Source organism: Triticum aestivum, chromosome 3A (genome assembly GCF_018294505.1).
Source record: "Triticum aestivum cultivar Chinese Spring chromosome 3A, IWGSC CS RefSeq v2.1, whole genome shotgun sequence".
Taxonomy (NCBI): Eukaryota; Viridiplantae; Streptophyta; class Magnoliopsida; order Poales; family Poaceae; genus Triticum; species Triticum aestivum.
The window spans coordinates 27073489-27145577 of NC_057800.1; the positions used below are offsets into that span (position 1 = coordinate 27073489).

The following is a 72089-nucleotide window of genomic DNA, read 5'->3' on the forward strand; positions in this document are numbered from 1 at the left end:
AGTGGTAATATGGCACCATCTGTGCACCATCCTGGATTTGGCAGGAACTGGCATCGGGGACTGCCCCACCTGAGTCTCTAGCAGCAGTCAGTGCCGTACAGCAATGCGACCGTGGAGTTTGTGTGCCTCTACCCGGATAGCATTATGCGGTCGACATGTGCCAGTAATCCTCTAAATTAATCTGCATCATCATTCTAAGATCAAAATTCCAGAACATAGGAATAAAATATTGAAAAATGCAATATTTGTTTTCAATGATGAATCGTACCGATTATATGGAGCTTGGGGTGGGGTACTTGGTCAAGCTTTAGTCCACGGGCACCAATCACATCGCGTCCCACCCCCTGTGGCTGAGAGACTATTGCACCTCATTTTCGTTCCGCTGGACGATTTACTCTTTTGAAAACCCTCTGCTGATGAATAATCAGGCTGTTGATTTAAGCAAGAATTTTTCTCACTTAGATGATGGAGATCGTCTACTTCTAGCCTCAAGTCCCCAGTTTCAACCAAGCTGGAGCATACCTCAAAACTTGATTTGAATGAAATACATTTAAAATGATTAGTGACAAGTGGATTCCTCAAAAGAATAGAAGTGGGAGATGCCAGACCTGTCACCGTCTGTCATTGCTAGTGGAAAAATTGCATGGTCCTTCCGTCCCATTTTTGAAAAGAAGAGAAGTGAGAGATGCCATATTGGACCTCGGCCGTGCGACATGCTTGCCGTCTCCTAAATGACTCAGCCGCTCTCACTCGGCAGTGCATGAATTTTTGTGAGTTTCGAAAAGTTCAACCATGAAATTTGGTTTGTACTTTATCTATAAAGCGGGGCTATGGCCTGTTTTGATAGAGCTACGGATGTGGAATGCAGTCATGTATATTGATCTTTCCTTGTGCCTATTTGGCTTTAGGGATTAGTGGATTGCACCTCTCGTGCATTTGTTTTCGAGTGGAAGAACCTTTTATTTAGCAAGCGAGGAAGGGCCTATTGACTGAAGCCCTTCCATCATCACGTAGGAGAACGGAGCTACCTTTTTGAACACTGAAAAGCTTTGTTCTTTGACTTGTACCATGCGATGTACCAGTCGACGCACATTTCTTTTCCAGGGCAATCGATGCACTCGTCATGTTCAAAGCAGATCATGTATAGAAAAGAAAAGAACAAAAACATGTATGGCTCATAATTTTGCCTCGTCAATTAGTGTAGTAGGCCTGAGTTGCTGCGGGATGCCACGGTGGTGGCTAGTCTCGGTATTATGGTTGGTAAGACCGAGCGAGTTGATATGGATTTCACTAGAGCTCATGGGATAGCTCGCCTATTGGTCAGTATTCTGGACATCGACTATGTACCCGACATGGTTAAGTGGGCCTTTCGAGGGAAGGTTTACACTCTTGAGATTCAGTTTGAGGATGATAGTCTCTTCGCAGAGGCTCCAGCGGCCACTGGTGATGACATGAATGAAGGTGATGATGATACTGCGGGTAAGGAAAAGATGGCCGATGATTCTGTCAGTGAGGTGGCCAAGAGGCCGGAGCCGACGGGTAGGGCAGCAGGTGGAGGGACGGCGCCTGGAGTATCTGTGCCGACCACCACTCTGCGTTTTGGTTCCTTTGGTCCAGCTTCCGCTCCTCCGAGACTGTGGAGCGAGCGGGTGGAGTCGGGTGAGGAGATTGAGTTTTCTTTACCGCCGTTGGATTTTGCGGGTACGGAGGTGGAGGGTTCCGGTGGGCCCGAGAGCTTGGATATTGTCTCGTCTACATCAGCGTGTGGTGACGTGGCTGTGGTGCAGGCGGGTGGTCTGACCTCATCTGGGAGTCCGGATCGGGATTCTTTGGAGGCCCCCTCTCATCCTCCGGTTGGGGAGCCTTCTCCTCGCTCGCCTGTGGCTGGGCGATCACCTCTGGCGGATGCGCAGGTTCGGCGGGAGGGCGTGGGGCCGGTGGCCTCTACGCCCCCATCGGCCTCGGTGCCCGAGGGGGGCGCCATATTCGAGATGGCGACGTGCACTCCGGACAGGCGGTCCGGGGTGGATGGGGTGAGGGGGCAGGTGGCCTTCTCCTCCCCAGTGCTGGACTCGGCGCGCTCACCGCGCTCACCTGGTGGCGACCGGGTGGATGTTCGGGGAGTGACAGGTGGTCGCTCGCCGGATAAATTCTCGCGGGAGGAGGTCATTATGTTTGGCGGGATCCCGGACCAGGCAGCTGAGGGTCGACGTATGAGTTGTCGGCTTCAGAGCCATCCGGAGGTGGACGACATGCAGCAGCGCTGTGCCGCGAGGGCGGCCAAGCTTCGTGACGTCCAAGTCACTACTGGTATGTCTGTTAATACCTCCAATACTATTTTGCATTTCTCGCATGATCAAATTATGGATAAGGCACAACAGTTAGGAATTTCACTTGGTAGAGATGAGGGTGAAGTTACTAATTCTGTTAACGATTTGCTTGATCTAGAAGCCGAGAGGGCTTTAGAAGTAATTCGTAAATTAGCTGCGGTCAAACCTATGAATGACTCTGAAATTGATGCCTTGGGAGTTCGAGTACTTGAGAACTTTTGTGATGATCTAGCACCGCCCCTCCAGGAGCAGGAGGAGGACGATGAGAATATCGGGACGCAAGTAGATAATCCATCGATTACGAGTACGATGGACCGGGAGGGCACGTCCAGCCCTAAGCGCAAGTGGAAGCGCAAAACTTACCCGATGTCTGTAGTCCGTAGGAGTGCTAGGATTCGTACGGCTAAAAAATTTCATGATGAAATATGAAAGGGATCTTTTGGAATAGCAGAGGTCTTAAGGACTTGGCTAAAAGGAGGTTCCTTGCGGAGGCATCTATTGAGCATTGTTTGGACTTTATTGCCCTGTCGGAAACGGGTAGAGCAAATTTCTCACCTCAATTTCTCAATACTTTGTCGGGAGGGATTGAGTTTGACTGGCATTGTCTACCGCCTAGAGGTAGGTCGGGGGGTATCTTACTGGGTGTTAGATGTGACTCTCTTGAAGTTCGAAGTGTGGTCATGGGGGATTTTGCTGTTAAGTTCAGGGTGCGGTCCAAACAGGATGGTTTTGACTGGGCTTTGGTGGCGGTGTACGGGGCAGCGCAGTCCGAGTTCAAACCAGATTTCCTGGCAGACCTTGTTAGAGTATGTGGGTCTGAGCAGCTTCCAATTCTGGTTGGGGGGGATTTTAACATAATTAGGAGACGCGATGAAAAGAATAATGACAACTTCGATGGGAGATGGTCATTTATGTTTAATACCATTATTGAAAGCTTAGATTTGAGAGAAATTGAGCTTTCAGGTAGGAAGTTCACGTGGGCTAATGTGATGCCTAATCCAACATACGAGAAGTTGGATCGGGTTCTGGCTAGTGTTGCTTGGGAACAGAAGTTTCCCGTGGTAACTGTTCAGGCGCTCACTCGCGGGATCTCGGATCACACGCCGTTGTTGCTTGATTCTGGCGGGGCTACATACTCGGGCAACAAAAATGTTTTCTCGTTCGAGATGGCGTGGTTTGAAAGAGAAGGATTTTTGGATCTTATTGCCAGAGAATGGGCGAAAGAGGTAGGAGGTAGAAGCGCCATTGAGAGGTGGCAGAACAAGATTAGGAATCTCCGTAGCTTCCTTCGTGGGTGGGCTAAACATCTAGGTGGAATGTATAAGGTTGAGAAGGAACGGCTCCTTTCACTTATAAAAACCTTAGATGTAAAAGCAGAAACTATGGTTCTGGTACCCACTGAGCTTCATATTAAGCATGAGGCTGAGATGAGGCTGAAGGAATTGCTCCGGGAGGAAGAATTGAAGTGGGCATTAAGGGCAAAGGTGAGAAAAGTTGTCCAGGGGGATGCGAACACACAGTTCTTCCACATGATTGCTAATGGCAAGCATAGGAAGAAGAGGATCTTCCAGCTGGAGCAAGAGGAGGGTACAATAGTTGGCCAAGACAACCTGAAAACATACATTACTGAATATTACAAAAGGTTGTTTGGACCACCAGAGGAGAGTAGTGTATCCCTGGATGAGTCTAGGGTCAGCGATATCCCTCAACTTTCTTCAGTGGAGAACGATGTGTTAACAGCCCCTTTCTCGGAAAAGGAAGTTTTCGAGGCTATTGCCAAGATGAAATGTAATAAGGCGCCGGGGCCGGATGGTTTCCCGGCTGAGTTCTACAAGAAGTGTTGGCATATTATCAAAGGGGACCTGATGCCAATGTTCCATGATTTGTTCTCGGGACACTTGCAGCTGTTCCAACTGAATTTTGGCACGATAACATTGTTGCCTAAGAAAACTGATGCCGTCAAAATTGAACAATTTCGGCCGATCTGCCTGCTCAATGTCAGCTTCAAAATTTTTACCAAGGTTGGTACGATAAGGCTGACTCAGATAGCGCACGCTGTTGTTCAACCTACGCAAACGGCTTTCATGCCGGATAGGAACATCCTAGAGGGGGTTGTGGTCCTACATGAAACGCTTCATGAAATTCATACGAAAAAAATAGATGGGGTTATTTTCAAAGTGGATTTCGAGAAGGCTTATGATAAAGTCAAATGGCCGTTCCTCCAGCAAGCTTTAAGAATGAAGGGTTTTGATGAGCGCTGGAGGCATCAGGTGGAAACGTTCACGCAAAAAGGTAGCGTTGGCATTAAGGTCAATGATGACATAGGCCACTATTTCCGAACACACAAGGGTCTGCGACAGGGCGATCCTATGTCACCTATTCTGTTCAATATTGTGGTTGATGTGTTAGCGATCCTGATTGGGAGGGCCAAAGAGGCTGGTCAGGTGGAGGGAGTGGTGCCTCATCTGGTTGATGGTGGTTTATCCATCCTGCAATACGCTGATGATACAATCATTTTTATGGAACATGATTTGGCCAAGGCGAGGAACATGAAACTAGTATTATGCCTTTTTGAACAATTGTCTGGGTTGAAGACTAATTTCCATAAAAGTGAGTTGTTCTGTTTTGGTAGAGCCAAAGACGAACAGGAAGCTTATACACAATTGTTCGGATGTGAGAGTGGGTCTCTTCCTTTCTCTTATCTCGGTATTCCAATACACCATCGTAAGTTAACGAATGCTGAATGGAAGACCATCGAGGATAGATTTGAGAAAAAACTAAGTTGTTGGAAAGGAAAACTCATGTCTTATGGAGGCCGGTTGATTCTCATTAACTCGGTGCTCACGAGTTTACCTATGTTTCTGCTATCTTTCTTCGAAGTACCAGTTGGGGTGAGGAAGAGACTAGACTTTTATCGGTCTCGCTTCTTCTGGCAGAGTGATGAATCTAAGAGGAAGTATAGATTGGCCAAATGGGATATTATTTGCAGACCAAAGGACCAAGGAGGACTTGGCATTGAAAATCTTGAAGTTAAAAATAAGTGCCTCCTGAGTAAGTGGCTGTTTAAGCTGTCTTCTGAGACAGAGGCAACATGGGCGCAGATTTTACGGAGTAAATATCTGTACTCAAAGACTTTATCCCAAGTCACTATGAGACCTACAGACTCGCCGTTCTGGAAAGGGCTAATGAGGGCTAAATCCACTTTCTTTAACAGAACAAAATGTATTGTTGGTAATGGAGCTGATACGCGATTCTGGGAGGATACGTGGCTGGGTGACACGCCTCTGGCTTCTCAGTATCCAGCGCTGTATCGTATTGTTCAGCATAGGGATGCCCTTGTGGCCACAGTAATGCAGACGATTCCCCTTAACATCCAGTTTAGAAGAGTTCTTGCTGGACCGAGATGGGAAGCATGGCTTCACTTGGTCCGTAGGCTGATGGAGGTGCAGCTAAATCCTCAGCCCGACCAGTTGTATTGGAAGCTAACTAGAACTGGGGTGTTCACGGTCAAGTCTATGTATCTTGATATCATTAATTCATCCGTGATACCTACGTCCAATGTAGTCTGGAACGTTAAGGTTCCTTTGAAGATTAAAGTGTTTATGTGGTTTGTGCATAAACAGGTAATTCTTACAAAGGACAATCTAGTTAAGCGCAACTGGACAGGATCTACTAGGTGTAGCTTCTGTGATAGGGATGAGTCTATCAAACATTTATTTTTTGATTGCCCGTTGGCACAAGGGTTGTGGCGCACCGTGCAAATTGCCTTTAATATTACTCCACCGAGATCGGTAAACACGCTTTTTGGGGCGTGGTTGCTCGGGACGGAGCCCGAAACAGCCAGACAAATTCGTGTAGGAGTATGTGCGTTATTATGGGCAATTTGGAACTGCAGGAATGACTTGGTTTTTAACAGGACATCAAATACTCATTTTTTGCAGGTGTTGTTCCGGGCTACGGCGCTGATCCGTACTTGGTCCTTACTCACTCCGACGGAGGCCAGGGAGCGTTTGGTTACTGGATCTGTCCGGTGGGAGACGGTTGCGCGGGATATCTTCAACCGGTTTGGATGGCGATCATGTAATAGGATAGGCATCTAGTTTACCTACCTGATATTATGCCAGCCGGTTTGTGGCTTTTCCCGTTTGTGTCTTTTAGTCGTTGCTCTGTGTGAGCTACGTGCTACCTTTTTTCATTTGTTTGTAAGACTTATGTTCTGAACCTCTTTATTTCATTAATAAGAGAGGCCGTATGCATCGATCTGATGCAGAGGCCGGGGTAAACCCCCTTTTCCAAAAAAAAAAAAAAAAATTAGTGTAGTAGGCTACTTGGCGACGACGACTGCTCATATGGACTCCACTCACTACCACTGAGAGCCCTGTATATAATTCATTCTTAGCCACGATACATATTCTCCCTTCTATCTCCCCATAGCCCATGATCAGTTCATCACCGGTTCAGATACCTCCTTTGTTTGTTGCTGCGACAAATTCCAAGCCTTATGTTCTGATGCCTCCGGGCTGCTGATTTTTGGTCTTCGTCTCGGCCTGCTGGTTGCTACTGATGCTCGTGGCAGCAGCTGAGGAAGAGCAGGTGGAAGGATGCTTTGGCTCGGCGAAGAGATGCGGCAACATGACCATCTCCGATCCATTCTGGCTCACTAACATGGGGGCAGAAAGATCGTGTGGTCCCTCGGATATCGAGGTCACTTGCTTCAACGGCACTACTCCAGCTCTCCAGAGCTCAATACCCTCCGGTCCAGGTTCCGCAATCATCGGCATCTCCTATGAGGAACGTAGCCTGCACGTATTTGATCTAGGCAAGCAGGGAATTATTGCACGCCTCCAACAGCTGCCAAGTCCCATTCTAGAACACCTCCATCAAACTCGGCCTCCCGTTCAGGATCGACCCAATCAACCGGAACCTCATCTTGTACTATTGCACGCAGAAGGCCGGAGCAGCGGCCGCCCGTCGGGACAGGGCGCTGGTCAAGTTGAGATGTAGCGACAAGAGAAACACAGGGCACTATACAATGGTTCAGAAAAGTAGGAGGGGTACACTCTCTGGAGGGGTGCATCTCTGCCTTCCTGACAGTGCTTGGGGTATATGGCGAGGCGAACGCGAGCAATTACGCGCGGCTCATCAATGATGGCTTCGTGTTGACATGGCAATAACCTTCTATCATTGGTAAGCTCGCTCATCAAATTGTTTTAAATTCCATCAGACTTATTTGTGGATTGAGAAGAGCGTCTTCAATGGGCAACTTATTACCTCTAAAAAACTGTTATATGCTGTCTGCAAAGCACACTCATTCCACCTCTCATTTGTCAAGACTTGTCCCTTGGGTTCTGTTTAAGTATATGTCTGGTTTAGACATGACGCTCAGCCAGTCAATTCCTCCAGATTCTAGCTGTCTCCCACCTCCATAGTGGTGTCTTTGCATACATCCTCCAGGCAATTCATCTCCTACCTTTCATCAAAGTTACGGATGTCCCCAACCAGCTTGTTGCTGCTTCCTTCATCGGACCCATTACACCAAGTGATTGGGCTCGCCTCGGGGTCGGTGGTGAACAAGAACAAGTGCGCCCAGCTTGGCTAGCATTCATACTCGCACAGTCACCATACCTCATTGGCCAAAGAATTGTCCCTACGGTTGAATTGAACGAGTCAGCTGACAATGATGCCTTGAGGTTACGAGTTACGACAGCTTTATGGCGATAAGAATCCCGTCGGGGAGGAAATATTCAGTCTTCTTCACTTCAATCCCAGGCTTCACCACTCCACACCAAATCCATTATGATCCCGCTCCTCTTTTTGCTTTGAAGTGTTGAACTAATTATCCACGGTAATAGCACAACCACAATCAATTGCAGCTTACTCGTACTCGTGATTTATATTACTCTAAATTTTTATCATATTAAGAAACTTTAAATGCTTCTTACAAGTAAAATGCCGATAGAGAAATATAGGACATGAACGTACCATGGCGCTGCTGTCGGCAAAGCACACTCATTCCACCTCATTGGTCAAGACTCGCACGCAAGAATGCAGCGCGGCGCGTGAACTTTTCAGCGGGACCGTTGGCGACTCGCACACAACGTGATTTGTTTTGCTCCAGCCATCCAGGCGTTGAATGTTTGCAACACCTGGTGTAATTTCTTTTTACTTATATATAGGGCATCTATTGGAGCATTGTTTTTGCACTCTCGTGATGTAAAAAGCAGCACTACAGGAAAAAAATTATAAGCCGAGTGCCCAAAACACTAGGCTTATGCCGTTTTACACTCGGTTTATATATAAGCCGAGTGTTTTTCACGGCTTACAGTACACGGCTTACTAAGGACCGGCTTATCAAGGGTAAGTCGAGAGCCATGGGGAAAACACTCGGTTTATATATAAGCCGAGTACACCTACGTAAGCCGAGGGCCAATAAACACACGGTTTATATATAACGGCAGCCGGACACTAACGGCTGCGCCACGTGTCCATCTCTATAAGCCGAGTGCCAGCAAGCACACGGTTTACATGTAAACCGAGGGCCGAGGAGAGCCGCACGGTTTATATGTAAACCGAGGGCTAAGGCAAGCGCACGGTATAAATGTAAACCAAGGGCCTCCGACCCGGCTTATATTTAGCGGGGTCGTCGGATAATGGCTTATAAGCCGGGTGCCAGGCCCTGGGACACACGGCTTACAGCCCATTAGGGACATATACATGCCCGATAAACCGGGTGCTTGCCGCTGGGACACACGGCTTATAGCGCCAGTAGCATTTTATTTGTGTACGTATGCCACTATATGCTGCAATGGCTTCTGGGAGCACCAACAATATATATACAGCAAAGTTCACAGCAACAATGTACTACAAGTTGACAACCATAACAAAGCAACCATGAGTAGTCCACAGATGCATACATATTCAAAGAAGGTTCACAAAAACATGTGTACATATGCAACAAGAGTTCACAAACAAAAGGGCCATGAGTTCAAAGTCCACAAGCATACATATTCAACAAGGGTTCACCTACAGATGCAACAAGAGTCCACAAATGGAATCATGAGTTCCAAGTTCACACCTAGCATGAGTTCAACCTAAAAGATGCAATCAGCTTCCACCACAGCATGTATGCCCACCATCGCTGACATCCACGATGCAAACCTATAAGTTTCAAATTGAAGCCAAGTAAGAATTTACAAAGTAAAATTGCAGATCAGTAAGGCACAAGATTTAACAAGCATCAACATATAAATTTCAAACTGAAGCTAAGAAGTATGAATAATATAAGGATCAACATTTGTGGGCTCTACTATCAACAATGCACAAGTTACAAGTTGAGAGGCACAACCAACGACAAGACACAAGCATCAATAGTGCACAAGCATAGACAACTACCTCGAGTGATCATTGTGGTGTGGAGGTTGAAGCACCATGAGCCGCAGTGGGTGTCACTGGGCTTGCTTGGGCAGGTTAGATCCACATACCACAAAGTTATTGGAGCCTTCTCCCGACCGAGGACACTTCAAGCATGAGACGGTAAGATGGTAAGATGCATGATCTTTAAGCATGATAGTAAGATGCATGATTGAAAAGTTGAAGACTTACAAAGCTAAAAGTAGGAAGCGGCGGAATAGGAGGAAGATCCGGCAAAGTAGAACAATGCATATTAGTATTGAACCGAGCAAACGTCTCCTGCAGGGTTGCCTGCTGTTTAACCATGAATTCCTGCTGCTGAAACAGGGCTTGCTGCATTTTCATGGCTTGCTCCTGTTGAAGTAGGGCATTGGCCTGAGCCTCCAGCCGCAACCTGGTTTCTTCCTGCCGCAACCTGCTTTCTTCCTCTAGGCGAGCCTACAATATGCCATCACAACAAGTTTACCATCGTCGCAATGCAAAGAAGAAACCCGAAGGGAGATCAATGAAGCAAAACATACATGGAATTGATGCATCATGTGCAGCCCAGGCTCTGGGCGACGCTCAATAGCAGGACCTGAGCTCGACGTGGTAGCACGGAGGTCGGCAAGTTTTGGAATGTCCTTCTTACGGATGGAACCGTCACCAACATATAACCGTCCACGCTTCTTGCCTTGTCCTGACTTGAGGGAAACCGTAACATCAATGTCCTGTGAGGCTGGATCAGAGTCGGGCCCGTTGCACTCCTTGAACTTCCCACTATATGCATCAATCCTCAATCCAGCCCCTGGGTTGACCCACCCCCCTTCCGGTTTCTTTGACTTGCGGGAGAGAAATAATCCCGTGAAGGTATTGAGCGGCTCTTCACCCTCACCTCTCTCCCTATTCTGCAATAGAAGCAATAATATCCATAAGGGCACAAGTGGAGAAGTTCATAAGCCAAATATATTATTACCTTCTTCTGCACATAAGCATGGAGGTTGAGGTTGCCTTGAAGGTGTACCGGACCACCCATCAAGGCACGTCGCTCCGTAGCTGCTCTGTATGTGGCCCTCCACTCTGGGTTTATCCACCTGGATATGATTTGCTGGTAGCAAGGAATCTTGTTGTTGCACCACGGGGGAACCGCCTGAAGTATGTCAAATACATCCAACTTAGGAATGAAACTAAGTTGTTTTAATCGAGGCAATCACAAGTAATTAAATGGAAACTACCTTCATGTACATGGAACGGGTGAGATGCACTCTCCGGGCTAGCGGCTTTTTAAGAAGCATCTTGCGTTCATGCGCGAAATACTTGACCACGGCATTGACGCGAGCCTCGTAAGGCATGTCTTGGACAATCTTCTTGGCAATCTCCTCCACGACCTCATTAGCTTCATCCTCCATACCCTCAACGCAAGTAAAGAAGTCCTACCAAAGTGCATAAATTCGCATAAGACAATTATCAATGCAATGATTTGGAATATTGCCAAAGAAATAACTAAGACAATTGACAAAGAATTTTACCCAAAAATCGTTGACCACCCGCTCAGCAGCACTGCGGTACTCCCTGTCCCAATTGTCTTTCGTATTTGGAGCGCGTCTCCAGTGCTCCCAAGACCAAGCTGGCTCCTCCTCACCGTCTCCTATGGGAAGTAGGCCGGGGTAATAATGCCTACAAAGACATCCAATGATGGTGCTTGGCTGTCGTGGCGGGATTGTGCCTTCTGGAATAACCACCAAGGCCCTGCACAATGGAAAGGCAAGTAAGTTAGTATCTGCAAAAAACTTGAATGTAAAGACATAGTTAAGAGTCCACAGAAGCACTTACCTCACACCAACAGGTTTAACAATGATCCCCTTATGTGGATATGGTTGCGAAGGGAGCGTGGACACCCCACGCAACCAGATTTTGGTCTCCTGAGAAATCGGCCATTCCATGTCCTTTACTGATTCCTCCACCTCATACTCTCCCTCCTCCAACTCCTCCTCCTGCACATGTTAGTCGATCCAGAAAGTTTACTTAATATCCTGGAAGACAGAGATCCTCACCTCACGTCGGTGCTACGTGCTATGTGGGCTGAGGATAATTGGCCATGAGCAATTTAGTTGGAGGTGTCCCTGGGAGTCTTCTTCCTCCAAACTGACGAAGTTGACAAGAACATCGAGTACCTGTTATATATATGTACTCATTAAAAGCTTTTACTCTGGATGCAAGTTTTTCTTGCTGCCCTGAGTGAAAGCTTTTATTAACTAAAAAGTACTCTGTTATTGTATCTATCACGGCTGCAAATTGGCAGAATTTAATTTCTTCTGAATTTTTACAAATTTTTGAAACTCACAAAAAATTGATTATGTGAGACAGTGAATCAAAATACTACTTTGACAGTGTCAAACTACGCATATTTGTATTAGAACATATACAACAGTGACCATATCTGTTGGTCGGGTAGCTACTTGACCATGGTAATGCTATAAAGCCTTGTACAGTTTTTATTTTCGGTTCGTACAACATTGTACAGTTTCTATTTCTTCAGTCGTATCAGGCCTCGCTTGGTAGCTTTGTTCAGATACGTTTGAGACCCAGCACAACACGAAGACAGATGAGGGATAGGAGTTGAGGAGCGCTACCTTGGGCCTCGATGCGTGGTGGCGACCATCGACGAAGCAGAAGAGTTGAAGAGGACGGCGGTGTAGGTGGCCGGCAGCGTCGGAGTCTAAGAGGAACGGGGCGGCGACACCTGAGGAGAAGGTGCTCGGGGCGCCAGTGTCGGTGAGCTCGGGCCGGGCGGAGACGTTCCCGGCGTTCTTCTCCTCCTCGCCGAGCACCTTGCCGCCGGAGGAGGCCCGACGACCTCAACCCTAGCGAACGGGGGACGGGGGCCGGCGGGCATGCTCGGGGGAGGAAAAGCGCGATGTGTGGGGTGGGCGCAGGGAGATCTGGAGGAGAGGAACGGCGCGGGAGGAGGGGCGGCGCGGCGGCCGGTGGGTGGGTGGGCGGAGACGGCGGGGCGGGCACAGAGGATTTCGGCGGCGCGGGGAATGGGGGGGGGGGGGGGGGGATTTCAGCCGGCGCGGGAAGAGGATTTCAGCTTCGCGCGTGATTTTTGCTAAGTCCCGCGCCTTCGTGAAAATGTAAGCCGTGTGTCAAGTAGTGTTACACGGTTTACATTCTTATTTCATTCCAACTATTTTCTTTGTTTTACTTTACTTTTTTTTCTTTCATATTTTTTTGGTATTTTCTTTTCTTAACCGGTTGGACCGGTCGGCTTTTCTAAAAGCCGGTCAAACCGGTCGATCTCTGTTTTGTCCGCAGACAAACTCTATCGGGCGCCACCACTCCCCTCCACTACCACACTTATCTGGCCGTGCCGCAGCGACGCCGCCCCTCCCTCGTCGCGATCTACACTTCTGTCATGTGTTCTTTCAACCCTCCCTCACACGGTTTTCAGATATGAGCCAATCCGTAGGGCCTGCGCGATCTACGCCTTTGACCGGAGTCGAGAAGGGTTTCACCGGGGTGAACTCCTCTTGGTTTGTGTTACAGTAGGCCATGGTGACATGCCAGAATAATTTTGAGCACACAACTTCACAAGATTCCCTCCCGACGGTGCAAGTGCGGCATCGGCACTGTAGGTGCATAACCTTCCCGCAGGACTATCGTGTTTGTGTGGAAAGTGTCACACCAAAGCTGTGTATTGCATATTTAAACATCACACCATCCTTTAATACATATATTTGGACCACATGGAGATGGGTGTGCTCTTCCAACCCTCACTCGCACGGTTTTTGGAGATGAGCCGATACGCAAGGCCTATGCGGTCTACACCTTTGACCGGACTCGAAGGGGTTTGACCGGGATGAACTCCTCATGGTTTGTGTTATGGTAGACCATGGTGACATGCTGGAACAAGTATGAGCACATGCCTTCACAAGATTCCCTCCCGCCGGCGCTAAGTGCGACACCGAGACTTTAGGTGCATATCCTTCCCACAAGATTGTCGTGTTTGTGTGGAAAATGCTGCACCAAAGTTTAGTACTGGATGTTTAAGAATCACACCACCCTTTCATGCATATATTTGGACAACATGAAGGTGGGTGTGCTCTTTCGACCTTCCCTCGCATGCTTTTCAGAGATGAGTCAATCCGCAAGGCCCGCGCGATCTACGACTTTGATCGGACTCGAGAGGGGTTTGAACGGGGTTAACTCTACTTGGTTTGTGCTACGGTAGGTCATGTTGACATGCTAGACCAAGTTTGTGCACATACCTTCTCAAGATTCCCCACCGGCGATACTAACTGCAACACCTCTATTGGTGCAGAACCTTTCTGCGATAATGTCGTGTTTGTGAGGCAAGTATCGCATCAAAGTGTTGTATTGGGTATTTAGATGTCACACCGCCCCTTTATAAATATAATTGGGCCACATGTTGGTGGATGTGCTCTTCTGACCCTTCCTCACATGGTTTTCGATATGAGCCGATTCATAAGGCCCGCATGGTCTACGCCTTTGACCGGGATCAAGAGGGATTTGACCGGGGTGAAATCCTCTTGGTTTGTGTTACGGTAGACCATGGTGACATGCTAGAATAATTTTGAGCACACGACTACACAAGATTCCCTCCCGGCGGTGCCAAGTGCGGCATCAACACTGTAGGTGGATAACCTTCCCGTGGGGCTGTCGTGTTTTATGTGGCAAGTGTTGCAAGAAAGTTGTGTATTGGATATTTAAACATCAAACCACCCTTTAATACATATATTTGGACCACATGCAGGTGGGTGTGTTGTTCCAACCCTCCCTCGCACGGTTTCCGGAGATGAACCGATATGCAAGGCTTGCACGATCTACGCCTTTGACTGGACTCGAGAGGGGTTTGACTGGGGTGAACTCCTCGTGGTTTGTGTTATGATAGACCATGCTAACATTGTAGGTGCATATCCTTCCTACAAGATTGTCGTGTTTGTGTGGCAAATGCCACACCAAAGTTGAGTGTTGGATGTTTAAGCATCACACCACCATTTCATGCGTATATTTGGACCACCTACTGGTGGGTGTGCTCTTACTACCTTCCCTCGCATGGTTTTCAGAGATGAGTCAATCCGCAAGGCCCACGCGATCTACGCCTTTGACCGGACTCGAGAGGGGTTTGACCAGGGTGAACTCTACTTGGTTTGCATTACGGTAGGTCATCGTGACATGCCACACCACGTTAGTGCACATACCTTCTCAAGATTCCTCAACGGTAGTGCTAAGTGCGGCACCTCTATAGGTGCAGAACCTTTATGCGGTATTGTTGTGTTTATGAGGCAAGTTTCGCATCAAGTGTTGTATTGGGTATGTATACATCACACCACACTTTCATGCATATATTTGGGATGCATGCTGGTGGGTGTGCTCTTTTGACTCTCCCTCGCACGGTTTTCAGAGATGAACCGATCTGCAAGGCCTGCGCGATCTCCTTTGACTGGGCTCGAGAAGGGTTTGACCGGGGTTAACTCCTCGTGGTTTGTGTTACAGTAGACCATGATGACATGCCGGAATAATATTCAAGGATAAATGGAGAGAGATGAGAAAATTGAGGGCATGGAAAATAAGGTCATGAAAACTGTCGGGGCAGAATGATTGCGGAAGAGAAGAAAGAAATAATATTTAAATGGTAAATATATATATGCAACCAAAATCATTTTAAAACTTATGTTCTTGCAAATTTTTTGCAAAGGATAAGCCGAGTGTATTCAGGAAGCACTCGGCTTATATTACATGTAAGCCGTGTGTCTGACGAAAGCACTCGGCTTATAAGGCGTATAAGCTGAGAGCCATGATGGGGCGCACAGTTTATAGGCTGCTTCGTGACGACGCCGTCAACGACCTTCATTGTAGACACGTAGCAAATACCGTGTGCATTATGGAAGCCGAGGGCTTTTCGGGGCACTCGGCTTACAAGACATTATAAGCCGAGTGCTTTTTGTTTGCCGGGTGTTATTTACCCCACACTTGGTTTAGAGGGAACATAAGCCGAGTACCCGATAAATAGCTCACGGCTTATAGGCTAACACACGGGAAAATGGGATTTTCCTGTAGTGAGATAGGCTCTCAGCCGTCCAATTATTCCAGAGTCTAGCTGTCTCCCACCTTCATAATATTTGCCTTTCCAATTCCATACAAGGCAATTCATCTCCTAACTTTCCAGTAGCACGGATGTCCCCAGCCAGCTTGTCGCTGCTTGGGTATCTCAGCCAAGTGATCAGGCTGGTCCCGGGGTCCAAAGTTCACCGCACCGGCGAAGACCCGTACGGTGAGGTCAAGATCTGCCCAACCAGTCAAGGATGGCGTGAGGTGAGCAGTCAACTCACGCACATGGCAAGAACCCCGTCGGGTATGAATTATTCCGTTCACTCCATCCCGGCCGGCACCACAGGTTCATTATGATCCGGCTCCTCCTCATCTTCGCTTCCCTCCTCCGACTGCTGCCGCCGGGCAGCGCGGCAGATCCCCTTCCCTGCTCGCCCAGAACATGTGGCAACCTGAGCATAGCCTACCCATTCTGGCTGGAGGAGGACGGCCAGCCGCCATGCGGTGCCCCGTCCTTCCAGCTCAACTGCAACGCCAGCCAAGCTCTCCTCAGCCGCTCCATGTTCGGGAGCTACCAAGTCGTCCAAGTCTTCGCCGAGAACTCCTCCTTCGTCGCCGTGGACAACAACCTCCCGCTCGACGACGGCTGCCCCAAGTTTTGGTTCAACATCTCGCTAGGTCTCGGGCTGAGTCCGTTCGTCGTCAGCAGCAAGAACATGGAGCTGCTCGTCCTCGACAACTGCAGCAAGCAGGAGACGCCGCCGGGATTCAACCGCACAAGTTGCGCCAACTAGTCCTTCTACCGACTTGGCGGCGAGTATGGCAGCCACCGCAAACTGGCCGGTCTCCCGCCGGCCTGCCGTCTCTCGGTCGTGCCGGTTCTTGGTGTTCCGGACGGCGACAGTTACGTCTCGAGCATGAGACAGGGGTTCCTGCTTGAGTGGACGGTACCGTCAGACGTGTGCCCCAAGTGCGAGGCAAGCGGCGGGCAGTGCAGGTATGCCAACGACGGCACCGGGTTTTCCTGCAGCTGCGACGACGGCCTGCGCCCCGACAAGTGCGGTGAGTCCAGAAAATTAGCTAGCTCTGCTCTCCATTTATATCTGTAAATGTTTATTTACATGCAGCACTCTTGCATAGTTTTAAAACAAGGTCAGCAAATTAACTCTGCACATTGATTCTCATTCCTTTGTCAATTCTTACACCTTTTAACTTGAAAAGCAAACTATGGTATTCGCATGAAAAAATTTCAAGTGCCGAAACAGTGATATTCAGAGGGGTTGCATCACATCGCACCTATCCTTTCGAAAGATCATTCTTCAACCAGTTCAAGTACTTAGGCCAACTCCAACACACGACCCCAAATGGTCCGGCCGCGTCCGTTTAGGGGTAAACGGACACAAAATGCGGCCCAACACGCGGGAGCAAACGGACAAACGTCCGTTTTTCATCCACTTTTGATCCATTCCTCGCCCAAATTTGGCCGCGTTTACGTCGAAACGAACATGCACGGACGGGCGGGACGCGCGCCCTTGTCCCCCTGGCCCGCCGTCGGGGACACAACCCTCTTTCTCTTCCATGCCCTCCCTCCGCCCCGCCATTGCCGCGCCACCTCATCGATACCCTATTTTCCCGGCAGCCTTCCTCGCTTTCCTGCTAGGCCGTCCGAACCACAACCACGCCAATGCCAACCAGGTTTGCTGCCTGTGAGGGGAACTCGAGGTGCTCTTTCCGGCCGCATCTCCACCACGACCGCAACGTGTTCGAAACTTTTCTCACAAGGTACCATGGATGGTGGGAGTATTTATTTCACAACTTCATTTTTTCATCGGATGATTCGTTCTCGGATGACGAAGACCTTGTGGTGGCTGCATTGGTCATCAATGAACACATTGTTGGGCAGCGGCCTCGGTTCAAGAGATCAATCCTGGATCATGCTTCGGCCTTGAATCGCAATAGGGAGAGCGGCCGCGCCCTACTCTATGCCGATTACTTTGAGAACATCGCGCTCTTCAAACCAGTGAACTCACCTTGACAATAGTAGATGTATCGATCCATTTCTATTCAAGACAATTTTGATTGAGTTGTAAAACTATTTGATTGTGTTTTTATTTGGATGTGGAACTGTTTGTTTTGTAAAACTATTTGCAATGTTTGATTTATTTGGTTATTTGCATTATTTGGTTATTTGTATAGACACATAGGGCCTTCAGCCGGACGAGATGCGTCCAAGATGCGGCTCGGTGTTGGGCGCACGACCGGCACATCCAGAAAAATGAGCGGGCGCCGCCCCATTGCCCTACCCAAACAGACAAAATTCAAACAAAATAGATGTCCATTTGGGGTTATGCGAGTTGGCCTCAAGTCCTCCGGCCCCGGTCTTCCGTCGGACCCCTATCTATTTGTCTCTAAATTCACATGCCTGTTAACTGAACTCACAAAATTGCATAACACGCTGCTAGCTGAAAACCTTTTTGTTGTATTGAACTAGCGAAAAAACTGAAGTACATTTAATAGACTATAAACAAGAAGTGATCCACTTGCTTCAAAAATTATGTGGGACCCCTACACACATCATCTAAAATCGAAGCACGGGTCCAGCGGACCCTTGACGCACACCGCATGTGCATGCTCCAGATGTCGCCGCTGCCGTCTCCCGCGAAAAAGGGGTGATGTCTACATGTAGAAATGTGCAACTGAAGATTAGAGGTTTTTCTTTATGCATGTGCGTTCTTTCTGTTTGTTGCTAATGTTTTTTTGTGTGTGTGTGTGTGTGTTCGAGTTTGGAACTGTTTTTTCTTCTGGATAAAGTGTGAAGGTTCTACAATGTTAGAATCTAGCTAGATAGCTGACAGTACCACAAAGCAACCAGAACAGTACTCCCTGGGTTCCAAAATAGATGACCCAACTTTATATTAACTTTGTATTAAAATTAGTACAAAATTGAGTCATTTATTTTAGAACGGAGGGAGTAATAATCAGGCTAAGCATCCTGGTCCCAGTCACATCAGCTCGCGGAGGTCATGGCCATGGACCCCGTCAAAGTCGTTGCACGGAAATTTCCAAGGCCACCGGATTACCAGTCCAATAGGCCAACTGGGAAACTTCGTGGAAGATGATCGCTTGGCCAATTTTTTCCGGTGAAATGTTGCGGCCAATGGTAGTAGTCCGCTCGCTTGCCGTCCACATATATTATGGTTCGTGCTTCGGGCCTTCGACAACGGTATTATCTCTTACATGCAGTCTCTACCTTCCCATAGCCCATGACCACCGAATCCAGCTACCTCGCCTTGTTCTTCACCACAATTCCTCCAAATCATCCGCTCCCATGTCTCTCAGCTGCTGCTGGTTCGTGGTCTTCGTGGGGGTGTGGTGGCTGCCGCTGATGCTCGTGGTGGCCGAGGACCAGCAGGGTGGAGACTGCTCGGCCCAGAAGTGCAGCAACGTCAGCATCATGGATCCATTCTGGCTCACTGACAAAGTTACGGGAAGATCATGCGGTTCTGCAGATTCCTACCCGGACTTCGGTGTCGCTTGTAGCAACAACAGTTATCCCACTCTGCGGAGCTCTATACCCCTCAACAATGGTTTTAGAATCCTCAACATCTCTTACGAGGAACGCAGCTTCCATGCCGTTGATCTCGGCAAGCTGGACGTGTTGAGCGCCACTGACAAGTGTCGTGCAGCGTTCTATAACACCTCAGTCAAGCTGAACCACCGGTTCAAGATTGCCCCCGTCAACCTGAACCTCATCCTCTACAACTGCACGGAGGAGAGTGGAGCAGCGGCGGCGGCACGTCGGAACGGAGAGCTGGCGCAGACGAGAGTGAGCTGCGGGAACGAGTGGGCGGTACTTGCACGCGCGGGAGTGCCTCACGACGTGACTGGGAAGTACGCCGGCTACGCTTTGGAGGGCTGTGATGCTTCCGTCATTCCAGTGCTGGGCTCGTCGGCAGGGGTGAACGCGAGAGACTATGAGCAACTCTTCAAGGATGGCTTCCTCTTGACATGGGATCGTCCGCCTGGTACTGGTAAGCTCACATACCTTACCGTTTTACTCCTTTCCTTACAATGTGCAGTGCAATCAGTTAATGCAACTTATTGATAAGATAGCACCGCGTTGAGTTGAATTTGCATTGAAATCGAGTTACTCATAGTTGATCAAAGGAGAGTTTTTGTTATCCAAAAAGAGAAAGGTTCAAAGTTCAAATAACACGGGTTAGAACTTCAAAATGATCTTGTCTAGCATTTTCCTCACTTTAATGTTTATTGCAAAGAGAAACACCTCTAATTGGCGGCCCAACACTATTGCAAAGAGTAATTAGCTGCCGTAGATGATTTAGAAACAACATATAATGTGACAAAAAAATTTGGACCATAATCATGAAAAAAGACAATAAAACCCGAGGGACCTTCCCACTACTCGAAATACTCCACTGTGGCTAGTGCCATGTTGAGAGAGGGAGAGATATGAGGGTGCTGGGCGAGAACATACCGATACATAGTACCATGGCGTTGTTTTCTGCAAAGCACAATCATCGCACCAAATTCGTCCCTTTGAACTTTTATTTTGGACCATAATCATGAGAAAAAAGGCGAAGAACTTTTATTTTGGTGGCGCATGATTCTTCATAGGAGTTATGCAATAGGACTTTGGGTGGCACATATGATTCTTCGCAAGAGTTATGGAATACTGCACCAACAACAATCTGATGTTGACTCTCCAAAGTGGGTGTGGAAAAGTAATAGCATTGACCGAACCAGTCCAACTATTCATGGCGGCTTGTATGGGAGGAAAATATTCATGGCGGTTGAAATGTAAATTTTTTTACAAAAGTAAAATTTCCAATACATACACACAAAATTTTGCAAGATGTGTGTATTTTTTTCGTGATTGAAAAACATGTGTGGAGGTCTGAACCAAAAAAAATCAAATGTTTTTTCACCATAAAATTTTGCATGTTGGTAAAACATTCATCAATGGTTGTCTAATTTGTTGTTCCTATTTAGATTTACATTTAACAAGTCCAGAAACTAGAGGTCCGGATATAGGGGCTCTACTTTGCAAGATGAGTGTATTTTTTTTTCTGGCCAAAATCCATAAAGTGGGGAATAGAGGGTGTATTCTATCATTGGATTGCTGACAAAACTCATTGTCATGAAAGGCCCCTTTTGCAGACAAGTCGGCTCCTCTCCTCTCTTCACCTACTACCTCATGCATGAAGCATCCGCGCTTACAAGTTAGACGTAGTGTCATTCTCCATCTTAAAATACAACAAATAATTCACCCGTTCGGCCTCGGATTGGATCCAGTATCATAATGCGCTCTCTCGCCAAGCTACTGCTCATAATACTATTCCTGCCTCTGCTTGGCGCCCCCGGTTCGCGCGCGCAGTCGCTGGACACGAGCCGCGCGCCGGCAGCGTGCGGCAAGCCGGCAACCTGACCATCACGATCCATTCTGGCTGTGCGGCCACCACGAACCTAGCTGCGGCTACCCGACCTTCGGCGTCACATGCGACGACCCCACTGGTGCCACGCCGCCCAGCCTCGGCGAGTCCTACCCAAGGTTTTGGTTACCAGTTGAAATTTCAAGATTTTCCATGGTTACCACGTATTTTCATGCCCCTCGATAAATCCACTTACCAAGCAAAAAATAGCAGTTTTTTGAATTTTTTGAATTTAAACACTTGATTTGTAGTAAAGTACCTAGGATCTAATTAATGACATGAGAGTTGGTTCTGGCGTGTTGGTAGCAACCTAGTTCCTGTTTTGAGAGGTCACTGGTTCAAATGTTCGTTCATTAACTTATTTGAATTCAAAATTCAACTATAAAATTCGGTCGAAATATTCTCGGTATTTATCAGTATTTCTCGGTAACTGTGGTAACTGCGTTTGCCAGTCCCCCTCAGTAAAAGTGCCTAATTCGGTAACCAAAACCATGGTCCCACCTCCGCCTCCTGGACATCAACGACGGCAACTGCTCCGTCGTGGCCTTCCACAGCAGCCTCGCCGCCAACAGCAGCCCCTGCCGCGTGACGCGGTTCAACCTGTCCAGCAGCCTCACGCTCTCGCCGCTGGCCGTCAGCGGCGCCAATTGGGAGCTCTTCTTCTCCAACAACTGCTCGCGTGCGCCGCCGTCGCCCGCGGGGGCGCTCTGGCTCAATAATTGCTCGGGTACGTGGTCCGTGCACCTCGGAGGGAGGTACGAGGCTGCAGCGTCGCGGCCAGCGGAGTGCAAGTACTCGGTGGTGCCGGTGCTGCCCGGGGCAAAGCTGACGGCGTGGGCTGACTACGCCCGAATCGTCAGGCGCGGGTTCCTGCTGGAGTGGACGGTGCCCAGGGACTGTGCCGCGTGCAGCGCGACCGGTGGGGGGTGCCGGTACGAGGCCGGCGCGGATTCCTTCGGGAGCCTCTGCCCCGGTGGCAGCATGTACCCGGCGACTGGCGGTGAGTTGCTTGTCATGGTCCATGTACCAGCATGCGGACATTCTTTTACTTCTTTCACTACCGTGCATGCTTAGCAACCTAGTAGAACGAACTGTAGTGATAAATATGATTCGACTGAAAGGAATAGTGTTAACCTTGATTGGATGATATGTTTCTGTTAGTAGAATACACTTACATAGCTGCCAAAATGAGTAGTACTCGGAAGCTGAAGAATAACAATAACCGGATCATGCATCACGGAAGCTGTAGAATATCATTACCCGGATCATGAATCATTGATCACGCATCATTCTGATCCGGTTGGGTCATATTTTTCACCGCCGACGTTTGTGGATTTGAGAAGGTCGACTGTAGATGCTCTACGAGGCTATTTTTACTCCGCTGGCAGAAAAAGAAATGTCCTTTTTCCCGTTAAGTAGGTGAGAATGCGTTCAAACTATCCTATCAAGAAAAACAGATGCGTTCAAACCAAAAACCGGGACCGACGACCATCGTCTGGTCACTGGAAACCGGGACCCGAGGACCCCACTGGCCGGTGAGTGCCGTGGTGATCTCCACTTAAGTCAAACTTCCGTGACAACGAGCAAGTCAAAACAACAGGCAATCTTGCATGCCTGAATGTCCGGTCTCCCGTGTGTGCTTCTTTTCAGCATCTTCTTCTCAATTCTTATCATCATCAGCTGCTGCTCTTCACTGCACGCATCATACGCCCGCCTCACTATCTGCGCCTTCGGTTAGCCTCTTCAATCTTCCATTCCCATGTAACAAGATCGATCGACCGATGCATCCGTTTCGTGTCCCGGCCACCACCACCGCTGTGCTCTGCTCAGCCACAGTACTGCTGACTGCCATGTTCACTACCACCGCCTTAAACACCACTATGCCGACGTTGCCGTCATTCTCCTCCTCCTGCGACCCGGCGACGCGCGGGGTCTGCGCATCGAGTACCCATTCTGGCTCGGCGGCACGCACCAGCGGGAGTGCGGCTACCGCCCCTTCCAGGTCACGTGCGACCGCAACAGCAGCGGCATGGCCTTCCTCGAGAACTCATTCTGGAAGTAACCGATCCTTGACATCTCCTATCAAAACAACTCATTCCAGGTCTCCAACGTCAAGCTCTCTGACGGCACGTGCAAGGTCGTCGAGCTCAAAGTAAACACCTACTCCGACATCGGCTTCGTGCCCTTCAGCATCAGCCCCGCCAATCAGGAGCTCTTCTTCCTCTACAACTGCACAGACCTCCGGATGATGCCGCCTAAGTGGGCACCCGTGAACTGCGCCAACGGGTCGCTCAACAACCATGGTTTTAAATAGCGCGCTATAGACCAAACACATGAACAAACATTTTAAATAGTGCGCTATAGCATGCTATAGCATTTACAAGAGGTCCGTTGCTTAGAGGCTTAGCGCGCCGGTGAGTACAAGCCCGACAACAAATGGGGGCCAGTGTCAGCGAACTGCACGGTGTCAATGACACCGGTGCTGGGGTACCCGGGGGCGACTGCGGTGGACTACCGCTGGCTGATGAAGGGCGGGCTTTGTCTCGAGTACATGGCCAGCGACTGCACAGCATGCAGGGAGACTAGTGGGCTTTGCCGCATCAATACAACCTATGATATCTTTGAGTGCCACTGCCCTGACGGCGTGTCGGACTTCATCATTTGCGGTAAATTCAAGTACCTAACGGCAGTTCAATCTTAGGTTTAAAGAATTTTGAATTTTCGTGTAAAGAATTTTCACTTGGTACTGCATGTATATTCATAAATTTTATTTGATTCAGCTAGTTAACAGGTTTAGTCCATGAGGTTTCGTTGTCTAATTACTAGTTCTCAAGAACAAAGACTAGAACAATGATATCCGTAAATTTCTTTACGAAAAGGTGTGACGACACCCAGGTGCCCCGACACCCGGTTATCCCGTCCGTTGGCAGTGTTCAAGATTCGTGCTAGAGAATTCTGCAGTGCAGACGCTTGTACAGTAACAGGGCGATTAGCAGGCTTTCTTTAGGGAGACAGATAGCGACAGGAGGAGAGAGGCATGGCAGGAATAGGCCTGAAAAGGTATTGCGGTCCACGGGCTTGTTTTTCTTGTTCATTGAAGTGACAACACCTGCATGCGCCCAGCGGCATGAGGCATGAGATGATATTCTATTTCGCACACCCTGCATCAACGTTCCTTTGTCATCATTGTGAGGTTACTTGGTCCGTTTCTCTCAGTTTAGCGTTTGTTTTTATTTTTATTTCTTGAATATGGACCTTTATAATATAACATAGGTATGCGTGGTAGCACTTGTGTTTGGGAAAAAGCATATTCATGTATCTAAGCACAGAAGATCCTTGGATTCCCAAGGAAGCATGGAGCAACAGAACTTTTTGACTCGGCGTCCATATCCTATTTTCTAACACATCAGCTCTGTCCAAAAGCAAAAGGCCACAGTGCCACTCTTCACACGAGCAGACAGCTAGTCTCTTGCGCTTTCCTGTTTCTTCTTCCTCTACGCCTCTCCCCAAAATCCATCTATCCCCAACAGGCCAACGTAGTGACGCTCAGAAATATTGCAAGATTCAGACGGTGATTCATGTATCTGTACCCGGCCCACATGTTCATGGCACAGGTATAGCTTGCTACACGACGAGGGAGTGCGACCCAGGTCAAGTGGCTGTGCGTGCGCCAGGTACATGTTTGATAATGGGCATGGTACATACAGTATGTAATACTAGCACTTCTGCACTTCCATCCTGCTTATTCACTGGTACATTAAGATTCAAAGCGATGTATGATCTTACCAGGAAAGTAATATTGTATATTACTGGTGGGGCCTAGGTAGTACATGTGCCACCGGCGCCAGAATGTACCAGGTATAAGTATGCCTGAATATACCACGTACAAGTATGCCCTAATGTATCATGTACAAGTATGCCCTAATGTATGTGTGGGGTTCGCGGGGGTGCAATTTTAAGCACGGGTATATTTTTTAGAAGTATAAATTTTTTAGTGACAAACATTGAAAAAGTTTTCAACGCTTGCAAAAATTTCGTCGTGAAATGACAATTGTAGAAGCTATGGCAAACAAATCATCACTCTAAACTGATATTGGAAATGACATTTTTGGAGCACCGATTTTGTTTTCTTAGCCACTGCCTTTGCAAGAGTTGAAAACTTTTATCAATGTTTCTAACTAAAATTTTCAGAAATTTTGTTTTTCTAATATTTGCTGTTTTTACTGTTCAGCCGAGTGCTAAGAAATTCCATGTCTATTAATGGGGCCTTTCTATTAGATGCATAGCTTAGCCGAAAGTAATCTGTATCCTATCCAAAAAAAAATAGCATTAATCTGTACCCGGCACATTACCATCCATGTACCGGGCACATGCACATCCGAGCCATCCGGATAGAAGTAATCTGTATTCTGTACCTCACATGTTACCAAATAATGTACTCCTGTATTGGGCACATGCATGAACCCTGGCATGCACACGGTTGCAAGGCACAAGCCTGCTCGGCCTGCAGCAGAAAGATTCTTGCTCACCTGTTGTTAAAACGGCCACACGCCACGCGCTGTCAAAAATTACGGTCCCAATGAGCAAAAGATGTGGAGTCACATCGATGCATGTGACATGCTGAAAGCCTCAGTGGCGCTCTAGATTTATCACCAAGCACGCCGATGGGCGTATCTCCTTTTCTGATCTCAGGTTGACATGTCAATCCGGATGTAGAAAGGCGCAGTGGATTCTGCCCTACAATGAACAGTGCGAGCAGCTAGGCTTAGTTTTCTTTGTCTCCCGCATACTAGACCTGCTAATACAACTTTGTACAGAGCCTTGGTCTAGATCTCGAGCAGCTGTTTTGTGGACGAACGCTGGTGATAACCGGGTGCCTAGACACCCGGGTGTGTCGAAAGTCCATTCTCATTTCTTTAAGATTATTTGTCTGTAATTGAAATATAATATTCAGTGAAAATCTGATAGAGTTTGTCTAAATTTTTCGAAACAGTTACAGAATTTATGAAATTTCGGTCATTTCGGCGAGGAGCCAAATGTCTCTCTATTTAAAACTTTAAATCTATCAATTAACTCTCGCTTTTGTCTTTGTCAAAATATTGACAAGGTTGACGAAATATCAATCTTCCACACATTTGTTTTTTTCTTCTCCTTTCCCATGTGATTATATAGTTGGCAGTTTACATTGCTCACCAAAATATCTCTTCTTCTTCCTTCTTCCTGGCCACCAATCGTCTGGTACCCAGCTCACCAGGATTCAACGCGGTATGAGGATCCATCTTCGACACTAGCTATACCTGTCCGCTAGGGAATTTAGTCTAGTTCAGTGTTCAACCACAGTAGGAATGCTTATTTTTCTCCCCTCCAAAATCCTTTGTATCTGGTAAGGGTTTAGGGCTTACATGGGCAACATGTGTGCGGGGACATCCATATCGTGTATTCTTTGTGGCTCTACGGTGGGTACCTGCACGAGTGTGGCTACCGTACCTTCTAGCTCACCCGTGACAGCACCAACAAGGGCCTTGCTCTGGATGAGATCCTCGTCATCTCCTACCCAGAAAACTCCATCCATGTCACCGACCTCTAGCTCTCCAACAACGTGTGCGACATCGAACTCCACGTGGACACCTCTTCTGATATTGGCCTCCGCATCAGCGCTGCCAACAACCAGGAGCTCTTCTTCCTCTACAACTGCGCCTTGCATGTGCGGCCGCCTCCGCTTACATAGGAACCCATGAACCATGCCAGTGGATCGAACACCGGTCGCTCAATAACTCATTTGTGTGGCTTGCTGCGGTGTACAAGCCATGTGACATTTGAAGGCCGATTCAGGGAACTGTACGTTGCTGATGATGCCAGTGTTGGGGTATGAGCGGGTGGCTGATGACGTTAGGTTTCTTCTTGAGTGCATGGCCGGTGGCTGCAACGTGGAGATAGAGAATTTGCAAGATCAATATCGCCTATGATATCTTCAAGTGCCACTGCCCCAGGAGCATGTCTTTGTCCATCATCTGCGGTTGGAGTTCACATATATAATAGTGACAGTGAGTTTGTTAGGAAAAAAAGATACACTGCTTTAGTTCTGTAGATTAAGTAGTCTTCGATTTTGGCGCACTAAGTTGAGGGGATTTACAAGAAAAATGCACACAACATGCACATACCTACTAGCTGTAAATGGTTTCCTTTTATCTCCTACTAGTATGGCTGTTGTTCTGTCCAATTTACTCTGTTTTTCAGTTAGGGGTGTATGATAGTTGTTTTACGGTGTTTTGTAGCAGCATTTTAAGTTCTTATGTGTAAGTTGCAGCGTCGATTATGGAGCATGGAAAAGGTTTGGGTTGAGGTTGTAATAACTGATTGAACCTATTGGGTCGATCACAAAACTATGTCTTATCAGTTTCATTGAATAGATGAAATTGGGGGCAGAAGCTCCTTCAGGAAATGCATGCGCGTACCTGCTAATTACTACACTATGGATACTAGAATGCCTGACTAGTGTAAACTCAACAGAACGCATGCCGCCGGTCTAGTTCTGTAGCATAAGCAAACGCTACTCAGTTTTTCTACACTGTGGTTCATGCTGCTGGTAAATAGGATATTTGCAGGAAACTTAACAGAGCACTTCCTGCTAATTTCCATGTAGATTGAAATGTACCATCCAATGTATCAGTTTATGTGATCGCTCATATTGGCTACTAACTCTACACAGGCCTACAACTTTTTATTTGCCGATCCTGTATTTGATCGACATAGCTACTCTATCAAAAGGAAGTCAGATATATAGCCCCTGTTCTATTGTTCTTCACTATCTTGTAATGTATTTTTATTTTGTACTTCATGGCCACAATACTGAAGATCCATACACGATGCTATTCATTTTCTTTTGAAAAACAACCAATGCAGTACTGTTGGATAACATTGCTTTTACTCATAAATGTTATATATGTTATATTCCAGGTAGCAAGGGGACTAGCAAGAACATTATTCTAATAGGTATGCTCACACTTTTGCCATTTTCTCATGTGTAATGAATTAAATATTAGTAGTTCACTAGCTGTGATTTCTATGTTGAAATACTACCTTAAAAATCTATCATCTATGTAATAATTGAAAATTGATTCTGGAATTAAAACTTGAAAACAAGCAACTCTCACTTGAGAAATTTAAACTATTGATGGTCTTAGAAATCTGCTTCAATCTCAGCTGTGACATCAGCCGCTGGAGCCTTGCTCTTTACATGTATTTATGTCTTGGTATGGCGCAAAAAATGGAAAAGACTAAGGTTTCTCCTTTGCAAGAAGACTAGCAGCAACACCGAAAAGAATTATGAGGCCATGATAGTATCGCACGGATCCCTAGCTCCAAAAGGATACATGTATTCAGAGGTAATGAAGATAACATCTTCTCGCAACGATCAGCTTGGAAAAGGAGGTTATGGTGTTGTTTTCAAAGGAAGACTGCATGATGGTCGTCTGGTCGCAGTAAAATTCTTGCATGACTGCAAAGGAAATGGGGACGAGTTTGTTAATGAAGTTATGAGCATTGGCAGGACCTCTCATGTTAATGTTGTTAGCTTATATGGGTTTTGTTTGGAGGGGTCAAAGCGAGCTCTTATATATGAGTACATGCCCAACGGTTCCTTGGATAAGTACATTTATTCAGAGCACCCCAAAGAAATTTTAGGATGGGAGAGGCTTTACGGGATAGCTATAGGGATTGCTCGTGGCCTCGAATACTTGCACCATAGCTGTAATACACGTATCGTCCATTTCGATATCAAGCCCCAAAATATCCTTCTAGACAAAGATTTTAGCCCAAAGATTGCTGATTTTGGTCTAGCTAAATTGTGTCATACAAAAGAGAGCAAGGTTTCAATGACTGGTACTAGAGGAACAATTGGATTCATCGCCCCAGAAGTCCACTCGCGAACCTTTGGAGTGGTTTCAACAAAATCGGATGTTTATAGTTATGGAATGATGCTTCTAGAAATGGTTGGAGGTAGGAGAAACGTAAAATCAATTGTTGCAAAATCCAGCGAAAAGTATTTTCCAGACTGGATTTATGAGCACTTTGCACAAGATGATGGATTACAAGCATGTGAAGTCACGAGTGGAATTGAGGAAATCGCAAGAAAGATGACATTAATTGGCTTGTGGTGCGTACAAATATTGCCTGCATATCGCCCTACCATAACCAAAGTTCTAGAAATGTTTGACAGAAGCTCAGATGACATGGGCATGCCACCGAAGCAAAACTTCTCTGGATTGCTGTAAGATATTTCTCCCATATATTTGTCCCTTTGTTTGTCTGTGCAATTATGATTATGCAATAACTTGACCTACATGCATATCTCTCATTGCAGTGAAAGTTCAGCTCACAATATGGATGCACAGAGTTCAAGTTCCACCAGATCTGAGGAGATCAGCCTTGTGAATTCAAAAATCCTACAACAATAGCCAACTCTTTGAACAGATAGGTCGTGTGAATCAAAGAACCTACATTCATTTCAACACTGTGAGATGGTGGCCCTGTCGTAGAGTACATTCAGAAATTGAACAAGCACAGCAAAATTTGGCATTGTAGTAGAACATATATAGTACATTTATGCATGACAAGAGTCAAGAGCACCCTCATGACAGCGTCCTAAGTTACAGAGAACAGAAGGAATGAAATGTATTCTGACAAGTTTTGTGTTCCAACTGCTAAAAGGCATCGAGGCAGACGGCTACCGAGGACTTCTTAACTATAAATTTCCCCCAAAAACTGAATACACACGATTAGGCTCTAACTACAGCCCCTAAAATTTCAGAATCCGGATGCATATATCAGTCTAAACATTGTGATGTTATATGCCAATTCAAAGCAAGCAGATTAAATCATGGAAGCGGAAGGCGCATACTTGCTGCTCTCCGTAGATTGTATCCATTCAATCAAGTACCGCCGGGCTTTTCCTCGACGCGCGCAGAACCTCGCCGGCGACCACCGCCCAACTCCGTGCGCGTATTCCTCTCCCTCTGCTGGCGAACCGAGGGTTTGTGCCGCTTCATTTCGAGAAATGCTACATCAATAGAAAATTATTTAACATTTATGGGCTGGTGATGAATTGGCATGTTTGATTCGATTAAGGGGGAGTAAGGGGCCCACCTGGGTGAAATTCAGGGGCGCCTGAAGTTTAAGGTAATGTCGGTAACACTCTGTAAAAGACCCGTGTGGGTAGCATTTCTGCATTCATACATTAAAAGTTGATGCAAGGTAACTGGACGAAAGGTCATCAACGAATAAACTATGTGAGATGGACAAAAATGGTAGAACCATAACAAAGGTATGAAATAAACACCTACGACTATGTCACCTTCTGTCACCCGCCTTCAATGAGATAACATGCTTGTGTGTTTTGTTGTTGCGTCCAGCCTGAGACGACCGAGACATCGACTTTCGACCTTGACGGAGGGGGCAACCAATGAAAGTTGAAACAACGGCACAAGGACGATGCACGTTTATCGCTACCAGGTCTAGCCATAAAAAACCAGATCACGGATTTTTCACCCCCGCCATAGAGTGGTGTGTTCTAGCCACCATATAGGCAACATGTCTCCCAAAAGTGTGTCACCCACTACTGCGCGTAGAACTACCATGGTTTTCACTAGAGATAACTGCAAGGCAAACTTGGAACTACTTGCGGCCATGCACCAACTCAAGACCACGTCAAAGATCAGACTCAATTGGTAGTCATCCACTTCTTGAGACCAGTCTCCGCACATCTCGGAATACACTTATCCAGATATTGTCATGGGCATGCCATTGATGTGACTACAAATGAGAGCACTTGATCGAGCCTCGCCGCCGCATCACTACTACGCGACCACACGTCTCATGGAGCCAACTAGTTGACTTCTTCCCAAGGATGAGTGCCCTCTCCCTCCCACAATAGGAGGAATGGTGCTAACATAAGTTATGGTGGGTCATTTCCAGCCTAAGACCGCTGCCACGTCGTTGGGAAGATTCCAATCACACCACATATTTACCTGTTGCCATCGAAGCTCGAGGCAACCATGCCTTGGGCATTGCCCCCCCCCCCCCCCTACACCGCACCATAGTGCTCACGTACTGAGTTGAACATGTGATCCAGCATCAAGGTAGCAGTTGCAACCACACCTCCCCACCGGGCCATGCAGCGCTCGCTATCCAGGATCCAAGGCCTCCATCATAGCCCCTACCAGCCCATCGACGACGACAACGAGAAGACACTGGTGACGCACTGGATCACCACCGGAGTCGCTCTATAGTGATGTGGCCGGCCCGTTAGGTGGTGTTCAAATAGGATGTGTCACCAAAAACAATGTTCCCGAAACTCTCTAGTTTTTTATTAAATTCGATCCTGGCAAAGGTGCATAATCACTTACCATCGCCAATCTCAATATGTGATGCAAGCATCACGTAAAGCATGGTACTAGCTGAACAGCCCGAACGCACAAAGTTATTACATATAGGGATCAGATCGCTCTCGAGTACAGACCCGAATTTCACCAAGTAGTTTTCATCTAGTTTCATTGAGTTAACGTTCATTGCCTTGATAATTGTTGTGTGGTGAAACCTATATTAATGTGATGTACTTACTTGAAACAACTAATATAATTATGATTATACCTTCTATTTAAACATCCGCAAAATACAAGAAGAATAATTAAGATAACCTTCATGTTCCTTGCTTTCTTTGCCTATTTTTGTTCCTTGTTTTATTTGCACTTCTATGAAATCCCAAACATAACAAAAATATTAATTTGTTTGCATCTTCGTTTGATTTTCAATGTTTTCTTATGACTTGAGAAAATACCAAAAATATTTTGTTTTTTCTTCTTCTTTTCGTTATTAGTTTCTTGTGATCTTAGAAAACATCAAAAAATCCTCAAATTTCTTTTACGAGCTGTACAATTTTTTTTGGAAAATCACAAAAAACATTTTATATTTTGTTTTCCTTTTGAAAATTAAAAGGCAAAATCCCTTTGGATTTTCTTGCCCTTTTTTTAATGTTTCAAAAAGACCAAAATGGTTTTGCACTGCTAGTTGTTAAGTTTCAATTGAAAACCACAAAAAAAAATCATTCATTTTGCGTCTTGATGCACTTTGTGCTTCACAAATGAAAAAAGAACAAAAATGTTTTCCTCTTTTTTCTTTTTTCTTCCTGTTTTGATCTAATGAAAATATATACAAAAAAACTCCTCTTCTGTGTTGTCTTTATTTTGCGGATACTCTAGCACATGGTCTTTGTTGCACTTATTGCTTTTATCATTGAACATTAATTTGAGCAAGCATTGAGCAATAATGATGATGTATTGTGAAGTGACCGGAAAGGCCGGTATGATTATGTTTATGTTGGTTACGTGCATGCTATTATTGAAGCTTTACAACGTCATATTTTAGTTACCATGTGCATACTAACAATTTGATGAATCATGCTTTCCCACGCTAAGTTGTTATCAACTAGAGAATTATACTATAATAACTAAAGGTAGGCCAAGAAGGTGCTCTCCACTCGACAATGTGCAGGACCCCATTAGAGGTGGCGTACGGCTTCAACCCGCTCACCCCTCTTGATCTACTTCCACTACCATTCCAAGAGAGGACACATATGGATGCCAACAAGCGAGCTGCGTACATCAAGAAGCTCCATTAGTCCACCAAGGCCAACATCGAGCACCAAGTTCAAAACCAAGCCGCCAAGGTCAACAGACACTGGCGTCATCCAATTTATCGCGCTGCGAATCTTGGGATACCGCACTGGAAGACAACCCAGCAGGCGTTTCCCACGCAGAATTACCAAATTTTCTTCCACTATTATTCATGCTTAGCAGCCTAGCACAAAGAGTTGGTGATAAACATGATTAGATTGAAGGGACTAGTGTTAGCGATTGATTTAGTAGTCATTTCGAATCAGTGTTAGCGATTGATTTAGTATGCTTTTTGAATTAGTATACACTTATTTAGCAGCCGCAATGTACAATAACATACCCAGTCATGCATCATTTTAACCACCAAAGTCAGCATGTGATTGCCCATACAAAGATGGTTCTTTATATATATATATATATATATATATATATATATATATATATATATATATATATATATATATATATATATATATAGACAGGGAGCCAATAGAAGACATTCGTTAGTCAAGCAACAGCAAATGCATGCGTTAGTGATGGAATCAGTCGTTGTCTCTGTTACTTGTACAACGAGGAAAACCCCAGTCACACAAACTGACATCATATGAAGGAACATTCTATATATCTTCATCATACGTTAACCCCCACCAATGCCCGACAAATTCCCAGACTGAAACAGTGTTGGTGAAACAATAATAATTAGAACCACACAAGTTGGAGCTAACTTTTGCTCTGTCAACCCTGAAAGAGTTCAAGGCAACACTGATCTCCCAAATCTGTTGATAAGAGGAAGTCCAACATATAGAGAAGAAACCAAACAAACGTACAACACAACCAACATATCTATTGACCAAGAAGATAGCTCGAAAAACATCACATGATACCACACTTCACGTGATACCATGATACCACACATATGACACCACTCCTCAAAAGTCAAATTTGTAAAGTTTCAAAAAAAATTGTGAATATTCATAAGATATGATGTCAGTTTGTCCACCATATAAAGAAACTTTTAGGGATTGCCGACACGTAACTTATGAACATTCGCATTATTTTCAAAAAAAATTAAAACTTCCTAATTGAGTTATGAGAAAGGGTATCATCTAAAATGTGATATCACCTACGCCATCCATCATGCATGATGCAACCGGCCATGTTCATGCTCTCGATCATGGCCTCTTTCTTCTCCTCCCAACCCACCAAGCGCACGTCGATTGCCTCTAAATTGAAATAACTGCTAAACTCATAAAATTAGACGACACATTGCCAGTTGAAAACCTGAAGCGCATCTAATAGACCCGAAACAAGCAATGCTCCACTACTTGCTTCAAAAAAATTATGGAACTGTAGTGACAGTGTGGCATTCATAATGAACCATGCATCCAGTACAATGTCCAGATCGTCGGCATCTTTTATGACAACTTCTCCTTGCTCTAAACATTTAACAATTAATGGATTAGTTCTGGAAATATGTTTGCCACAAAACCGTGGAACATTGCCAACTAAATATTAATCAAGACATTTGGACGTTGACAAACCACCCTAGGTTTGTTACCGCGTCTTCGCTGGACAACGTTGTACCCGGCTTCTGTTGCAGTTTCATGTTGACTCCCTCTAGTTGGTATGGGAAACAAGAAAACATTGACAGAATCAATCGAAGTCGTTGCCTAATCCCCACAGAAAAAAATTGCTGGCTAACACCGCTTATATATATTATCATCTCCCTTATGTTCGTCCTTCACTCACTTGAGCTTTAGCCATCCTCCTCGTTTACGAAATTTGTCCCCTGAGATAAGGTTGTTGGCATGTATCCGACCTCACTACTCTCCATCTTGTTCTCGTTGTTCCTCTTCCATTAATGTGCGCATGCCGAGTGTGAGCCGGTGACATGCGGGGAACTCCCCATCAAGTACCCGTTCTGGCTTGGCGGCCCAAGTGATTCATCGAATTCCTCCTGCAGCCACCCGGCCTTCGAGTTACGGTGCACCGGCAACAGCACCTCGGCTTCGTTGAGGGGCTCTGGCATCCGCGTCCACGACATCGACTACGGCACCAGGTCCTTCCTCGTGTCCCACAACAGAGTGACCCACGGCACCGACGCCGTGTGCTGCATCGACTTCAACATGTCGACCATCCTACCTCTTGCCCCGTTTGAGATCAGCCACACCAACCGGGCCCTGTGCTTCCTCTACGGCTGCAACGAGACAAAGCCGCGTGGGCGCGACTATGTGAACGCCACCGGCGTGCCCAGCTGCGCTTGGCCCATCTCCGTATACCTCGGCGGGAGCTACGACCGGAACATGCCACCCGCAATACCCACCGGAAACTGCATGTACACTTACCACCCGGTGCTTGGATCGGAGGCGGCTATCTTGACGGCGGCAAACTATAGTCGACTCCTGAAGAGCGGGTTCATCCTGGATTGGACAGGCACGCTGGGGACTGCTCTTCCTGCAGTGCGAGTGGCGGGCAGTGTCGATATAATAACGAGTCTGCCGCCTTCGCGTGCCTCTGCTCTGTTGGCAAAATGCACGAGTCGACATGCGCTGGTAAACCTTCAAAATCACAACTGCCTGTAAAACTCAAAATTACACAACACGCTATAAATTGAACACTTGAAGTAATAAGTATATATGTTTGATAAACCAACCCTAAACGAGTAGTGCCCTCAGTTACTAAGCAAAGATCTACAAAAACAATTTACATACGTGCTGACATGGATGGAACGAACCTACATGCATGCACTAGGGCTATTTATAGGTACAATCATTTGTAAATCTTGTGTATGATTATTACACCAAAAGAATGGGTAACGAAAAAAAATACTCCGCTTGCCAACTCTTCGAAATCGTAAAATGCCACTACAAAAAGCGTCTTTTGAAATATGTCACTCTGGTGGGTTTTTTATACTTCGAAATATGCCATTATATATGGTCATTAGAGTAAAAGTATCAGTTAATAATACTCATAAATGCAATGTTATATTAATTCCAGGTAGCAAGAGGAAAGGGAAGAAGATTATGCTAATAGGTATGCTAAAACTGTTGCCATCTTTTCATATGTATTGAATATCAGTGGTTTACTAATAGTGATTTTCCATGACAAAATAGTAACTTTAAAATTTATCATGTCTGTTATAATTGAAAGACGATTCTAAAAGTACAATTTGAACAAGCAACTCTCAGTTTACAAAACTGAGCAAATTATGATAGCTTGTTGCTACTTTGCCATGATGTAATCTTGCGGAAAGAGAAATTTAAACTACTGATGGTCTTGGAAATCACAATGGCTACTATAACTTCTGGTTTGCAAGAGGAAATAACATCTTCTTTCATCTCAGGTTTGACATCAACTGCTGCAACCTTGCTCTTTACATGTCTTTATGTGCTGATATGGCATAGAAAGGGGAAAAGACTGAGGTTCATTTGCAAGAAAACTAGCAGTAACACTGAAAAGAATTATGAGGTCATGATAGTATCCCATGGACCCCTAGCTCCAACAAGATACAAGTACTCAGAGGTAATGAAGATAACATCTTCTCGCAACAATCAGCTAGGAGAAGGTGGTTATGGTGTGGTTTTTAAAGGATGACTGCATGATGGCCGCCTGGTTGCTGTGAAATTCTTGCATGACTGCAAAGAAAATGGGGACGAGTTTGTGAATGAGGTTATGAGCATTGGAAGTACCTCTCATGTTAATGTTGTTAGCTTATTTGGGTTTTCTTTAGAGGGATCAAAACAAGCTCTAATATATGAGTACATGCCCAACAGTTCCTTGGATAAATACATTTACTCAGAGAACGCCAAGGAAATTTTAGGATGGGAGAGGCTCTATGGGATAGCAATCGGGATTGCTCGAGGCCTTGATTACTTGCATCATAGCTGCAACACACGCATCGTCCATTTCGATATCAAGCCTCAGAATATCCTTCTAGATAAAGATTTTAGCCCAAAGATTGCTGATTTTGGTCTAGCTAAATTGTGTCATACAAAGGAGAGCAAGCTTTCAATGACGGGAGCTAGAGGAACAATTGGATTCATTGCCCCAGAAGTTTACTCTCGAACCTTTGGGGTGGTTTCAACTAAGTCAGATGTTTATAGTTATGGGATGATGCTGCTAGAGATGGTTGGAGGTAGGAGAAATGTAAAATCAACTGTTACAAATTCTAGTGAAAAATATTTTCCAGATTGGATTTACGGCCACTTTGATCAAGAAGTTGGATTACAAGCATGTAAAGTCACGACCGGAATTGAGGAAATCGCGAAAAAGATGATCTTAATCAGCTTGTGGTGCATACAAGTATTACCTGTGCATCGCCCTACTATAACAAATGTTCTAGAAATGTTTGAGAGAAGCTTAGATGATCTGGACATGCCGCCAAAGCAGAATTTCTATGAATTACTGTAAGATATTACTCCCATGTTGTTCCTCTGTTTTTCTATGCAATTATTATTATGCAATAACTTGACCTACACACTTAACTCTTATTCCAGTGAAAGTTCAGCTCACAACATGAATGTAGAAAGTGCAAGTTCTACCGGATCTATTGAGATAGGACTTGTGAATTCAAAAATTCTAAGTTCGGCTCATAATATGGAAGTTGAAACTGCAAGTTCTGCTGGATACGAGGAGATACGCTTTGTGAATTGAAAAACAAGCCTATGACTAGAAATCCACCTCGTCTCTCATTTTATCTCATTAGAAAGAAACTGCCAACTCTTGTGGCAGATAAGTCTGGTGAATCCAAAATTTATATGATGATCAGTGAGAAATTCACAAAACGCACAAAATTTGTTGTTGTATCATAAAATACTAGAGAAGATACTCCATGAAGTGCCACAGGAATGGCTTGTAATTGTTTCAATGGGCTTTGGTTGTATGCAACATTAGTATTTAAATTAAAAATACAAGAATTGTTAGTAAAATACATATAATTTATTATACTATAGATTATTGTATAAATGTAAATTATTATTTTAATATAAGTAGCACATGTGATACATATTAAGGTGGTTCCTTTCCCATGCATGATGATATATTAAGTTGGCATAGTTGCATATAAAAGAATTTTAGGTAGCTGGGATCAACAATTTAGATATATAGAAATTCATGTATATTGGATAACAGGAGCATATCAGCATCAATAAGTTAGATCACAAAATAATAAAATTTGTTTGGGTATTCGATGAGTGTTGTGTTCCGGCCACTAAAAGGAATGGGGTCTTCAAAGGCCTTCCAAGACTAGAAATTTCCTCGAAAACATTGTACACACGATTTACAATCTAACTACGGGGCTTAAAATGTCAGAATCCAGACGCTTAAACTGTAACAATTTGAAGATTGTGAGGATACATCTCAATAATTTGTAGCCCAGAAATTTATGGTGGAATCAGAAGATGCATACGTACTTGGTCCTTTGTTCAGTGGGTGGTATTCACACAAGCAAATAGAGCCATGCTTTTTCTTCACTAGTAAGTGTGCAGGTGCAATGCACGTCAAACCATGCGAAAAAAGCTTAGTGAGATATTTAAATGATGAGTACATAGTTCAAACGTGAGCAAGGGTTATGTGGGTGTCAGGTTTGGCAAAATAGTGTTTAAAAAATTGGTTTGGCAAAGCAGGGAGTGATATATCCTAGTCTGTTATAACCATCAGGAAAAATAAGATACGAATGAAAAAATAATTTCATATTAATAGGTATTTCATTATTGAGATTATACATAATATAGATTACATGAACTATAGAGTTATGAATTCACATTTCATATGATACATTTCCAAAGAATTTAGATATGAATCAAAGGTCGACAAAAACAGACGCTCAGCATGTCAAAAACACAAGTGCTCGTCAGCGTCGCCATGCACTGCAACAAATAATAGTAAAATAACCAAAGCACCATTCTGATATTTGATTTTGAAACAGTGGAGATAGGTACCTCTTCATTCAAAAGAATATATACAATTTATTGCCTTGATTGATCACCTCAACTTCTTATTTCAACCTCTCTGTTGTAGTGATGATGTTCCTTGTACTTGCCATGTGACTGCTCAATCCTTCTAAAATCCCAACACAATGAAGATAATGAAACCAAAACCTTTGGACAAAAAGACGTAGAGAACAAATATGTACGGTATTCTTATTAACACAAAAAAATTTATGAGGTCGGGTTTTAGAAAACATTATGAGATAGAATATCATTTTGGCAACCTTGCTCATATGTTTTAATCAGTACAGAGGTACCTGAAACAGATTGCCTTTCACCACACCTTTTTTCTCCATCAATGTGCTTCTTTGTAAATGAAAGCCTCTGGACAAAACAGCACCCAGATTTGAGAAGCATGGAGGCTACTTTCTGTAGAAAACACAAAACGGGGCAATCTTATTATCACGGTTTCTATTTGGAGTATTCTGGTCAGTTAAAATAACCAATAGAAAACCATTTGTGGCGTACTACAGTAAGAAAAAACTTGGGGGCAAGGTCACAAGCTGGAAGATGACATTCACCGGAGGCAATGGAAAGCTCAAAGATGACCGCTTGCAGGAGGGCTGAATCAAACACTAAAAGACTCCTTAGATGAATTACACATTAGAAGCATTTTTAGATAACAAAGAACCCCTGTGATTCTCTAGGAAGTTGGAACAGGAACTTACTAATACCAATTCGGCAACTACAATCAGTTCATCTCTTGAAATATCCTCCCATGTGTTTGGCTCATACTGCCCAACCCTATTTTTAGAAAATGGTGCTAAGTTCTGAAATTAGCCACCACATCTGGAAATGACATCTTATGGACTCTTGGAGTACAATCCAATTTCAAATTAACCAACAACGGCTTAGGAATTGAGTGACCAATAACAATTCATGCAAATTTTTTTATTTCAACATAACAATGACAATGGAAAAGATTCAGTTAAACAACTCTAGAGATTTATTTTTCTGCAAGGAAACTCACCTCTCCAAGAAGTAACCATGTATTCTTTTCCTCCTTGAAGTCCTTGAACTGCAGCCTCCACTTTGCCCATAAAAGGAGCACCAGCAGCAGTGCCGTCTCAAAGACATTTTTTTAGATACTCGTCTCTAGCATAATCTACAGTTTCACTCCTGCCCACACATAGACTGACATGCTCAACACGCGTTATAGTCTTGCTAATCTACACTTTCTGGCAAACACACGTTGAATCATTTTTCCAGACACTCGAAGAAAGCACCGAAATTTCCATGATTGAATCACTATCATCTAAGGAGCAGGTACACAAGTAAACCGATGCAATTTACAAAAATCATCATTAATCTTGTCTTGGCGCATCCTTTGCAAACTCAGTAGGACTAAAAATATCGTCCAAAGTCAATAATCTGAATAGGTGACTGGAAAACTTGTATTGGACACGTGTCATCGTCTGATGAGCACTGCAAATTTAAAGAGGTTCTAGAATAATTGTGGCAGTGTCGAGAAGTGCCTAGTGCTCATGAATAGAACCCCAAACATGAAGTATAAATTTCAATAATTTAGCAGATAAATTTAAGACTTAGATGCTCTGAATTTCTTCATTTGTGAGAAAAATGGTATTGCAAGGTAGATCATTTTATTGTACAGTAAGCTCTCAAGAAGCACCTAAATTTCAGTGTACAATCGAATTGCTAGGAATACCTATAAAAATATAGGCATGGAAATTCTTAGCGCAAAGATTAAAACAACAGAATTGCGTAAACTTACAAGTTTTGCAGATATTTTCTGAAATCGATTATTTTCTATCAGATTATTTGCTAGAACTACTATAGAGTTGGGATAGTTTACATTGATGATCGGTAGAAGTACTTAGTATCTAACAATATTGTTAGTTGAACTGAGACTGCTTACAACCATTTGCGGTGTACTGAAGGATATTTGTAAAGAGCAGCCAATTTGAGGTAAATCAGTGAAAGCACATACCCCAACAAAATTTGAAGCAACCAATTTGATTACATATACGTTGGTCTGATGTGTTGGGCAAAGGCCCTCCACATGGAGGTGTGTTGGCAGCCCAACATCAGCCCACACAAGTCCAACACATATGAACCGTTGATCTGTTCTGCATCCAACGGTTGTGAGTATTTCCCGGTGAAGGGAGCAAGGAGAAAGCCCTAGCCACTCCACCCTTGCTGGTGGTGGCTGCCATTCATGAGAGTGAGAGTGAGAGCACACAAGAGAAAACACAACCTGAGAGAGAGGAAGAAGAAGAAGCAGAGGTTCTGTCTAGATTTGCTGTATCTGACTAGACAGTGGTCAAGCTAGTGGTTGGAGGCTCAAATGTGCTTGGATCGACCTCAAACTTGGTGAGCTCGTTCCTTACTTTGAGTATTTTGATATAGTTAGCTGGTTTGAGGATTGGGTCAGTGGAGTATCTAATTTGAGAGTGGTTTTGTCAGCTCTGACTACTGCAGTTTCAGAATAGAGTAGTTTTGGGAGGCGAACAGTTTGGGTAGGCAATTGATGTCCAATTGAGCTGAAATTTGGAGGGGATGTCAAGAAATCATGTGTCTACTTGTCTGCCAAATTTGGTGCTGTTTGGTTCAGCGGTTTAAGAGAAGTTTGCAAAACACTGAAGGGTACAGAAGCTGTGTAAACTCTGCTTTGCTGAAATCTTCCTTCTTGTGGTTGTTGTTGCTGTTGCCGGTTGGCAACGTGGAGAGTGTGTTGTAAATCTCTCTAGAGGTTCTAGAGCAGACTTTGTACTCATCATTCTCATAGTGAAGTTGTGTGGACCGGTCGGTCCACAGCCGTGGTTTTTTACTCCTCAAGTTGAGGAGGTTTTTCCACGCTAAATCCTGTGTCATATGTGCATGTTGTTTGTGTTATTCCGCTGCTTACTTGTTGGTTGAAGCTGTCCTCAAAGTTTATCACAAGTGAAGGGGACTGTGTAGTGTGCATATTTGCCGTGTCGGTGAATTTGTGCAGCGCATTGTTGCTGTCCAGCCCCAACAAAGTGGTATCAGAGCCAGGTTTACTTATGCAAATTGTTGAGTTTCTTGTGGTGAAAGATGGAAGTGAATACCAGTAGGATGATATCTTTGAATGGTACAAATTATCAAGCATGGAAGGGCAAGATGGAGGACTTGTTGTATGTGAAAGAATACTGGAAGCCAGTGTTCTCCACTGAGATGCCGGAGGGCATTGAGGAAGGTCAGTGGAAGGTACTTCATCGCCAAGCTTGTGGGTTCATCCGGCAATGGGTCGATGACAATGTTTTGAACCATATCATTGATAAGACACATGCACGCACCTTATGGCAGAAATTGGAAGAGTTGTTTGCCCGGAAAGAAGGTACAAACAAGATGTTCTTGATCAAACAATTGATGTGCTTGAGGTACAAAGAGGGCATTCTAATTGCAGATCATGTGAATACATTCCAAGGCATTATAAATCAGCTTTCTTCAATGGTAAGAACATTTGAAGATGAAGTGAGAGCTTTGCTGCTACTAGGCTCATTACCGGACAGCTGGGAGACCTTTAAGGTCACGGTTTGCAATTCAGCACTTAATGGAGTTGTCACTTGGAATCTTGTGAAAACCAGGGTACTAAATGAAGAGTCCAGAAAGGTGGCTGAAGCTAGTTCTTCCTCACATTCAGAGGTGTTGGTCACTCAGTCCAGGGGGAGAAGTAAGAGCAGAGGTCCAGGTAAAGGGGCAGAAAGAGGTAGGAGCAAATCAAAAAGTAAGTATGCTGATTATGAGTGCCATCACTGCCATTAGAAGGGCCACATTAAGTGGCAATGTGACAAGTGGAAGAAAGACAAAAAGAAAAAGAAGAAGCAAGATCAGAAGCAAGTTGACAGTGATAGTGACATAGAGGGCAACCAAGTTACTGCAGTAGAAGAGGACGTCATGCTTGTTATGCATGAAAAAATGAGGGCAGATTTGGTTCCAGTGTTGAGAAGAAGATTACTGTTGTTTCTGATGAAACCGCCAACCTTGTGGATGGTGACAAGATGATTTGGATACCGAACAGCGGTGCTACCATTCATGCTACATCTCGCAGAGAGCTCTTCACTAACTATATATCAGGTGATTTTTGTGTTGTGAAGATGGGGAACAATGATAGAGCAGCCATCATTGGAAAAGGAGATGTGCATTTGAAGACCGCAAATGGTACAAGGTTAGTCCTCAAATCTGTGAGGCATGTCGAGGAACTTCGTCTCAATATTATCTCGATTGGTTTGCTTGATGGAGATGATTACTTGAGCAGTTTTGGAAAAGGGCAGTATAAGATCACCAAAGGCAACATGATTGTTGCAAGAGGTAAAATGGTCTCAGTGTTGTATTATGTTCATACTAAGCTCTTTAGTGCTTCTGTCAATGCACTAGAGAAGGATGATCATTGTGCTCTATGGCATAAGAGACTTGGGCACATGAGTGAGAAGGGGATGACAGTGCCAGTGAAGAAAAAATTATGGAAGGGTGTGAAAGGAGTTCACATCAAGAAATGTTCAGATTGTCTAGCAGGGAAGCAACACCGAGTTGCCTTCAAGACTCTACCTCCTCACAAGAAGCCCGAGAAGCTGGACTTGATACATTCCGATGTTTGCAAAATGTCGATAAGATCTTTTGGTGGTGCTAAGTACTTTGTGACTTTTGTTGATGACTTTTCCAAGAAAGTTTGGGCCTTCACTTTGAGGACCAAAGATCAAGTACTAGGTGTATTCAAGCAATTCCGAGCCTCGGTTGAGAGAGAAACTGAGAAGAAGATCAAGTGCATTCGCACTGATAATGGAGGAGAGTATATTGGGCCATTTGATGCATATTGCAAGCAGCAAGGTATTAGGCATCAATTTACTCCTTCGAAGACACCACAGCTGAATGGTCTTGCTGAGGGGATGAACAAGACAATTGTTGATAGAGTTAGATGCTTGTTGTCAAGTGCAAAGCTACGCAAACACTTTTGGGGTGAGGCTTTGATGACTGCAGTTTATCTTATTAATCTGTCACCAAGTTATCCTTTGCAGGGAGATGTTCCTAACAGGGTCTGGTGTGACAAGGACGTCTCATATGACCACCTGAAGGTTTTTGGGTGCAAGGCCTTTGTTCATATTCCTCAAGATGAAAGGTCAAAGCTTGATTCGAAGACACGGCAGTCTATCTTTCTTGGCTATGGTGGTGATGAGTTTGGCTACAAGCTGTTTGACCCTATAGCAAGGAAAGTTGTGAGAAGCCGTGATGTTGTGTTTGTTGAAGACCAAACAATTGAGGATATTGTGAAAACAAAGGGGCAGGTTCCTCCTCAGGAGCAGCAAGATATGATTGATTCTGACCCAGTTTCTGCAGCTCCAGCTCCCGTGCAAGTTGAAGTAGATGCAGAACATGTACAAGATGATGTACATGGTGGTGCAGGTGAAGAAGATGCTGCCCAGCAGCAGCAACAAGAGTATGATGCTGAAGTTGATGATCCGGATCAGCGGGAAGCACCAGCACCAGAAAGTCCACCAGCTGCTCCACTCAGAAGATCCAAGAGGGGTCAAATTCCTTCCAGCAGGTATCCCTCAGATCAATACGTGGTGTTATTATCTGACGGTTCAGAACCTGAATGCTTTGCAGATGCAATAGAAGATGAGCACAAGAAGGAGTGAAAAAATGCTATGCAAGAAGAGATGTATTCCTTGCATAATAATCATACTTATGAGTTGGTGAAGTTGCCCAAGGGCAAGAAAATTTTGAGGAACAAGTGGGTCTACAGAATCAAGCAAGAAGAGCACACATCACATCCAAGGTACAAGGCCAGGCTAGTTGTAAAAGGATTCGGCCAGAGAAAAGGTATTGACTATGATGAGATCTTTTCTCCGGTTGTGAAGATGACATCCATAAGAGTAATCCTTGGCATGGCAGCAAGTCTCAACTTGGAGGTTGAGCAAATGAATGTGAAGACTGCATTCCTTCATGGTGAGTTGAAGGAAGAAATATACATGGAGCAACCTGAGGGGTTTCTTGTGAAAGGCAAAGAAGACTATGTGTGCAAGCTGAAGAAAAGTCTCTATGGCCTGAAACAAGCACCAAGACAATGGTACATAAAGTTTGAAACTTTCATGGGGGAGCAAGGCTACAAGAAGTGTAGCTCAGACCATTGTGTGTTTATTCAGAGGTTCTCAGGTGATGATTTCATCATATTATTGCTCTATGTTGATGATATCCTGATTGTTGGCAAGAATGTCTCTAGGATTGCTAAGTTGAAAAAGGAGTTGAGCAAATGTTTTGCTATGAAAGACTTAGGTCCAACAAAGAACATTCTCGGGATGAGAATTGAGCGAGACAGAAATTGCAAAAAATTGTACTTGTCTCAAGAGAAGTATATTGAGAAGGTACTTCAGAAGTTCAGGATGGAAAATGCTAAAGTTGTGAGTTGTCCACTAGCAGCCCATTTCAAGTTGAGCAGAAAGCAATGTCCTACCACTGATGAGAAGAAAAAGGAAATGCATCATGTTCCTTATGCTTCAGCGATAGGGAGTTTGATGTATGCTATGGTGTGTACAAGGCCTGACATTGCTCATGCGGTTAGTACTGTGAGCAGATTTATGTCCAATCCAGGAAGACCTCATTGGGAAGTCGTGAAGTGGATTTTGAGATATCTTCGGGGCAGTACAAATCTGAAACTTTGTTTTGGTGGTGGTGAAGCCAAGCTGATTGCTTTTTCAGATTCTGACATGGCTGGAGATGTTGACATAAGGAAGTCTACTTCAGGTTACTTGGTTACCTATGCAGGGGGAGCGGTGTCATGGCAAAGCAGGCTGCAAAAGTGTATGGCACTGAATACAACTGAAACTGAATTCATTGCTGTAACAGAGGCGAGCAAAGAACTATTGTGGCTAAAACAGTTGGCTTGTGAGCTTGGTTTTAAGCAAGACAAGTATGCGTTGTTTTGTGACAACCAAAGTGCTATCCACTTGAGTAAGAATGCAAGTTTTCATTCAAGGTCTAAGCATATATAAGTCCGTTATCATTGGATTCGAGATGTGTTGTATTCCAAGCAAATGCAACTTGAGAAGGTTCACACTAATGACAATAGGGCTGATATGCTGACTAAAATGGTGACAAGAAAGAAGCTTGAAGTATGCCGCCAGCTCGCTGGCATGGCTGCCGGAAGGCAGTGAGACCCTCCATGATGTCGGGAGGGGGAGTTTGTTGGGCTAAGTCCCTCCACATGGAGTTGTGTTGGCAGCCCAACATCAGCCCACACAAGTCCAACACATATGAACCGTTGATCTGTTCTGCATCCAACGGTTGTGAGTATTTCCTGGTGAAGGGAGCAAGGAGAAAACCCTAGCCACTCCACCCCTGCTGGTGGTGGCTGCCATTCGTGAGAGTGAGAGTGAGAGCACACAAGAAAAAACACAACCTGAGAGAGAGGAAGAAGAAGAAGCAGAGATTCTGTCCAGATTTGCTGCATCTGACTAGACAGTGTTCAAGCTAGTGGTTGGAGGCTCAAATGTGCTTGGATCGACCCCAAACTTGGTGAGCTCTTTCCTTACTTTGAGTACTTCGATCTGGTTAGCTGGTTTGAGGATTGGGTCAGCGAAGCATCTAATTTGAGAGTGGTTTTGTCACCTCTGACTGCTGCAGTTTCAGAACAGAGTAGTTTTGGGAGACGAACAGTTTGGGTAGGCAAATGATGTCCGATTGAGCTGAAATTTGGAGGGGATGTCAAGAACTCATGTGTCTACTTGTCTGCCAAATTTGGTGTTGTTTGGTTTAGCGGTTTAAGAGCAGTTTGCAAAAGACTGAAGGGTACAGAAGCTGTGTAAACTCTGCTTTGCTGAAATCTTGCTTCTTGTGGTTGATGTTGTTGTTGCCGGTTGGCAACGTGGACAGTGTGTTGTAAATCTCTCTAGAGGTTCTAGAGCAGACTTTGTACTCATCATTCTTATAGTGAAGTTGCGTGGACCGGTCGGTCCACAGCCGTGGTTTTTTACTCCTCAAGTTGAGGAGGTTTTTTCACGTTAAATCATGTGTCACATGTGCATGTTGTTTGTATTATTCCGCTGCTTACTTGTTGGTTGAAACTGTCCTCAAAGTTCATCACAAGTGAAGGGGCTGTGTAATGTGCATATTTGCCGTGTCGGTGAATTTGTGCAGCGCATTGTTGCTGTCCAGCCCCAACATGATGATGCCTTCGGTGAGAACTTATAAAGAGTCTAGATACATCAATTATAACTGGAGCTGAAGATCAATCACACACTTGTTGAAATGGAGCAAAGTGTGATGACTTAGATTGATCGGATTCAGGACATGAGTGAGAATTTGAAGTAGGAGGGGAACATACGAGGATCCTACAGGGAGAATGTGGTGTGGCTTGTCTAGGCGGTTGGGCAACCGTGGCAGGTCATTGAACTCGGGAGTCTTGGTGATCAAATCCTTGACAATCTCCTCAGCCTCACATGATACCAGCTAAGGTAGGACCTGTATTATAGCAAGAGGTGTTCAGAAATTAGATCTTGAAAATAATGCTACACTATATGCAGAATCATGTCAAATGATATAGAGGTAGATATGGATCAATCACTGAAGCTGCTTGCTGCGGAGCATGGCCACAAACATCTTGTTGAGTTTCACGGTGTCGAGGTGAGAGTTGGGATACTTCTTGGGGCTTACAATACAGATATGGGCAGAGAACATACCAAAACCACTATATCTAACCAAGTTTTTGCTCTAAGGTTAAACCAGTTGGCTGAAAATGACCCATGGGTAAATATGAATATGACACGTGTATTATTTTGGTATATGGCTGTGTAGAAATGAGTGGTGTGCCAAGATTTTTGTTTCAAATTTTTTGAACTAGCGTACAATTTTGCTTGGTAAGTTTAGTGTTTTTTGCTGGCTGGGGAACAGTCCGTACGACTTTGTTTCTCTTGTGTGCTTCCCTCTCTTGTCGCTGTCGTTTTGACTATATCATTTTCTTTAATCGGTGCTGCTTTTCGTGTGCTTTCTAAAGCCTGCCGTATCTAGAGTCTGATTATGTACTATTTCTCACTCATCCTAATAGAAATGACAGAGCTCCTGACACTTCTTTGAAGAAGAAAAACATGGGCATGTTACGTGAATGTTGTTTACTTTATTTATTTCTGGTGCGATTACAACTCTAGAAGTTATATATACACGTGTATTTGTATGTATAGGGGCATGGAGTATGTGAGCTCGTGCTCCCATGCACCCTTTGCTACAGTAAAATCAATCTTTTTAGAAATAAAAAAAATCTGAAACTTTTTGGCAACAAACATTTATGAATCTTTCACATGCGTGCCAATTTTTGTGATGAAATGACATTTGTGGAGGTCTCGGCAAAATCATGCTCCAAATTTGCTTAGTGCTTAGATAATAGACAATCTTGGACACGTATGGTCTTCCTTAAATAAATTGGTATAAAATGTAGTTTCTAGACATAATTTTCCCCCAAGTCTGAGTCTGATCTGCAGATTGCTGTAAATATTCATGGATCTATTCCACTAAGTATCAATTCTCTCATAATAGGAGTACTACTTGATACAACTGATTGTTCAATGCCTATTTGCACTTAATTGATTATACAATTGCTTCATTTAGTTAGTGAAATAACTTCTACCAACATTTTTTTACTGAAATCGTAACCAGTTTATTTGTTTTACTTGTGCTGCACAATTTTCCCATTTTGCTATTATTTTAAATTGGTATGTAATTATCTGTCAAAATTATGTTCTACCACTTGATGAATCTTCTATCACTCGATGAATCTGTCTATCTTTGACTCTCTATTTAGTTAATTGATTATACAATTGCTTTTTTGGTTAGTGAAAACTTCTACATTTTTTTTACTGAAATCACATGTTGTACCATTTTGTTTGTTTTATTTGTGCTGCCTATTTTCTCCATTTGGTTATTATTTACAAAATGGTATTTGTTTGTCTAAAATTCATTTTACCATTCGATGAATATGTCTATCTTTGATTCGCTTTTTTGAAGAGGTTTTTGTGTTTGAACTTCTGTTTGTGTTCATTGGACTAATCTATGTTGAATTATTCAGGGATTTTGTTGGGTGGATTGCCAATTGTTTGTTGATGTGTGATCCATGTTTCGCTGTTTAGGGTATCTACAATCCATGTGCTAAGATAAGGCGCTAGGTTCCAATTGCTGGTCGTTTCGTAAAAATCCTGAACGTTCCCGGGATTCTAGCTGGCATGGATGCCAAGCCAGTCGTCGGGTGCCTGGCCTCCTTTTTTTTCATGTGATCTTTCTAACAAGCGCATCAGATCCTCAACCGACTACGGTAGTGCTCCAGTAGGCAGACTTCTCCATCGGCGCTTCTTCCTTGTTAATTTTTTTATAATGTTCTAAGCACCCAAAAAAGCGCCCCTCTCCCATTGTAAATCCCCTTAGTGGGTGTAGAGATCAGTCGGTTTGCTTCTTACATTGCTACCTTTTGCATGATAACTAATGTGATGCATGATATGACCACGTCTGCATGGATGCATGATATGACCACATGTTCCCATGCACGTAGTTGCGCCCCGCGCTAAAATCATAAGGTGTGGTTGTGTTGAGACTCTCGACACCGCTTCTTCCGAAATTTCTGGAGTGTTTCTTTCTATATAAATATGGTGACGATAAATGTATATTTTTCAAATTACTTCAATGCATGACTTTCTTTTCCGTGACTACAAACATATGTGCATAAAAGTATTTTTTTTGGGTCTAAATTCTCACACAAAATAAAAATACCACGACACACATAATGTATTGATGGGGTGCGGCGTGTCGCCGCGCGGGCATAGCTAGTACCCTTATTATTGATGACTGCAACGCCGGGGCTCGTGTGCCGCCCACCGGAGGCACACGTCGGGGCCGCTCCACCACGCTACTTCTCAGGCTCGCTTGCCGACTGCGATGCTGGCTAGGGGGGCCCGTGTGCCGCCCACCAGAGGCGGCCACTGGTGGCTGCTGCGGGTTTGTCCTGGCTTCTGTGATCCCACCCTGCGGCTCGACGATCCAGACGGCGGCGAGATCCTGGCAGTCGGACCACACCCTGCACTTCCCTCCACCTCCTCGTCGTCACCCCGGACATCTTGGCCCGCACCGACCCGTCCCCCATCTCGCCCGCCGCAGCCGCTCCAGCTCGGCGGGGTCGAGCAGGTGCTCCGCGGGCGTCGGCTCCCGCGCTTTCTTCTCCCGCCGCAGCGGCACCTTGAGGCCCTCGTCCCTAAGTTAAAATTTTACCTGCAAAAAAAAACTAATTCGAGATTGCAGTTCAGCAATTGAAGAGAAACATAATCTTAAAGATAAATTTAAACTAATACTATCGCTGAAGCGAACCTTTTGATATGAGAGGATCATGAGGGCAGATATGGTGCCCCAGCGGCGATGGCAAGGGGATGCCGCGGGGAATCAGCCAACGGCGGCGTAACTCCCATCCACGCCGACCAACGGCGGCATATTTGGGCTATCCTTGCCAAAGCTTGAGTTTATTTAGACAGCCCAATCGTGCGTCCAACAACAACGTGCTATAGGGGCAGCCCGGCTAGGTCGACGGCCCACCGAACGATCACCTTAATGATGTTTACTATAGTGCGCTCTCTGGCGGGAAATATGCTAGCATTGTGAGAGAAACCATTGTCACTTCTGCGGAGTTCGTGTCCTGTAGTGCAGGCGTTGTAGCTCCCTCAAAAAAAAAATAGTGCAGGCGTTGTAGCGATGTTCATTGAATCGTTGTCTTACTATAGCAAGCGTGTTGTAGCGATGTTCACTGAAACGATATGTTACTGTCGCAATGGCACGCTAGCGGCTAGTTTAAAATTTGCGGACAAATTTGAAAAAACACAAACATTCTTATTGAAAATATCAAGGAATTTTGACGTTTAGAAGATTTTCCGCAGAAAGCAAAAACGTAATTAAAATTTGAATATTTTCTAAAATTGTGAGAAAATTTTCGAATTCCAAACATTTATTGAAAATATGAACAGTTTCTGAAAATTTTGAAACAATTATGAAACCCCCAAGAATTTTTGAAAAAAATCATTTATAAGGAAAAACAGGATTTTAGAAAATGAAATAATTTTTGGTAAAAGGGAAAAAATTAACTTCTGAACAAATTTTGTAAAACACAAACTATTTTCAGTATTACAAACTATTTTTAATGATTTTATTTTTCTAAATTTGTGATTAAAAATAGAATGATAATGAAACAAGAAAAAGAAATATATATATATATATATATATATATATATATATATATATATATATATATATATATATATATATATATATATATATATATATTAGTGTTACTATTCATCACCTAGGGTGCAGAATAAGTTATTCTTCACCCGAGGTTATTTTACGATCGTATCATAAATAAATTATGTTTGAAATACAAATAGTTACATTCATATTGATTCACTACATAAAATTTGGTATAAGAAAATAAAAAATTAGATTATAAGACCAGAAATATCGCATTTCATGTATGTTTTTATGTTCGTAACTTTAGGTAACATAAAATATTTTTTACGGTGAGTATATATTTTCTTACGTTCTCCTTTTATGTATGAAATAATACAAAATTTATGAAACCTAAAAATATGGTGCATTGACATCAAAATAGAGAGGGGGTGAAAAATAACTATTCTTCACCCAGGGTGACGAATAGTTATTTTTCACCCCCCTCTATTTTACCATCAATGCATCGTAATTTTACGTTCCGTAAGTTTTGTCATATTTCCGACGCAAAAAGGGACCATAAGAAAATATATAATCTCGTAAAAAATATTTTATATTATGTAAAATTACAAACCTAAAAACATAGTCTAAAATACACATAAACTGCAAATTTTCTTGTCTTATAACTTATATTTTTATTTTCTTATGTCAAATTTTACGTAGTGAATCAATAGGAATGTAACTATTTGAATTTGAAACGTAATTTAATTATGAAATGATCATAAGATTACCTCGGGTGAAGAATAACTTATTTTGCACCCTGGATGATGAATAGTAACACTATATATAAGAAACCTCAATAATTGAAAAACGCAGTAATAAAAGCAAACAGAAAATACGAGGTTCAAGGACCTTCCAGAAGTTTCCCAAAACAGATAAAACAAGGCAGGAAATGGTTCCTTATTACCGGGAGTGTATTGCATGTAATAACTGAAATGAGTTGGCTCAATATATCAGATGCTCGCTCGTACGTGTGCTAAGGGTCAACTATTTCAAAAGCACACGTTACTCAAATTTTTTTGAAGAAACACGCATCAAATAGAAAACATCAGAAGGAGTTCCTGTCTGCCACTCTTTGCGGCAGATTGTCGAGGCAACGCACAGGCGGCCTCCAGCTGGGCCAGCCCATTGACAAGTCGGCATCTATCTGGACTATAGCCTCGCCAATGGTTTTTCCTGGAGTTATGGGCCCGGCTTGCTTGGCGGCGTTAGCTTGCCGAGAAGCGCAAGCGCTCGCCTTAGATTTGCACCTCAGTGGGATCATTATTTCATGTGATAATAAGGCGTAGTGGCAGGAACGATGCTATTGTTTGGGATATCAGGGAAAATCAATAGTTCTTTGAATCATGTGATATCATGTATGAAGGAAGGGGCACGAATAAAGAAGCTCATAGTGTGGTTAAATTCTTTGTTTCGTTAAACCCGGGTCGCCACATGTGGCTAAGATTTCCCCATGACTCTATATGTATTCCTATTAACTTCCCCCTGATTCAGTAGAGTATCCCTTACCGCTCAAAGAAAAGATCTGGACTATAGCAATCGTAGTTCACAAAAATAAAAATAGTTCACAAAATTGAAAAACAAAAATCACAAGGATTTAAATTAAAGTTCACAATTTTAAAAGGTTCACGAAATTTGGAAAAAATTTCACGGATCTTAAAAACAGTTCACAAAAAATTGTAAAAAGTTCACAAATTTGATAAAAACGGAAAATTAAAAAAAAGTAAAAGCAAAAAGCAAAACAAAATCTTAAAATAAAACAAGAAAACCAGCCAAAAGAAGAGTACAAATTATTGGAAAGAGGTTCCCAAAACTCTGGTGAAAACAAAGACATAGATGGCCTGCACATTTACTTACGTAATGCAGTGAAGGGTATGCGCTGGTTAGCGATTGGAACTATATATCCGGTTTTGAAGGCGCGGTATAAATACTGGGATGTGTCGCATGTAGCAACACAGAAGCAGCGTCACCAGAAGGAACCCAAAAACAAAGTAAATAGAAGAAAACCATATAAGTACAACTTGTATGGAAAAATGGTAGGCATCAGGACATATAATATAAAACATAGTTAATCATGTGTTGAAAAATGGTAGAACATGCATTAAAAAGTATATATGTGTTACAAAACAAAACAAAATGTAAATTGTGAATGAAAAAATTAGACATATACTGAACAAAAAAAAGTAAGGGGATAAAGTGAACCCAAAAACAAAGGAAATGGAAGAAAACCATAGAACAAAGAAAAATGGAAAAGAAGTTCGACAAAGGATACCTAAAAGCAAAGAAACTGATGCAAAAAAGAATGAAATTTAGAGAAAAATAGGAAAAATATATTTAAATGGGAAAAAATAAAGGAAAATATACAAAAAAGAATAAGAAATAGAAAATAAAAAAAGAAGACAAACCAAAGAAATCAATAAACACAAAAAAAAACAAATGAGATCAATAAAACCCAAAAAAATCGAATGAAAAAGAGAAAAGGGCGAAAGAAAAAACCAATAAAACCAGATAAGTCCACCAGTGTAAAGTAATGAAAAATTTACAATACCAATCAAGCGAGCGAACGAATAGCGACTGAGTGGAAAAACACGCTAATAGGCTGGCCATACGTGCTGACTCCATAGGTGAGTCGTTGTTAGATCATAGAGTAGGCGAAATATAGCTCCGGCGCCGAAAACCGGAGGTGCCGCTTATTGCGCACATAGTCGGGATTTGCATATGGAGTTAACCGAGTGTGGGATATGGCCTGCACACATCCGGTTGCTTTATTTTCTTCAGTTTGGTGCTTTTTACTGTTTTCCAAGCTTCATTTTCCTACATTTTAATTTTTCATTTTTGTTTCTTCTGTTCTTTTAAATGTTCATATTATTCATATAATGTTCATAAATTTCGCAAAATTTTGAGTATTTCGCTTATCGCACGCATTGTCAGTAATCACTTTTTAAAGATAAACGTTTTTCAAAATATGTGGACATTTTTGGCAACAATAACAATGTTTAGAATTTATTTTTAAAAATATGAACATTTGTTAGTTTCTGAATATTTTTCAAAACAGAGAATTTTTTGAATTTTCTGAAAAAATAGTTTTTAATGGGAACAACAATGGAAATTTCGAACAATTTGAATAAGATGAATATTTATTGAAAACACGAACAATTTCTTGGATAAACATTGGTATTTTTTAAAACTGCAAAAAGAATTTGAAATTTCAAATATTTTTTGAGAACGTGATCAAATTTTGGATATTGAACATTTCTCTGTTTTTTAGGGAATAAAGAAATAAAAAGAATTTTAAAAAAGAACAGAACATTTAAGGAACATTCCAGAAGGGGTTTCCCAACACCCGATATTTCTAGTGCGCATACTAGATATAATGAACCGACCCATGTCGAATTTGCTCGGTCGCTGCTCCGTGCGAAGGATCATCAATCTAACGCAAATCGAGGAAAATTGGAAATTCCACCACTTAGTGTTTCCTTCTTTTTTTTGGAAGATAATTTTTAGGTGCTCCTATATGAAAATCCCTGTTTGAGAACTGCCTTTTCCAAAATAAATAAATAAATAAATAGGTGTGTCAAAATATCGACAAACCACACATGGCGGGTCTCCTTGGCCCTGAACATTTAATTTTGTTTTTTTTTTTTTTTTTTTTTACGTTTGGGTTTGATCAGTTTTGGGAGTAGTTGTTCAACACTACTCACTTTTGCCACTAGAATTTTTAGCTACTTAAAAACGTTATCTTTCCGTTAAAAAATGCCACTCAGCACCCTTATCATTTGGTCAACGACCATTGACCAAGGTGAAGTGACCAAAATCTCTACTCTTATAAAAAGCAGAGTTGGTGATCATGGTGTGCCCGCCATCCTCTAATATAGGCCGTCCGATCTATATCTAACGGATAGAAAGTAAACTATGACAATTTACCCACACTCCTCTCCACATTTGCAGATAAGGCCTTCCATCGTTCATCCTTTTTCTCCCACAAGATAAACTACTCATATAAATGCATCTTGATATTTCGTGCAACGCACGAGCATCTTGCTAGTATCCCTAGAACACACATGCCAGTGCTCCCCTATAACATGTGGGTGCTAGTTATTGGAACACAAGAGTTTCTTAAAATAAAAAATAACCGCATGCAAGGATTCAAGCACTCGCGAGCGAAAATATTTTTGCTTCTAATTTCACTCTCTGACTCCTGAAAACTAGGACCCATGGGTTACAGTGAGTTCAAGAGGAAATGATGACAAGTGGGGGCCAACGGTATTTTTGTCACATCAGCCCAGTCAATGGCCTTTGACGGGACAATAACAATCCAGAGTGGCATTTTTGAGACATTCTTAGCGAAAGGATGAAATTTTTAAATAGTTCAATCATCTAGTGAAAAAATTGAGGTGTGCAACACAACTAATAACCAAACAGATAAAACCCCTTACCCTTTGGCCTTCTTCCATTTTTTCATTTATTTTATCACAATCCAAATTTTTATGTTAATTATTTTGGTCTTCACCAATTTATCCACTTTGTAACAAAATGTATTCATATGCGTATGGATATTTTTCTAAATCTATAATTATATTCTAAATAAAGGTAATTTCTTTAATATATGAATATTTTATTATATACTGCATAAGAACATATATATAGTCACTCCTTCCAAAAATTTAAGGCACGCTTGAGTTTGCATGGTCTTTGATTCATCATTCTGGCCATTAATATATGCCAAGGTATTTGGATTGAACATGTATAAATGGCATTGCCGCATTTGTCTTTGAAACAATTTTATTTCACATGTCTTTATACTAATTTTGTAGACCTATAATAAGTGAAAAGCATAGTCAAAGTTGTTCGATGAAGACCAGAGAAAGTTAAGTGTGCCTTATATTTTGGGAAGGAGGAAGTACAGCTCTAGGTGAATATTCTCCCGTTTTCCATATTTTAAAAAAAATAATAAGTTTTAATATATTTAGTATAAAGCGGAAGTAAAAATACTGGAATTAAAATAAAAAAATCAGTTCTTTAATTTGGCATGACATCAGCAGCCCATTTGTACCCACTCTAGAGTTTCAAATAGGAGGATCCCGCTGATAGGCCACTAAGAGGGACAACTACCATAGTGTGTGTTCTCAAGCGGGAGGCATAATGGGCTGGCCACCAGCGCGACAAAACACATAAATTTTAATTTCTTACTGAAATGTGAAAATGGTAAAATTTAGAAGTTTTACAAATAATGTAAAAAGTAGTTAATAATCAAATAAAGTTAATGTCAATGTATTTGAAAAAAATCCATTTCATATTTTAAAAAAGGTTTGGCATAGAACTTTTTACTACCTCCATTTTAAAATATATGTCTTGATAGGCTAAACTAGCCTACCAAAATGTCATATGTTTTGGAATGGAGGCATTATATGTTCATGTAATTGTGAAAGGTGTGAAATATTTCCCACAAAAAATGGAAGTAAAGAATGAACAGAGAATGGAAAATAATACATGAAAATAAATAACAAAATAAGAAAAAACATACATAAAATAGAACAAGTTACAAAAAAACATGTTACTGAGTTGCGCCATGTTATAACAACATATAGGATGTTCAATGTTTTTTCGTGGATCGAGCCTGAGCAATACGATTCTAGCCCCCCCCCATTAGGATAAGGCCTGGTAGTGGCGCACCTGTTTTGGCTACTAATGGCGTACTACAAGTGCGTCACTAGCATCACGCCATTAGAATTTATACTAATGGCGCACCTGTGGTGCGCCATTAGTATCTGGTATACTAATGGCGCACCATGCAGTGCGCCATTAGTATGCCTCCTAGGGGGCCATATTTATCCATGTGCTCTGGCTTACTAATGGCGCACTAGTTGATGATGCGCCACTAGTGTGCTTTTTGTAGTGCGCCACTAGTATGAATATTAGGAATTTTTTCTTTTCTGATATTTGCACAGGTTACAAAACAAATTACTACACAGAATATAGAGAGCACAACATATAAACATTAGATTTATCGAATGCAATAGAAGATTAGTCTTCGGATACAATTCATCATATTAGTCTCTGAATTTAAAATACCGAACAAAGTTAGAACATTACAAGTCTCGAGACCGCGAGTAGCGAGTTTGTCGAAAGTAATGCCGCATTCGGAGAAATTTGAGAGATGTGTCCTCTCTTATCTCCGTGCTACTGCTACTGCTATGCCTAAACATGACATAAATACCCTATTTAAGATAAAATAACATAAAATAAAATAGACCCTGACTCTTCATTATGGAGAATGGAGATCATCATGTCTCCAATTCTTGCGCTTTGCTTTCTTTTGCTTCCAAGAACCTCATTACCACTGTCCATACATTTTTTCCATCATTTGATTTGCATGTCTCCACTTCTTTTAGAAATCTGGTATGGACAGTTGAGATTCGTAGGATGACCTGGCAGTATGTTCAAAACATTAAGGCTACATTTCTGATACATCAAATGAGGCACACAATTCTCTGGGATTATCTATTGAAAAACATGGTAATAATTTCATAGTTAGCAATGATGTACTAGTTTTAGAAGTATGCAAAAGATGCACGGATGTTGTAATAGTAAAAAATCTTACCAGGGTATCTCCATGGTAGTTACCGTAGTTCAACACATGCACTAGTGGCACGTATTGACCATAATGTTGAGGAGTTTGATTGTAGATATTGTAATTCTCAATGTCAGTACAAAATCTGACCAGATGATTTCTCTCCTTGTAAGTTAATTCGGAACCATCGGTGTAGTGGGTTTTGTCTACCATCTCGCGCACATTCTTTGAAGAATGAACATAAGCTGCCAATGGAAATAAGCTGTCAACTATTTTGAAATAAACAATATAAATTAGTTAATAATTAACTATGTTTGAGAAACTCACATAGCGGTAGAACTGGAGGCGTATCAACAAGGACCCAAATGTCCATAATGTCTTGGTCGATGTCAGGATCACCAAGATCCATGGTGACAAGCATACCCTCATCAAAACCATACATCTTGCAAAATGTTTCCCAATTTTTGCAACCAAAATGGGTTACGCTCCCAGAATTATACAGATTTACTTCAAAATCCACATCGTGATGAGTCCTTAGGTGAATTTTCTTTGTTTCAGAATTTTCATGGTCTTCAAAATCCATCCTCTCCAAGACATAACGTCTTGCATGGCATGGGATAAGCTATACTCGAATTGTAAAAGATGAAAATTACACGTTGAAATAGTTAAAGTCATGCTTAATTATGAAAATAACACTTGTCGTCGTTGTGTACCATTTCAACTTCGAAGGTCTCCTTGAGCTTAATGCTGAAGCGCCGATCATCGTCCAGGTGAGGCCTGTCGCACAGACCTCGATCGTCGTGGCACCAGCCGCACTCCCTCGGGAGACTTTCGTCGTCCGATGACGACATTTCCTACGTTCATAATTCAAAACTACATCATCTCTTGCGTTGGGTCCAATAAGATAATCCACAGTGTGGTGTTGGCCTAAAAACATTTCTTTCTTTAAGCCTGCTACATCCATCTCAAGTATTTATGGTCAAGGGTTAGCAGGGCCATCCAAATGGAATATGTGGTATGGGCTTTTTTAGTAGGTCATCCTAACTGACATTAGTAATAACTATGAGTTGATATCACACTTCTATATGTATAACACAAGAGGCAGTTAATCCTATTTAATTAAGTACTAAGATACCCCGGTCCATGCATTAATCGCAAGTACCCCATATGTCCTATTTTTAGCAAAGTCATGCTAAAATTCAAGGAAAATTTCAGCATGACCTTTACTGAAAATAGGACATTATGGAGTACCCGAAATTGCCGGAACGGAAGTTAATCGACATTCTGACAAACTCAAGGGCCTCTTGGGGTACCTGCAAAATCATCACGACACGATGGTCAGAGACAAAACCCAACAAACTAGCACCACAATGTGCCAAGCAGTACTAAAAACAAAACTTATGGCAGTTTCATCCAATTTGAATCTGATATCCCAGTGAAATTCAGGTAGCATTCTACAAGTTTCAACTACGAGTAGCGTCCTTGGGGCCAACTCTAATCAATTCAACTACGAGTTGCTGATTCGACAACCTACAAACTGATGACAAATTTATCTGCCATGACCACATCCAGGAACAGTTCTATTATAACACAATATTTCAGGGAAACACACAAAAGAAAACAATTCTTGTAATACATTGTTAACAGGGCATGGATTTTACTCCTACAGTATCAACATGAGAGATATTTAGCGCGTGCACTCGTGAGTATGTCTATGACTTGTGACAATGTGGCAAAGTTGTACAAAAGAACTCAACCCTTTTTAGTCGGTACATAATATGTTCCTACATGATGACCATCTGTCTCAAAACATCTCTTTGTTAACGAAAAGCAAAGAACCTTCCAATGAATGTAATTTAATTAATGAGGTTACACTTGACCAACATGCTCAGTCCTATCTTTGCTCCACAATTTGAAATATATTGCTCATTGGACTTATCTTGAAGAGCTAGCCATGATAAATTCAAATATCAAAATGAATTTAAATTTTCACACTATACCAAGTCTGTAGAAGCCATAATAGGATTGTTGTGCGTAGATGCACGATTGTGATTACTTTGTACATATATTTTGAATTTTTTGTAAACATATTATGGCACTAGACTACAAGTCTACTAGCATTTAAAATCATGGATGCATCCATGTTTTCCTACAAAAAGATGAGCTTGTATTTATTTTTTCTGAACTTGAAAAGAAGGGGAAGAGGAGAGGGGAGGGGCACCTGCGCAGGTGCCGGGTAGTGACTGACGGCGGCGAGGTTGCACGGGCGACGGACGGCGGCGGCGAGGTTGCACGGGCGACTGATGGCTCGGAGGAATAAGACGTGCTCCGGCGGGCCTCCTCCTCCTGGTGGACGCGGGCCTCCTCCTCCTAGTGCTCCGGCGGCGACTCCGGCAGCGGAGCGGGCGCGGGGGTCGTCGGGTGCGGGGAAGGCGGCAGGGGCGCGGGGGCGGCGGCGGCGCAGTACGGGTTAGCAATGGGGAAGATAGAAAGGGGACTGGGATTTTAGTGGGGGGGGGGAGGGTTAGCAATGGCGCACCACCTAGCGGTGCGCCATTAGTAATTTTTGATAGCAATGGCGCACCTCCTGGCGGTGCGCCATTAGTAATCTTTTTTTGGATAGCAATGGCGCATCCCCTAGAGGTGCGCCATTAGTAATCTTTTTTTTGATAGCAATGGCACACCCCTTAGCGGTGCGCCATTAGTAAATTTTTTTCAGGATTTTTTGTTGCCTAGCGGAGGGCCGGCAGCGGCATCTTGAACCCTAGGTCTCTCTCGGGGGGAAGGGAGGGGGTGGGTGGTGCGCTCGGCCGAATCCGTTCGGGGAACCGAGCGAGAAGACAGGGAAGGGTGCGGGGGGTCGGCGGCGGCGGTGGAGCGGGGGAGGGTGCGGGTGGTCGTCGGCGGCGGTGGAGCGGGGGAGGGTGCGGGGGGTGCTCGGTGGCGAGGGGGATCTGGCGAGGGGGGATAGCGATCGAGATGGAGGGGGATCGAGATCGAGTGTCCTCATGAATATTCAATATTTATCATCAAATTTTAAAAAATATTCATGAATTTGAAAAGTGCCCATGAATGAAATTTAAAAATATTCATGAGTTCAAAAAATATTAACAAATTCAATACTTTTTGTGAATTAGAAATTCAATATCATAATAAACATAAATAAATATTCATGAGGACACTAGCTAGAACAGAAGAAAAAAATGATAGTAGTGGCGCACGTGGTGAATAGTGCGCCATTAGTATTTTTGGAAGAAAAAAATATGTTAGTAGTGGCGCACCATGGGAGTGGTGCGCCATTAGTGTCTATCACACTAATGACGCACCAACACATGGTGCGCCACTGCTATATAGTAGTGGCGCACCACATGTCTGGTGCGCCATTAGTGTCCATATTATTTATAGCCTTTTTCCTAGTAGTGCCCTCGTCCCCCACCTCGCCAAAGCGCACTCTTTGTAAAGGCCACTCTCACCTTTCCAGGTTGCGACAAGTGTCACACTACATATACGTCACTTGTCACAACTATACCTGGCCAAACCTCGGGCCAGGCCTAGCCAAGCCCGAGGCAAAAAACCCAGGCCCGAGCCCAGCCATCGGGCCTGGTTTTTAGGCGTGATCACGACCCAAACACATAAAAGCCCGATGGCCTCGGGTCGGCCCCCTTCAGGAAATCGCAAAAGCGACGGGTCCGGGCCTGGGCCGGCCCGGCCACCAGGCTCAAAATCTAGGCCTGAGCCCGGCCTGGGAGCAGCGTCGGGCCGGGCTTCCCATGGCCAGGACTAGTCGCAACCTACTAGTTTTCCCTTTTAGGTAGATTCGTTTATTCAAAATGTTTAATCTCTCAAACAATGCGTCCAAATCTCGAAGCATTTTCATCATTGGATTTCTCGCGCCGACATCTTCAAAATTAGATTCGATGTTGTTATGTTTCAATGAAAAAAATTCACAAAAAAGACTGGATGAAAAACCCCGAACCAGGAGCACTTTTCCTCTTTCCGACAGGCATGGCCATGCCCCTCGCTGAACCAAATCCATGCCTCTCCTGGTACAAAAAAAATAGAAAACACTTATTTTTTTTTTCTGTTTTGCGAGAGGCACCCCCGTGCCTCTCGCGTAAGCAAATCCGTGTCATCATGAGAGGTAAGTCCGTGCATATGGCGGAAGAAAAAAATGTGTTTTTTTTTCATTTTCGAGAGGCACAGTCGTGCCTCTCACAGAAGCAAATCCGTGCCTCTACGTGAAGTAAATCCATGCCTCTCGTGGTAGGAAAAAAACATGTTTTTTTCCGTTTTGCAGGAGGCACGGCTGTGCATCTCGCGGAAGCAAATCCGTGCCCTGACAAGAAATAAATTCGTGCTTTTCCTAAAAGAAAAAAGCATGTTCTTTTTTCTCTCTGAGAGGCACGGTCGTGCCTCTCTTGCCTCTCGGGAAAGCAAATTTGTGCCTCTCATCATAGGGAAAACAGGAAAATACATTTTTTTTCTTTTTCGAGAGACACGACCATGCCTCCATGAAAAGTAAATGCATGCCTCTCTTAGGCTTGTGGTCCAAAACCTATGAAAAAACAAAAAAAAAATGTTTTTTGCGTCAATTTTTGTTGAATTTGTTTTTTGGTCCAAAACTTAAGAAAAGACGAAAAGACCAAAAAAAAATCTAAAAGCCAAAAACACATGCAAAAAAAAAACCAAAATCAGAAGGGAGCGTCCTGAGCGCGCCAACTGGCCCGTTCTCAACCCATCACAAGTGACGACGCTTGAGGAGGCTCCCGAAGAAACGATCTTTGATTAGTTGCTCCCTTGGGCTTGGGGGCAGACCTATTTGATGTTCGTGAGCATCAAAACGTTGTGGCTTCGCTGTAGGTCGGGCACCCGATGCCCAGTTTGGGCCAGCCCACAGTCATATGTTGTTTCTTTTCTGTTCCGTTGCTTTTTTTCTTTATTCTTTATTCTTTTTTCCTTTTCTTTTCTTTTCCTTTTCAATTTTTTACTTTATCTTTATTTTTCATGTATTATAAAAAGTGCAGTGTGTTACAAAAATGTTCATTGCATATTAAGAAAATATTCGCAGTGCATTACAAAAAGTTCACCATGCGTTATAAAAGGTTCATTGTAAATTAGAAATGTTCGACGAATAATAAAAACGTCCACACTGTTTTAAAATTTGTTCAGCATACGTTACACAAATGTTCAGTGTGTATTCAAATATTGTTCAGTGTATATTACAAAATGCTCATTGCTTATGCTGAAATCGTTCAATGCATATATTAATAGTTTTTAAATGTTCATTGTATATTAAAAAAAGTTCACTGTATAATACTAAAAAGTTCATCATGTATTACTAAAATGTCCATCATATGCTCAGAATATGGTCAGTGTGTATTTTGAAATAATGTTCACCACATGTATAATTCTTTTATAGTACATAAAATTATTAAAGAATATTAAAACATAATAAAAAATGATTGAAAACGAACTAAACAGAGTGCTACAGTAAATGTCTTCTACGTCCCACACAAACGCTTACTGCTAGTGTGCTGGTAATCTCACCACCTCCCTAAAAAGATTATCTCAGACAACATGGGTTACAAGTAACCAAATACCATGCCTTCTGTTTTCGCCTAAACAAGCCGTCAACTAAATAGTCTGCCTTTCATTTTGCCGCAGCCAGGCTAGAGGAAATGGGAGCAACCAAAAACGTGCAAATATTGGTTTTTAGCTAGGCCCAACTAAAACGCACATACAGTGCAGGCAAAATCCATGCGAGCACCAATGTCAAGTAATTAAACTCTGATGGGCAAGAATATCAATGTCTTTTTAACCATCCAACCACATGCTTGTTCGCCGTTCCAATATATAAACTGGATAAGATAGCACCCTCCGTACAGGTTGGTCGAATGGCGATTGCCCATTTTCCGCTCCAATTTTTGAAGTCGACTTTGACGAAGGTGCGCACTCACCTACCGTTTGCCAGTCCCAATCTACCGACGCAAGCATCACGTAAAGCATGGCGTTATTATTATCAGCACCCACGAACTAAAACCAATTAACTCGGTAGTCTCACACACGGAAGCATAGACATTAGACAAGTCCACGAAATAAAGTGACAAACGCGACACCACATTAGGAAACACCACCACCATTGTCAAATACACACTCCCCGTTTACCTCTTCTCCATCCCCTATCCAGCTACATCCCTATATACCAACACACCGTACGTTCTTCCACGCAACGAAACACCACGGCCACCACCCACCCACGGGTCGATCGATCGAACGTACGTCGCGATGCATCTACAAGCGCTCTTCTCCGTCCTAGCAGCAACATGCTTGGTGCTGCACCAATTGACGTTGCCGGCGTCGGCGGCCGTGGCGACGTGCGCGCCCAAGGCGTGCGGGAACGTGACGATCCAGTACCCGTTCTGGCTCACGGACGCCGCCCAGCCGGCGCCGTGCGGCCCGTCGGCGTTCCAGGTGGACTGCCGCGGCGGCCGCGCGTCCCTGGCCCGCTCCTTCCGCGGCGGCTACAAGCTCCTCCGCGTCTCCTACGCCGACCGCGCCGTGGTCGTGGCCAACGACAACGTCCAGACGGACGACGCCGGCTGCCCCGTGCCCAAGATCGACGTCTCCGCCAGCCTCAGCCTCGCGCCCTTCTCCGCCAGCGCCGCCAACCGCCAGCTCTTCTTCCTCTTCAACTGCACTTCCCCCGCGACGGCCGGGTTCGTCGACGTCACGTGCCCCGGGACGGCGGCCGTGGTGCGGCTCGACGCGCGGTACAACACCACCGACGCGAGGGCTGTGGCCGGCGGGTGTGACTACGCGGTGGTGCCGGTGGCCGGGTCGACGTCGCCGGGCGCCAGCGCCGGGGTGGAGTACCCGCGGCTGCTGAGGGAAGGGTACCTGCTGCAGTGGAGGGCGTCGGCCGGGGACTGCGGCGCGTGCGGCGCCAGCGGCGGCCAGTGCGGGTACGACTCCGACGCCGAGGCGTTCGCGTGCGTTTGCGCCGACGGATCATCGCGCCCGGCCAGATGCGGTAAGCACACGCCCTCCCGACTTCTATATAGCAAAATAACGTCTAGTTCAACTAAAAGATAGTCTAATTTTATTTTAAATAAGATTTTCTAAAGTTTGTGTCCAGATTTATATAAAAGTTAGTACTAAAGAAAAATATATGTTAGTAAATCTAATCATACAGGAGTGCTTTTGTCCAAGTTTATGATTTCTTTATTACATATTACTAAATCTACTCACAGATGGGTGCTTTTAAATATGAATGCAATGATGTCTATTTTATGCAACATAAACTATATTAATAAAGTAATTACTAGTCGAAGTATGAATTTAGATAGTCAAACTACACCTCATATTTTCAAACAATGGTAGTATTTATTTTCACAATTACTACTATCTCGATTAGCTTCTCGTCTTGATGAAGAGAAACATGTAGGTAGATCTTCCAAGATTGTAATTCGAGATTAACTAGAAGTAAAAGGTTTAAATTTTGTCTGAACTAGTTTCATTTTGAAGATCATAATTGTCACGAATTGCAAAACCTATGTGGTATTCTCTGAGCTTTAAAGGGTGTTTGATCCGAGTATAACATAGATGCACGCATGAACGCACAACACCAGAAGTACACGCTCCCACTTTGTGATTTTATAGTTGCAGACACATCTAGATCAATAGTCGACCTAGTTATCACAGATGACTTACTATCAAAGGACCCCGAAAATGATAGCTTTTTTTATAAATTCCACGTAATTTGCACAAGTTATGGCAAAAGCTTCATATTTTAAAAATAACCTTTTATTCTATGTTTGAGTCTACATCACATCCAAAACTCCACCGTTTAGATATTGCCGGTAGACGCTCTCATCCTACCATTGCCACTTCAACAACCCCGTGGGTCCTACTAGTAGTTAGTCTAATGTCCGTATCTAAAATGTGGAGCTTTTCTCAAACACCAAATTACCGCGGAGTCCTGCCGAGTATAGTTTGTGCATTAACATGGAGTTTCTTGCTCCATTTAGACCTTCTCAGATAAAAATACTTCCTCCGTCCGAAAATACTTGTCATCAAAATGAATAAAAATGAGTAGTTTTTATTCATTTTGATGACAAGTATTTTCGAACGAAGGGAGTATATTTGTGCTGAGTCAACTTGTCATGTGCTATTGGTAGCTGGCTAAACTTTTAGGGCAAGGTTCCTCCAGTTGACCAGCAACAGTAGCCGTGCTACAGAAACGACGTGCTGAACGCCCTTAGCTTAGCTAGCTTGGACTTGGCTCCTGGGTCAGCGCCTGTCATTGTCGATGATCGATCTCATCGTATCTAAAGTTCTAAACACACAAACAGTATTCTGGCCAAACAGCCAATGGGTTCCGTGTTAGGTCTTACCTAAACCCGTACGTATACTTTAGCCGCAAGTAGCCGGGACTCCACGTCCTCCTCCTCGGCAGCTAGCATGTGTCTACATGCTCCGAGCATGCATCGCAAAGTACGTACGTACTTACGTACACAAGGTTCAAGTCAATCAACTCGACAAACGACGTATGCTTCGAATATGAACTCCACGTCCTCCTCCTCGGCAGCTAGCATGTGTCCGGAAAGATGACCGTGATTTGTTTCGAATATTGTGACCGTCGTCGTTTCTTGGTGCATGCCTATGTGTCGTGTGAACTCAAGGACAGCTAATCGATCTAGCTCAGATGGTTAACTTTCTTGTGTTCAAACCTGTTTTGTCAAGGTTCGTATAAGACTTGTAAAGTGAGATGGAGAGAGTACCAGACTTAGCATAGTGATCACATTTTGCTACATTTATGATAGGTTTTTTCAGAAAATTTTGTGATCAGTCGTTCGTATGGTGTGCGAAAATCCTACACCTACGAAGAAAACCTACGTATGGTTACGAAACCTCTTATTTAATTTAAACAACCCCCCTCCCTCCCTCAATTTTCAGGCGGGTGGGCCCCAGCCTCACCCAAAGACCAATTCTAATTATCCACGTTTGTTATAGTACTAGCTAGTTAAGTCTAGTATTGCTCGTATGGTGTGCCCATCCATATCGCGACGTCTTTGATGACTTCGTCAAATTTGAGATATATTGGTCCAGTCTTTCGAACATGTTAATTGAGATAGTTTATGCGTGTATGTATTCATAAAGATGCAATGTTTTACAGAAAACTAGCGTTTGTCTGCGTGCACCGAGGGTGCATCGTAAAGTACATGCACACGGTAGAACTCAACTAACTCACGCACGTGTCTGGAGTATGAGCGTGACCTGCATGCTTTGAATATTGTGGTCGTTTGGTCATGCATGCCTACGTGTCGTGTGAACACGATGGTAACTAATCAAGCTTAGCGCGTTCGATCTACCGTCCGATTTCTTGTCCCGGCCGGTAAGATTTTCCAATCCATTCAACTAGCTAGTCGTCGTTTAACAGTTCTTACCTAATCAGTGACGCAGCTAGGCCTGCCAAATAGTCCGACAAACGCATGTATGTCCTTAGCACAGTACAAATGCATCACTTTCAGATTAATTAGTCTCCCATCGGGACCTACTTCATTGATTAGTCTTGCAAATGCTTATATAATTTGGTCACTTGCTTGGTTGATGCCTTGATGACATTGTGCATGCTCATGTATATTGGCTTTTTCCTTGTATGCAGATGGGAAGAAATCCAGCAACAAGGTCATCCTGATAGGTACGTACCTAGCTGCAACTGTGTGTAAGCAAGAAAGCATGTGCTTCAACAACCATCAACCACATCATATTTGTAACATCGGTCTCAGACCTCTTCCAATGTATAGATGGTTAGATGGGGTACTAAGTGCATGAAGAGCCTTAGCAACTAAACTCTTCAAAGAGCCTTAGCAACTAAACTCTTTAATGTGTATCTCATTTAATTAGTTGTATACTGTAACTTATGGCGTGTCTAGCATCTAACATAGTTTCTTCTCGGGGTCATCGAACTTCTCTTTTTTCTTAATTACCTTGTCACGTCAATTTGCCTACTTGACACAGTCTTGACACCAGGAAGGGCCTTATCATATTGTGCTGGGAATTAGTAATAACTTTTGGTTAGTTTGCATAGTACATATTATACTCAAGTTTAATTTTGTCATAATTTCAGCATCAGTGTCCGCCACAGCTTGCTTGATCCTGCTGGTGTGCCTCGTCATGGCCTTGAAATTTCATCGACAAATCCGCAGCATGAGTTTTGTATCCAACATCATGGACAAAAACATCAAAGCTGACAATGCAAACGTTGAGAAGCTGCTCAAGAAGTACGGCTCCCTGGCTCCCCGGAGGTACAGGTACTCGGAGCTTAAGAAGATAACCAGCAATTTCAAGCACAAGCTCGGCGAAGGCGGCTACGGCGCAGTGTTCCTGGGCACTCTGGGTGATCGGCGGGCGGTCGCTGTCAAGTTCCTGCACCACTCCAGGCCCAACGGCGAGGATTTCCTCAACGAGGTGATCAGCATCGGCCGGACGTCCCATGTCAACATCGTCACCTTGCTTGGGTTCTGCCTCGAGGGCTCCAAGCGTGCCCTCGTCTATGAGCACATGCCCAACGGCTCCCTCGACAAGTACATCTACTCGTCACCGTCGTCCAAGCCGGAGTCCCCGGTGACAAGACTCGAGTGGGAGACGCTTCAGGAGATCGCGACGGGGGTGGCACGGGGGCTGGAGTACCTGCACGAAGGGTGCAACACGCGCATCATCCACTTCGACGTGAAGCCGCACAACGTGCTGCTGGATGAAGGGTTCCGGCCCAAGGTGGCCGACTTCGGCATGGCCAAGCTGTGCGACCCCACGGAGAGCATCCTGTCCATGGCCGACGCCAGGGGCACCGTGGGGTTCATCGCGCCGGAGGTCTTCTCCCGGGGGTTCGGGGTCGTGTCCGCCAAGTCCGACGTCTACAGCTACGGGATGCTGCTGCTGGAGATGGTCGGGGGCCGGAGCAACGTCAAGGCCTACGCCGCCGCCAAGGAAACCGACATGTTCTTCCCGCTCTGGATCTACGATCACCTGCTCGGCGACGGCGGCGTGCTGGTCGCGCGACAGGACGGTGGAGGCGACGCCGAGGAGGAGACCATCGCGAGGAAAATGGCGTTGGTCGGGCTGTGGTGCATACAGACCGTTCCGGCGAACCGGCCGTCGATGGCCAAGGTGCTCGAGATGCTGGAGAGGAGCATCGACGAGCTGGCCATGCCGCCGAGGCCGTACCACCCTTCTTCTCCTTCCAACTCTCCTTCTCTGTCGCACTCACTGCCGTCGAGCTATCCATCTTCTGCATCGGGCTACACTCAAGGGTACGCATCTCAGTCGTAGCAAAGTCACTACTCCTTCTGCTCACTTTTATAAGACGTTTTAGACAGCTGAAATTGAACTGTTTGGGCAGTTGTCTTAAATGTCTAAACTGTCTTACAAAAATAAATGGAGAGAATAGTACTTATTATAAAAAAAAGTTTCACTTCATGCTCTCTAGATACTCCCTCCTTTCCGGTTTATAAGACTCAATTTAAAAATCTCACCAACCAAGGTAGATGATGAGTGGTGAAATATTTTTTATAGTTTGGAAAAGCACCCAATTAATGCTCTTATTTTCCTCAAAAAATTATGTTTACGGATGTATTAATTGCAATGCATGCATGCATAAAGTGTATACATTGGTCAGTTTTCTCTTAATACTTGCATGCAATGATTTAATGCACCTTGAAGTCTGAACATGTGATGGGAAACAACCAAATTAAGCCTTATAAAATGGAAAAACTAAAATTTTGAGATAAGCCCTATAAACCGAAAAGAAGGGAGTACTTAATTTCAAACAGAGCAAAAGTGTGTTTAGCAATGAAAATCGTCAATACTACTGTATTAGGATGTTTGATCACTTATGAAATTTGATGAACTATAATATATGTTTCTTTCGACCAGATCAAGATCGTTTACAACAGAGAGCACAAAATAACTAAAAGACTCTGTTGTACAGTCAGCAGAAAAAGAAGCAGGGATGTCCCGTGAGCAAAGTCAACGTTAGACGTTCGTAACCATTCTTGAGTTGTAGCCAAGAAGTTCTTAATTTGCATGCATGGAGGGGCGACGGACAACAGCAATACTACCCAGCGATGTCCGCATCTCCGTGCGTATTGCTACATATATAGATCCAATTATTATTGAAGCCCGAAGGAATATGTGATTTGTCCTTTAAATAGTTAATACCCCATATGTGAGAAATACATAGACAACTTAAGCGTACTTAATGGTGGTGTACCAATTATAATCAACTAAATTATGAGAGATTTGTGTTTTTTCACCTTCTATATCATCATGTGGCTTAGGCCATGCACAAAAGGGCACATGTTTCATTAGCAAGCTCCTCGTGATGTCTGGTGCATCGTTTTTTTAGTACATTGTAGAGCATTTTTTATGAGGTTTGGGATTATCCTCATTATCCTCATTACCCGCACTTAACCCAATAACCATGACTCAAGACCCCAATATGTCCACGTCCTTTATTTTCACATGGCATCACATTTGTGTTGCCGACGGTGGCCTCAGTGCCCACATAACGAAAACGCATTTTGAATGTGGCCAGTCATCTAGCCTCTCTCTCTCTCTCTCTCTCTCTCTCTCTCTCTCTCTCTCTCTCGGAATAAGATGAGAAATATGTTGTTTTTCCCCATGAAGATTTTCAGGGGTGTGCATCCATGGTTATCGATGTTTTCTTTCCTCTCAATCTGGTTTTAATGGGTGTTTATTTGCAATTGGGATTGCCGCCAGTACGAATGAAATACGCGGGAGTTTTTCTTTTGTGGTGCTCCCTGGCACTTAGTTAGGGTTTATAACTTGGCACGGACTTGGGCTGATATTTGCTTGCGTGGACCATCAACATTGCAGTATGCCTGAAGATATATGTCCAAGCTTTGGATTCTAAAAATACATATGTAGAAGCTTTTGCATACGGATAGGTACCTACTGATGGAGTTCTTTTTTCAGTTTAACAGAAAACAGTTTTTTTCTAACAGAAAAAAACCGAATGTTAATTGGTTTTCAGATTTGGAAACTGAAAGAAGAACCTGAAAAAACCAAAGAAAATGCTTGATTTTTTCAGTTTTTGGTTTACGGTTTGGTTTTGCACAATATCACCACACGTGAGGCAGTTCCGCATATGCCTGCAATGAAAATAAAATAAAGTCGCAACCAGATGAAAATAAAAGAAAGACGCAACCAGATGAAAAGAAAAAGACGCAACCATTAGTCGTCACATGCAGACACCAGTAACACAAGTGTGACATGCACTGAAATTCCAGTATCATAAGTACAGACTTGGGGGAGCTTTGCCGAAGACGGGACATGCATTTGACCACAAACCTCCACGTGGTCCTCCTTTCTTCACATGCATGGCCCTCCTCTACTCTCTCTTCGTCCAACTGGATTAATTTGTGAATAGTATTGGATGATTCTCTCCCACATAATGTTCACGGATCACATCATGGTCCTCCCTTCACATGCATGGCCCCCTCTACTCTCTTAGTCAGTGTTGGACATGCCCTTACTTGTCATACAGTGAATGAATATACATACAAACAGACCCTGCCACTTTTAAGTCATGAGGTGTATTTTGAGCGATATGTTGATGAGTTCCACCATGCAGATCATTAGAATGAAAGAGTTGTAAGAGTCGGAGGCTAGGTTGGAAGCAACATCCATCTTAGAGCTAGGCTCCATAAATGGATCTCCACATTGATAGATCCTGCCGAGTGCAGAGGGGTATCCTAACATGCAATTCAAGCTGATCTCGCCCCTGTATTAGCCTCCGAATGATGGGACCTTATTGTATTATTGGACATCCAAATCTAAGTTAGGATAATATTTGATATAAATTACAAATCAGAAGTATTATCCGAGATTTATTTGTTTGAGACAAACCAGTATTCACCAAATTTGTATCTTGAAATTCAGTTTTTCCAGCCAATGTCAACCATGCTTGATGATCTTATAAAAGTTTTATAAGGTTCGCTAGGAAACGGCTTGTGGCGAACGTTTGTCAGATATGATTTACGGATACATGCATTGCATTGATACGTGCCCCCCCCCTCTCTCACGCACACACGCATCCTCACGAGTCGCGACTCTCCCGAGTCCTCTCGCACCCACCATCTATCTGTAGGTAGACGTCACACACATATATGCTCTTCACACCCTACTGTCTCAACTTAAAAAAAAAGACGTCACACACCTTTTTTTTAACTCACACGTCACACACTAATACTACTACTCTTGTGGCGAATGTTTTTTGGACGTAGTACATTGTACTATCACGAAGAGAAGCGGTGCACACACGCACTGTGTAACGTTGAATTATGTTCTATAAAGATTTATTGCAAATAGTC

The 72089-nt window shown here is 43.7% G+C and overlaps 2 protein-coding genes, 1 long non-coding RNA gene and 2 pseudogenes across 4 annotated transcripts in view; 4 read left to right on the forward strand and 1 right to left on the reverse strand.

Moving 5' to 3' along the window:
- Nucleotides 1-16091: 16091 nt before the first annotated feature.
- LOC123059991 (LEAF RUST 10 DISEASE-RESISTANCE LOCUS RECEPTOR-LIKE PROTEIN KINASE-like 2.2) lies at nucleotides 16092-30257 on the forward strand. The gene is made up of 4 exons (XM_044482552.1): nucleotides 16092-19825; nucleotides 28202-28237; nucleotides 28448-29513; nucleotides 29607-30257. The coding sequence occupies exons 1-4, from the start codon at nucleotides 18910-18912 to the stop codon at nucleotides 29698-29700; spliced, it is 2112 nt and encodes a 703-aa protein (XP_044338487.1). The 5' UTR covers nucleotides 16092-18909; the 3' UTR covers nucleotides 29701-30257.
- Nucleotides 19822-25998, forward strand: LOC123059995 (LEAF RUST 10 DISEASE-RESISTANCE LOCUS RECEPTOR-LIKE PROTEIN KINASE-like 1.2; annotated as a pseudogene).
- Nucleotides 30258-31413: 1156 nt separating the features above from the next.
- LOC123056673 (LEAF RUST 10 DISEASE-RESISTANCE LOCUS RECEPTOR-LIKE PROTEIN KINASE-like 2.1) lies at nucleotides 31414-37323 on the forward strand (annotated as a pseudogene).
- Nucleotides 37324-63867: 26544 nt separating this feature from the next.
- Nucleotides 63868-70046, forward strand: LOC123057698 (LEAF RUST 10 DISEASE-RESISTANCE LOCUS RECEPTOR-LIKE PROTEIN KINASE-like 2.4). Of its 2 annotated transcripts, XM_044480617.1 has the most exons (4): nucleotides 63868-64726; nucleotides 67361-67396; nucleotides 67826-69008; nucleotides 69631-70046. In XM_044480617.1, exons 1-4 carry the CDS (start codon nucleotides 63982-63984, stop codon nucleotides 69662-69664), a joined length of 1998 nt encoding a protein of 665 aa, XP_044336552.1. In that variant the 5' UTR covers nucleotides 63868-63981; the 3' UTR covers nucleotides 69665-70046. The 2 variants fall into 2 exon arrangements, with proteins under 2 accessions (XP_044336552.1, XP_044336553.1); XM_044480618.1 differs by lacking the exon at nucleotides 69631-70046 and having other exon boundaries at nucleotides 67826-69027.
- A 2001-nt stretch (nucleotides 70047-72047) lies between these two features.
- The window catches only part of LOC123057700 (uncharacterized), a 511-nt gene continuing 469 nt past the window's right edge, over nucleotides 72048-72089 (reverse strand). The window contains exon 2 of the long non-coding RNA XR_006426924.1: nucleotides 72048-72089. This exon is cut by the window's right edge and continues 280 nt beyond it. This is a non-coding gene — a long non-coding RNA (uncharacterized lncRNA).

Coding starts and splice junctions, on each gene's coding strand:
- LOC123057698 (XM_044480617.1), top strand. CDS start 63,982: ATGCATCTACAAGCGCTCTTCTCCGTCCTAGCAGCAACATGCTTGGTG. Junction 64,727..67,360: donor ATCGCGCCCGGCCAGATGCG/GTAAGCACACGC, acceptor CCTTGTATGCAG/ATGGGAAGAAATCCAGCAAC. Junction 69,009..69,630: donor GCATCGGGCTACACTCAAGG/GTACGCATCTCA, acceptor TCTTTCGACCAG/ATCAAGATCGTTTACAACAG.
- LOC123059991 (XM_044482552.1), top strand. CDS start 18,910: ATGATCGCTTGGCCAATTTTTTCCGGTGAAATGTTGCGGCCAATGGTA. Junction 28,238..28,447: donor CAAGAACATTATTCTAATAG/GTATGCTCACAC, acceptor CTTCAATCTCAG/CTGTGACATCAGCCGCTGGA. Junction 29,514..29,606: donor CAAAACTTCTCTGGATTGCT/GTAAGATATTTC, acceptor CTCTCATTGCAG/TGAAAGTTCAGCTCACAATA.